This window comes from Neovison vison, chromosome X (genome assembly GCF_020171115.1).
Source record: "Neovison vison isolate M4711 chromosome X, ASM_NN_V1, whole genome shotgun sequence".
Lineage (NCBI taxonomy): Eukaryota > Metazoa > Chordata > Mammalia > Carnivora > Mustelidae > Neogale > Neogale vison.
The window spans coordinates 15297019-15363251 of NC_058105.1; the positions used below are offsets into that span (position 1 = coordinate 15297019).

Sequence of the window (66233 nt, forward strand, 5' to 3'; positions counted from 1 at the left end):
AGAGAGAGAGCGCGTGCGCAAGGAGGCAGAGAGGCAGGCAGAGACACAGGGGGAAGCAGGCTCCCTGCTGAGCAGAGAACCCGATGCGGGACTCGATCCCAGGACCCTGAGACCATGACCTGAGCCGAAGGCAGAGGCTTAACCCACTGGGCCACCCAGGTGCCCTGAAAATCCCGAGATTTTAAGAAATCCCAGACATCAACCACTAAATTCTCAGCCTTGGCTTGAAATACAAGGATTCTTCTTTTTTTTTTGGTCTGAAAAGGACAATAATTACACTTACAGACGGTATAATGAAAAAGCACCAATGCAGTTTATTTTAATGCTTCTACTTCACGAGAGTCACTTCTTAATGCTACAGCAGAAGTCAATTCACCAATACTTAATTTGGAAAGCACAATCAAGAAAGACTCCAATTCTTATTGGGACTACACAACTCAGCACAGTACTAGGCACCATGTATCTAGAACAAAAAACCGAAGTATGCATGATACAAGTAGATCTTGAACTCCAGGGGACCCATGAACCTCTGAAAAGTGTATACAAAAAAAGCTGTGTAGTGTGTGCACACATTTTTCTGGGGAAAGGTCCCATGACTTCAATCAGCTTCTCAAGGGGCCCCCACAGTACACTGGAGAATTCTAATCTCCTCCGTATTTCCAGTACCGGAAGCTGGGACCTCCGGGAGTCGACTTTCACACATCTCAGAGTCCGTTTTCGCGGCAAGGGGGTGGGAAAGAAAACAAGTGAAAGTAGCTCACAAGGACTAGGCAGGGAACAACTCCAGAGTGTTATTTACCTTGTAAGTTTAGTAACATGTTCTGGGATAGGGAGGGAAACGGGGATTAAGTGCTGACGGAAGCTGGAAGCAAGAAGACTCCTACGAGCTTTAGCTTTATCAAGTCCTCACAAACACCACACTTGAGTATGAATAAAGCAACAGCAAGAATTTAAAATGCAACGTAACGCAAGTCCAGTTCTCCAGTTTCAGCATATTAACAACTTGTTTTTATTTTGGAATTATCACAAACTTCAGTCAGAATACTTTAAAAAATATTATTCTGCATGCGTTTAACAAATCTGACAAAGGACGAGTACCCAGCTGACTTGCATTATACTAGGAAGTTTTACCTGAACGGCCAATTAACACAGATTTAAGATCACCAAGTACAGGTAACAGTGAAAACTTCAATGCGTTATTCTGCTGGTTTCCTACCACTAGGCACACGTTCATGTAGCACGACTAGCAATGACCCCGGAGCGCGGGCTGAACGCGGATGGAGGAAGCTCCCTACAAAGCAAGTTGAAGGGATTAAATGTCTTCGACGTCGTCGTCGCTGCTGAGGACGAAGCTGCTGCCCGTGGACAGGGGCCCTTCGTCTTTCGCATTCCCCACGCCCCTCACTGTCCCTCTCTCGTCAGAGTCGTCGAACAGCTTCTCGCTGGAATCCTCGTCGTCAAACAGCTTCCCGTTGGAATCGTCTTCTTCGAACATCTTCTCGTCCGCCTCTTCATCTTCCTTTACCTCGACTCCTTCCTCGTCTTCTTTGTCGTCTGAGTCTTCAAACATCTTCTCTTCAGCTTCTTCGAGCCCCTTTTCATCTGCGTAGTCTTCGTCCTCTTTTTCGTCCGACTCGTCATCGAACACCTTTTCGTACGTGTCTTCCCCTTCTTCCTTGTCATCGGACTCTTCGTCAAACTCTCTCTCGGAGACTTCCTCCTCGAACACTCTTTCGGAGCTGCTATCTCCAAATTCTGACTTGTCAGAGTCATTGTCGTCGAACTCCCGATCAAGAAGGTTTTCGCCGAACTCCCTGTCGGAGCCCTCCTCCTCAAAATCCTTCTCCAGGCCGTTCTCTTCAAACTCTTTCTCAGAGCCCTCTTCGAACTGCTTTTCAGAGCAGTCATCTTCTTCGGATTCCCTTTCTGAGTCGTCTTCATCAGACTCCTTTTGGGGGCTCTCCTCCCCTTCGTACGCTTTGCTGGGGCCATCTTGGTCAGATTCCTTTTCAAGGCCATTCTCTTCATAATCATTTTTGAGCCTCTTCTTTTTGGATTCCTGTTCGGGGCCATTCTCTTTAGCCTCCGTTTTAGGACTACCCTCTTCAAACTCTTTCGCAGGACTGCCTTCTCCAGGCTCTCTCTCAGGGTAGTCGTCTTCGCGCTCTCTCTTGGGGCAGCCTTCCTCGGACTCTGTCTTGACGCCACCTTCTTCAGGTTCTTTCTGGGGGCAGCCTTCTTCAGCCTCTTTCTCGGGGCCACTTTCTTTGGCATCTTTCTCAGAAGCATCGCCTTCAAATTCTCCTCCATCTTCGGTTTTTTCAAACTTCTTTTCATCGATAGGTTCTTCGAATGCCATTTCGTTGGCGGCTTCTTGTGCATTCATTTTCGATGTACTAGGGTGCTCTGAAAAATGCCTTACTCTAGAAGGCCCTGCCCTTTCCGAAGCACAAACGGAATTCGAACGCCGAAGGCCTCTGTTGGCCTCGGGAGCATTGAGGAACGCCTCCCATCCTCTCAGCCTCTCCTCCCTTTCCCTTGTGGTCTCTTCCACCTGCGGAGAAATGGTAATTGCCATTAAGGTAAGTTCTGGGCACAAAGAAGTAATCTCTCTACATACTTCTTTTTTTTTTTTTAAAGATTTTATTTATTTATTCGACAAAGAGATCACAAGTAGGCAGAGAGCCAGGCAGAGAGAGAGGAGGAAGCAGGCTTCCCACCAAGGAGAGAGCCCGATGTGGGGCTCGATCCCAGGAGCCTAGGATCATGACCTGAGCCGACGGCAGAGACTTTAACCCTCTGAGCCACCCAGGCGCCCCTCTCTACATACTTCTGATACTGACACAAGTGTCCTGATTTCATAAGGCATCTCTTCTTAGGAAATCAGAGCATTTCCTTATCTTCAGTTTTCAAAACTTTACGTATCAGTCCACTAGAGTTGGTCTTAAGATCATTTTTAAAAAAATGCCCAATACTACAGTCCTGCAGAAATGTTTCACCAGTGAAAAAGTTAATATTGGAACTCTCTCCATGCTTCACTTATAAGCTAAAAGACTGAAACATTTTTCTTTCTATGCTCTGAACATAAAGTATAATTCAGAAGTACTGTTACATTAAATAGATTGCACTGAACCCAAAATTTATTTTGAAGGACCACTAGATCAGTGTTTTTTAGTAATGATTCAATTTACGTGCCCTCGACAGTTGTAGAATTTACCTGATAATCTGTAGTTCCATCCCATGCCTGGGCAGTGATTTGACGGCCCCCGAACCACCTTCCGTCAAGAGTCTGGATACAATAATCAGCTTCCTCTGGATCCCTGAAGGACACAGAGGCCACACCATCTGGGTGTCTCTAGAAAGGTAGGAAAAAGAAGGAATGAATGAGAAAATTAAAAATAAAACATACACACCTGACAAAACCGGTATGCAGGAGTGTTCTTTCTGATGATTTAAGCTTAAAGGTTTTATGTATGAAGCCATTCTTCCTTTGTACACCAGCCAGCGACTTGAAGCTAGCTGCTTCTTTTTTCTTCAAGATATTATTTACTTATTTGAAAGAGAGAGAGAGAGGAAGAGCACATGAGCAGGGGGAGGGACGGAGGGAGAAGGAGACTCCCCGCTGAGTAGGGAGCCTGATGCAGAGCTCGATCCCAGGACCCGGCAACCATGACCCAAGCAGAAGGCAGTCGCTTAACGGACTGAGCCACCCAGGCGCCCCAAAGCTAGCTGCTTCTTTAGCTTAATCTTGTTTAGCAAGAACCAAGCATGGCGACCTCGGAAATGCTTCTGCTGACAACACCGCCTAAAGAGAAGCAAGATGGTATAGTTGTTAATGAGTGTGAACTGTCCAGTCAAATAGCCCTGGATTTAAATTCTGGCTCTGTGCCACTTAACAGCGGAATGACCTTGAGCAAGGAGCTCACTCAATCTCTAAAACTTCCAGCTTCCTCATCTGTAAAATGGGTATAATAGTATGCACCTACCTCAAACGATCATGAGGATTAAAGGAGGTAACACACACAGTAGCTCATATGCAATCAATACATGGCGACTCTTTTCATTATTATGTGTTGATCTTGGAAGTACAAAGAGTAGGAACGGGAACAGACAAATATCTTGCTTGATTGTTGTTCTTCAAACATGGAGGAGGAGAATGATTCACAAAGGTGGGGAAAGGTGGGCCAACAGGGAACCACAAGGTCTCACACGTCTTTCTCGTACTTCCTTTCACCCGATCGTATACTCCAGAGTGATAGTAACGGGAAATCACCGAGGCATACCGAGTCTACCAAGGCCCTGATTTCCGATCCACGTTCATCTAATTATTGCTAACAGAGGACTACCACAAGATAGCAGACCTACCATACAAAAACATGAATCCAAAGTCGGGGACATACTGCCACCTGGGAAGAACTTATCAAATGGAAAGAACAATAGCTTAGGGATCATTTGTCTAAGCCACAAACTTACATCAAAGAGAAGGAGCTTCCTAATTTGTCCAAACTTTGAACACTCTACTCGAAGGTCTTCTCTGATTTCATTCAGCACCAATGGATCATCCTGCAAACATACACACGATTAAAACAGATCTGCCCCCTTCTTTAAATATAAACCCTGAGAAATCAAATTTCTTGCTTTGACAAACCAGCGTACAGAAAAAGGTTTTACTTAAAAGTAGTTACTCTTATCTGCGGGCTCCAAAATTTTAAAAAGTCAAAACCAAATGACGTCAGATCACCAAGGCTGCAGCCGCTGCTACAGGGGTGGCCCTGCTTCCAGCTGGAGGGAACGGCTAAGCATGGCTAAGCATGGGGGGCAGCGGCGGGACCGTGCTGGAGCAGAGGGGCGGGAGCTGGAGGGAGGAGGGCTGGAAATCCCAAAGAACAGCAGCTGTAAGCTCAGGAAAAAGGTCCTCCGGCACATACAAAGTCAGACGCTGCTAATTCCTGTTCTGCACAGGCATCATGACCGTACTGACCAGAGAGCTCTCTGCTTTGGGTTTTGCATGGATTCCTATTTACAGAAATGCTGTAATGGGGAGACATCTATCCCTCGCATTGACTAAGTGTTCTAAGATAGTTCTTTGTGCTTCCAAGATTCTATTTTAACTCACAGGGTAAACCTCCCTTTTAAGGATTCCTGTTCATCTCACCTCCTACCACACTGCAACAGAACCACACAAATAAAGAGCTGCTAATAAGCACACAATACATTCCTGGGGCGCCTGGGGGGCTCAGTCCATTAAGCGTCCCTTTGGCTCTGGCTGTGATCTCAGGGTCCCGGGGTCAAGCCCCATGTTGGGCTCCCTGCTCAGCAGGGAGTCTGCTTTTCCCTCTCCCTTGGCACCCGCCCCCTCCCCAACTCCTGCTTGTGTGCTCGCTCGCTCTCAAATGAATAAAATCTTTAAAAAAATATATTCTTGGGGCGCCTGGGTGGCTCAGTGGGTTAAGCCTCTGCCTTCGGCTCAGGTCATGATCCCAGGGTCCTGGGATTGAGCCCCACATTGGACTCTCTGCTCAGCAGGGAGCCTGCTTCCTCCTCCTCTCTCTCTCTGCCTGCCTCTCTGCCTACTTGTGATCTCGCTCTGTCAAATTAAAAAAAAAAACTTAAAAAAATTCTTATAAATAAATAAATAAATAAATAATAAAAAATACATTCTTAAGCTGTTGATTTCTTGCAACTGTGAGTCAATTAGGAGCATTCAAATGCTGCTGCTTCTGGTGGTCCTGGGTTTGAGTGGACTCTCTGACCCACAACAAAAGGACTTCAGATCACCTGGAGGAATTAGCCAGTCTCTCTGCAAGTCCCAGTGCATGAAAAGGGCTCACAAAATGTTACATTAGCGACCTGAATTGCAACTACACACACATATAAACAAAACATCCTACATATGAACTTCTACTGGAGTAGACTTATGCTTTTTAGGAAACATTAAACTTCATCTTGCTCACAGGTTTTTATTTTCCTCACCAACTAAAGAAGAACTGCAAAGAACAACAAAAAAGTGCCTTTTCCCTCCTAAAGTTCTCTCAAAAAGCAAAAATAAAGAGCTTGCAGGCAGATACTGACATCAAATTTAAAATAAAAGAGAATCCTAGAAATCTGAGCCTTCTAAAAGTACAGCTGGATTGCCCCCACTTATAAAATCTCATTTTGGAGAAGATGCTGTTGAGAGGAATGGGAACCGGAGCATAAAAGGCATGTGGTGGCCTTGAGGGGGGTGTGTGTGTGTGTGTGTGTGTGTGGTCAGCTGCTATCAGACTGTGTGCTTTGCAAAGGCAGGAATTTGGTCTAAATGTTTCGTCTGCCTCACAGAACCCAGCACAGGTGTTTCCACATGGTGAATAGTCAATAAAAAGCTTTTTTAGAGTTAGAAAAAATCACTCCAAATACCTTAACTTTATTCACCAAGGGAAATCAGTATTATAGTAAAAACATACAAAATACTATTTCAAAATATTTAACAAATTTAAGTGTGATTACATTGTGTGTGGGGGGGCCACACCACTCACTCTATTTCTGTAGCAAAGTCTCAGCACTTTTTCTACAAGGATATCAGATTTTAGCCAAAATCTTCCTACACTTCCGTTTTCATTTATACCAGCTTGAAAAGCTAATGCAGCGTCACTGCTGTGTAGTAGCCTGAAGCTTAACGATAATATTCCCCTCCTCTAGGAAAACTCTTTAACATAGCTAAGAATGGAAAATTTTTAAACGTAACACTTAGCAAGCAACAGACTTGAGATGAAAATCAGACAGATGCATTGAAACCTTCCTGCTCAACACTCCTAATTTTTTTTCGGGGGTGGTGGTGGTGGTCTGTTTTCCCAGAAGAAATAAACCATATTTCTCATTCCTTTCCAATCTAAACTTACACTGGCCACGACGGTGGCCACTAACCACATGTGGCCACTGAGCACTTAAAATGTGGCTAGTTCCCATTCAGGTGTGTTCCAAGTGTGACACGAACACCAGATTTTGAAGATTTAGTACCAAAGGGTTAACGTAACTCATTAGTATTTTTATGTCACATGTTAAAATTAAAAATATTTTGGTTATATGGGGTTAAATAAAGTTCATTATTAAGAGTAATTTCCCCTATTTTGTGTTCTAGTCAAACTGTGGCTCCTGGAAAAATCTAAGCTATGCGTGTGGCTCACATTGGGTTTGTTGGCCAGTGCTGATGTGGAGAATGAGAAACCCGCATCTGCAACACACAGTTTTGGTTCTTCCACTCCTAGTACTCAAACTGGCCAAGTATGTAGTTTTACTTACTTATTTTTCAAAGTTCATTGCTTTTTACAGTGATGTCTGTATCCCGTGTGGGGCTTGAACCCACAACCCCGAGATCAAGAGTCATACCCTCTCCTGCCCGAGACAGCCAGGCACCCCCAGGCATTCCTTTTTTAATAAGGCTTTGAATTAAATACTGAAAACCCTCTGAAGTTACCTTAAAAATATTAGCCTTTGCATTGTTCACCCTGATAACCAAAGAGTATTTTTAGGTATTCTGCTTCTCACGCTGGTCAACTGTTTGTGGGGTGAAAATACATCGCACCTGCCCCCTAAAATCTAGTTTCTTTCTGACACCCCGGGAACCCGACAAGTCCATTTCTGCTTTCACACGGAATCTTTAGTCCAGTCAAACACTCCCCTCAAAACGTCCAGTAGCACATTTTCTGGCCTCACACCCGTACGAGTCCTACAGCGTCTACACCAGCGGTGTCCAACAGAACTTCCTGCGGTGACCAATGAGGATCCGCATTATCAGATACAAAGGGCTGGCAGGACTGAGGAATTCCATTCTTAGCTTTCTTTCATTTCGGTTACATTTAAATAACCACATGCGGCCAGAGTCTACCCTACTGGACAGTCACTACGCTGGACAGATTTATACTGACGCACTTTGAAGTTCAGGTCCGCAGAGACCAGGAACAAAAACCAAGCACTTTCTCTTTCTCCCTTTGCCCTCCCCCTGGCTCGCGTGCACGCTCGCTCTCTCCTCTAAAGCAAATAAATCAACCTTTAAAAAAAAAAAAAACCAAAACCACCCAACGCATGACAAATCCCTCTGTCTGCCAGGCTCTCATGGAGCTGGCCGACCGCACAAGGGCAGGCAGACAGGCAGACAGGGAGAGCACGCGAAATGATTTCCTTCATTTGCAAAGATGCTCAAGAGAAAACGTGTTATCCAAGGAGTGAGGCAAAGGACTCTGCCTCGTGACAGGGCTCCTGTGCAATCATTCTTTCACTCTTTCTTCATATAAATATTGAGGGTCTGTAAAAACAAATACATATTGAGGGTCTACTGTATACCAGGCAGAATTCTAACCGCTGGGAATCCAACAGCAAACGAGGGGGACGGAGCCTGGCTCTCTTGGAGCTCACATTCTAGCAGAGGAGATCCGGTTCTTTCGGGTAATGATAAACGTTATGAACAGGTTTTCAAACTGGTATAAATGAAAATAGAAGTGTAAGAGGACTTAGGCTCAACAGGTAATTTAAAGGCTCTGTAACTCCAAGGTGAAGTTTACACGGAAAACAGTTAAGAGCGTTTGAAAAAAGAACAAAGAGGTTACAAGCGTGAACCTTCTATCCTTAAAGCGATCCACTGGAGGAATTTGTTGGGGTCAAAATAAAGTGAAGGTGGCTTTCCGGAGGAAAGGGTGCTCGTGACGCTTGGGAAAACGAAGTCTGCACAATGTAATCGCCAGATTCAGGTTACGTGGTCAATGAGCAAGGCAGGGGGCAAAACACACATACCTAATTATGCAACAGACTTCTACTTACCGAGGCTCCAGGTAATTTGCCTTAAGTTTGCATTAACATTCACATTCGAGCACTGCCAAGTATGGAACGCATGCATCAAGGATGTTAAGTCATAGACGTTAACAGGTCATGTAATTTTGAAAAAGGCAGTTATTTACGTGGCGGATAAAACGAGATGAACTGTAAGAAATCCGGACCTGCAGCTAGCGGACCAGACACCCTGATCCAGTTACAAACTCCTCTCAAATCCCTGCCTAGCAGGGAGAATGTTTCAAAGACTGTTTCAAGAGTCTTCAGAATTCTGCCCAGAAGGGACATCCAATGTTACAAATTGAGCACATATCTCTCTCCAGGGACCTCGAGATACACAGACCCCATGGGTACACCGAGAACGCAGGGTACACCCTGAACCCTATCATATCACTACTGGCCCGGACAAGCTCCACAGACCACTCCGGGGTCCTCTCCGAAGGGGCTACAATGAAACTGGTGTTCTCACTGTTTCAATGCACAGAAGGACTAAGAGGGGGCTTCAGGTGCAACCAGATCATTTGTAAACCTGGTGTGGTACAGTACGAAATTTCTTTTTTCTCATGTGTTCTCTTTACGGTTACTTGTTGCCTTTCTCTATCTCGAGTGTAGCTGGTGATCGTTACTTTCAGATTCCAGGCAGAGAATAAAGCCTTGTTTTTCCACAAATGCGGCCACGGGTCTGTGGGAAACACCGACCAGAGTAAGAGGCAGGAGGCAGCGCGAGGCAGCGCAAGGCGCCGCGGCGGCGGTCTAGGCCTTGTACCCCTCCCGCACCCCCGAGCACCTCGTTCTGCTGTCACTTTCACTTGCTGCTCTTAGTAAGAAGTTTACACGGACAGTAAGTATCATGAAGTCCTCCCAACAGCCACGAAAGCACTATGTACAAGTCAGGTCTCGAAAAGCCACCATCACCATTTAAATCCCGGGAGCCGATATTTAAATGGTGAACCCGAGGGGGTTTTTTTGTTGTTGTTGTTGTTGTTTGTTTTTTGTTTTAAGGATCAGATTTATAGTCCCAAAGTGAAGTTCCCATTTGCAAGTGGGAAATGACTCCCCACCGAAACCAGCCTGTCCTTGGGGAAATGCACTCAAAATCCGCAAGCAGTGCCCAGAAATTGTTCAGTGATCATGTTTTTATAATGATTTCCTCAAGTCGCTGCCACATGCGGCCAGAGTGTAGGCATTAAACGGTGTTCCCTGGGGAACTAGAAGGACACTCTGATGGACTCTTACTTCGCTCTATTTTCCTACCTTGCCAGCTATGTGGTTGTGTAGGATTGGGGCAGGAGCAACACGGGGGCGAGGCAAACTTTGGGCTCCCTTGAAAGAAAGCACATCAACATTTCCATCAGCGGGAATATCACCTCCTACCTCAAAATCCATCGGATGGAACATATTTTTGATGATGACGACTCGCTCGTGGCGCATCCGGGATGGGCCAGCCCGTCTCTCGGGTCTCCAGTCCAACTGCCTAAATGTGATAAAGCAGGAACAAGAAACTCAATTTTGTTTCATCCTTGTGGGAGAGGAGAAAAGGAGCTGCTACAATCCTCCTTTATCGAGTACTTAATGATACTAATTATTTGATTCCAAAATACCCATATGTAGGTTAGTCCCAGTTCCCACTGGGAGACTTTTTGAAGTAGTAACAGTGATGGGTGACTCAAAGACGGACCCAGGGTCTGAAATCCTCAGAGTGGACCTTTTCTCAGAACTGCAGTCTGGTTACAAACATTCTAATAAGACTCTTACAGGAAAGTACCGATTATTTAGTATTTGTCTGTCTGGTATGCACGACTACACTTTGAGGGCAAAAAGTAAGTTCAAAATTGTATTGGTTTTTAGGCATTTTATGATCACACTGAAGTATGTAAAACTACCCTGTTACGTAATCTTAAATTTTACGGGACAGGTGTTTATATAAAATTGGTAGGGATCTAGTCTAACTATCCCTGTAAAAACTACAGGCAATCACAACTCAACTCTTGTGTGATCGCCGTATCTTTGGTTTGAGCAGCGTTAGAAATGTTCTCAGAACCCACTCTGATAAAAGAAAGTACTTAATGCTTTAGCTCCCAGGGGAGCTGCTGTCAATCCACATCAAAAATGAACGAAGGGATCTGCTACACAAGCCTAAACTATTTTATTTAGTCTGATGTTCGACTTCTTCCAAAGAGATGGCCCTCTCACCTCACTGAAGCCCGTGCGGTATTACCAGTAAATGCCCCAGGAAAGGGGGAAAAAAAACCCCGCCATTGGCAGATCATTCTACAGTACAGATAACTGAAGGTTTCTGATGATCTAATGGAATTCTTTGAAAATAATATATACATACATCTGATGGAACAGAACTAGGTAGGGGGCTATCCCAAAGACACACTCTAGGATATTTATAGGAAATCTTTCAAAAAGGGAAAAACGACACAAACTTCTGTTGCAGAGACAGCTTTTTCTTGTAGTCTTTGCACTTCTTCTTCTTCTTTGAGGCATCGTATTCCCCCTTCAGCTGAAACTTGGCCACTTCAACATGTAATTTGTAGCCTCTAATTTCATCTTCATCCAAAAGTTTTAATGCGAGATCCACAGATTCCCTCTTTGTAAAGGTAAAATGAGAGAGTCAGGAATTTACATGCTGCAATGAAACTCTGGGAGGTTTTTTTGGACGAACGAGACTATACACACAATAAAGATTTCATCATAACTACCTCCTTTGAGATAAAGAACTCTATAGTTTGCCTTATCAGGAAACCTGCGCTCTAGACACAGCTGTCCTCAACCAGCTTTGTGAACCTGGGCAAGTTATTCAATTTCTTCATCTGTAAAATGGGAAGAGAAATGCCTTCTTTGCAGGGTTCTTGATAAAATCAAATGGAAGAATGCACATAAAGGATAGGACTGGCATACAGCAGGTGCTCAATAAATTACATTATTATTGAATAGTTAGTGCTGCCTCTTGGAGTCTCAATTTCTCAAGAGGCAGATGGACTTGTGTGATTTCTAAGGTACATTCCAGTTTTAAAATTCTAAAGTATTCCTTCTTAAAAGACTAGATGACTCAAAGAACTGGGGATAGCACAGCCAGCCTTTCATTGCTTTGTTCACCTATTAAAATGTAGGTCTGTGACATAATGTGAAGATGATTATCTGATGACTTGTATATTAAATACATTTGTGGATTCTGTCAGCCCTATGCAGAGTCAAAGATCTGAGGACCCGAGGAAAACAAAATATAACTGAACTTAACTGCACAATATGGATCTTAGAACAATCATGTATCTTTAAAAGATTGTATTTAGAGAGAGACAGTGGATGCCCATGAGCATGTGAGCGTGAGTGGGTGGGGAGGTCGGGAGGAGGAGAGGAGGAGAGGAGGAAAAGAGGGGAGAGAAGGGGGGAAAGGGAAGAAGGGGGGGAGGGAGGGGAGGAGGGGGGGAAGAGCAGAGGGGGAGAAAGAGGGAGGACCCCACACCGAGTACAGAGCCCAACGCGGGGCTCCATCTCACAACCCTGAAATCATGACCTGATCTGAAACCAAGGGTCAGATGTTTAATCGACTGAGCCACCCAGGTGTCCCTTAGTTATATTTTTTGGGAACTTAATTCACTGGGTGGCCAATCTTGTACTTTTTATCAACTTACTCAAACCCCCATTTTTTCCTCTTTAAAAAAGTAGAAAATCCAATCAAACTGCCTAAGAATCTGTTCACAGATTTTTAATAACCCTTGAAGAACACGTAAAACTCTCCTTCGGCCATACTCATGGATGGGCCCATTCACATTCAAGAACCAGATTCAAAAGCTATCTTCCAAAGAGCTGTTGGCTTTACCCTACCCCTTTCTGATTTCACCAAAATGCTGTACACTCAACAACACACCTGTGGTGTTGGTACTGTTGTTTAGTACGTTTGATTTTACTTTGTAATTATCTTCACCTTCCATGACACAAGTACACATCACCGTTGTGCACATTTCTCCTGCATTCTACGATAACGCATAAAACATACCCCTAAGGTGAGAGAGGTTCTGGAAATGGTGCCTATCTTTGACTGAGCTTTCCCCGTGCAATTAACTGATGGGGCCATGAACACATCGAGTTCTGCAAATTTCTATTAATACCGATCTCTCTTCTCTCCCATTCCAAATACATTTCAAAGAGCAGGCACGGCTCTCCTCTCCTTCACGGCTGAATTCAAGGCTCAGAAAACTTTTTTGTAAAGGGCCAGTTAGTAAGTATTTTAGGCTTTGCGGGCCATGTGGTATGCGCTGAAACACAAAAGCAGCCCCCGACGAACAAGTCAAGGAACGAAGGAATGTTACCGCGTTCGATAAAACCATATTTACAAAAACAAGCAGCAGGCTAGAGTTTGCCGAATCCCGGTCCCATTCATTCCAGTGGGTAAATGAAATGTTACCGGCTTTCTTTTCTTTGTGGATTTTTAAAATGTGTTCTGAGTCAATTATATACGACAGAGTCCTAAAGAGATCTCTGCGGTGAGAATTCTTTCAAGACAAAAGAAGCACTTCAGGCGCGTAACTTACATAATACCTTGGCCTGAGAACGTATTTTCCTACTACGAATAAATAACCTCACCAATGCGATACACACTGGCACAATCTGAAATTTTAGTTTTCTTCACATCCCGTTCTGTGTAGTTCTGTCTTGGTTATCATTCATACGAAATTATAGCCCTGATTCCTGAGTTATAAATGGAAATACAAAAAACGTATCTGACCACATAACTGACCTTCAAATAACAGCAAAGACCATCTCCTTTAAGATTTCCTTGATTATCTTTGTACAGTTTGACCTTAAATTCTTCCGTTTGAGGATCTCTCATAATAATGCCAAACTTGGACATGAGCTGTATAAATTCATCCACTGTAATGTCTGGAGGCAAACCTGTAACATTAGGGAGAAAATCACAAAGGCATGTACAGTAACAGTGTAGGTTACTTAAGCATTCTACCAATTAGAAATCTACAATTTAGATGAGCTCAAATCTGATTTTCTAAATGTCTGTAAAAAATCTCACACCTAGATAATTGAGGAAATGTCACGTTTTAATGTGTTCAAATATATACTAAAAGCATGTTTTGCGGGCTGCCTGGGTGGCTCAGTCATTAAGCATCTGCCTTCGGCTCAGGTCATTATCCCAGGACCCTGGGATAGAGTCCTGTGTCAGGTTCTCTGCTTAGCGGGAAGCTGGCTTCTCCCTCTCCCACTCCCCCTGCTTGGGTTCCCTCTCTTGCTGTGTCTCTCTCTCTCAAATAAATAAATGAAATCTTTTAAAAATCTCGTGTTCTGCTTAAGCCTTCTATCACTATAGGGGCAGACTGCCCTCAGCTACCTACAGCAGACAGAAAGGATGGCATACAAAATTGTATGCTTGTCATGTTTCTTAGTTTTGTAATAAAAATGCACCCCTTACAAATGTCAACTGCTGAATTAAAAAAAAGGGCACAATGATAAAAAATAGATTTTAGAGAAGTTGAAAAGTATAAACCGCTTCATGAAAAATCTCAAACCATCAAGTATTTTCTACTCTAAATTTGTTTAAAAGAGGTAGGAGGGGCGCCTGGCTGGCTCAGTTGGTAGAGCACAGCTCTTGGTCTAAGGGTGGTGAGTTCACACCCCATGGTGGGTGCGGAGCCTACTTAAAATAAACAAACAAATAAAAACTTAAAAGTGCACATACCAGACACATATACATTTGTATTTCTGTCTTCTTCAACGTGAAACCATCCTAAAAATCAAAATTTAAAAAAAAAACACATGCAAGAAAAGGTAAGAGTCACATTATGAAATCTTGACAATGCAGCAGTTTCTTGAAACTTCCAGGACTTTTCTTACCCTTAGAACAAGAGAGACTAACTCTCGAATCACTGTCCAGCTTTCAAAGTATTTGGATCTTTGGACATTAGATTAGTTTCAAAGCCCTGTCTACAAAAGGATGCCTAGTTATCCTGGTTCTTTATGATTCTGATACTACCTTAAAAAGAAAAAAAAAAAACACCTCATCCTTGCACTGACTAGGCCCTGCATGCGTAAGTTGCTTCTGACTCCAATCTACTGTGTTAGACATGGCCAAGCTGAGGCAAAACTGCCTTGAGTTCAATTTAATTAAGCTAAAAATATATAAGAAAATTATCTTATGAACAGAACTTTTGATAACAGCTCTATTTTGCAAAGGAAAAAACTGAGGCACAGAACTGAAACAGCCTACCCAATGCCCACAAGTTAGTGTGAGAGTCACTATATGAACCCAAATAATTTTTAAAAACCCCTCATCTTATGGTTCCTTCAACCTACTATAATTTTCCAAACAGCAACCATATATACACATACTAACGTTTAGAATTTTCACATTCCTGTTTTTCAAGCTAAATCCACTTGCCTGATTCGGCCTTTCTCTTTTCTCCCCTCTTTTTGGGATCACTGGGTTCAGGGGTTTTTCTTTGTGGAGGTTCTTCTGCAGTCCGAGCACTGACTTCTTGTACATCTGCGGTAGAGCTAGATGCCCCATCGTTAGAAAAGCCATAATTGGCCTGATATGTAGCAATGAAATCCTCAGTGATCTAAACAAAAAATTCAACACACACACAGATAACAGAAATTCAAAAATGATTTCTTCCCATAAAAAGTTTACACAGTGTTAAATTTCAGCACATCTGTTTATACAACTGAACACAGAAGTGCTTCTGCAGATAACGGTTGTAGTAAATGGTGTAAATGCCAGAGTAGTCACCTTATGTGAAAAATGTGCATTAAAATGATTAAAAAAAATAAGAAATGGGTATTTGGGTTATCAGCACAAAATTTTAAGATACTACTGGCATTTTAAGTGATGTTGGCACGTTTTCTTGTTGCTTCATTTGTAAATCACTGCCTCTCTACAGTCTACCTAACTAAGGCTACAAGTACATACAATAAAGGAAATACTAGATAACAATAAACCAGAACAAAAACCAACAGTCAACTAATAATCTAATACCAGCACCAATTTTTCTTTTGCATAGAGATACACAAAAGTATACACTCACTAAATATTTGATTATCTGCAGGCAGACAGCACGCAGAATGGAACTGATCTGGTAAAAAGAGACAGGGGCTAACAACTGTAAAACTAATGTTTATTTTAACTCCATCACTAATTAAAATCACACTATCATTTAGTGTCAGAACAAACTAAGAACGAATTCAACTCAACATCTATATTCCTGGCTTTTAGGGGGCAAAAAAATAAAGCACAGTTGCACAATGAAAGAAAAAGGAGTTCTTCCTTCATTCTGGTCAATGTTACGCACACACAGGAGTGGGGGAAATTTTAAACCCCCAGTTCCAAGAGGTATGGGCTTCTATAATATAAAAAGATAACAGTCACAAATCAATCCATTATCAGACAACTGTGAAAGGTACTCAGGAACCAAATGTGCTCTGAAGCTGGCACGACCAGTACAAGCAAAATCATAAATTTAACAACGTGGAGGGAATGAAGCATACACACCTATACACAATGGAAAATAAAAAACTTGAAATAAATAATTTTAAGGGTAGCCAACGAATTACACAATCGAGACACGGTTTATATTACCAGCTTGCAAGTCCGTTAGTGTGCTCCCAGTATCTTTTTCCACCCACATGAGACTTTGCTTAACAGGGTACTTTTACCCCAAAGTTTACAGAACCAAGTTAACACCAGTTACTTTACTTTGAAGCTGAAATAAAATACTTAACAATTTCCAAGCGCTCTAAACAAATATACATAGATCTTTTCCACCCCTATTCTGCGCCTGTGGTTACATGGTTAAAACACACATGCCTAGGGACAAAATTTGATAGGAAAGAAAGGTGCAAGACAAAGTTCAATCCCTAAAGAGATATACACGGCTACTTTCTTTCAAACCGAGAAGCTGCCTTTTGCACAAGGTACGTAAGCTAAACAAATAGCAGAATTCCTAGGGTAAGTGAGGTTGGCTATCTGAGATTAACAGCTACTAAATTTGCTCCTGGTGTTTTTCCTCTTTGCAATAAAAAGCAGTCACCGGTGCAATAACCAACGGTGACCTTCACAGACAAAATTAACAAGGCATAGAAAAGACTTAAGAATTAAATCACACTTAAGACATCTCTATAAAGATTTACGTTTCTCTATACATCGGTTCTGCAACAGAAACAACAAAAAGAAACGTCACTATCCATGGGGCTCTAACTCAGGACCTCAGCAAAGAAAACGGAAAAGGGGCGCCTCGCGAGGCTGGCCCGGCGGGCCCGCGCTGCAGTGGCGCCCGTGCCCCTCTCCTACCTTGGGGAACCAAGCCTTCTTGTCCAGGTCCCACTCATAGGGGGTGTCAGCCGGCTGCTGCCCGAAAGAATCGGGTTCTCCAGTGGGATCCTTCTGGGTGTCGCCGTCCTTGGCGTCGCCGTACAATTCTTGCATTCGCAACTGCTCATCAAACTCGTCGTTCCCATCCAAGTTGTTGCCGCTCATGTTGCCGACTTAGGCAAGGGACAGGCTTTGCGCGAGCAAAGAGGAGCACTGAGGCCGAGATGCAGCCAGAGGCTAACAGAGAAAGGGAGGTTAGCCGCACTCGGCCCGCGTCCCGCCGCCCCCCGGCACGCCTCCCAGCGGCGCCCCAGCAGCCCCCGGGAGGTCGGGGCCGCCCGGCGCCCGCGCCGCCCCCCGCTCCGCCCGCCCTCCCGCCGCGCGCGCGCGCGCGCCACAGCTTGCAGCCCCGCCGCGCCGCCGCCCACCTGGCTCGCTCCACCGGGCCTCTGCGCAGCGGCTCGACCCAAGGCGTGGCGGGAGCGCGCACGCGCGCCGCCGCCGCCGCCGCCGACCGGGTTTGAGACGACTGCAGCCCCCAAGGCTCCCGCAGTCCCCACGGCCCTCGCGCCAACGTCAGGAGATTGCTGGAAAACTGAGGCCCGCTCAAGCTGACGCAGTCGCCATTGTCGGCACGTCGCGACGTCGCGGGTCGCGCCGACACGCCTCCAGTGGCGTCAACAAGCGCCGACGCTGGCAGGCGGGCGGGCGGTGCTGGGTCCTATGGGCGGGGCGTCGGGGGGCGGCGCGCGGCGGTCGCGCGCCGGTGTCACGCGCCGTAGCCCACCCGGACTCCGGGGCGGGGCGGGGGCGGGGGCGGCGCGGGGGCCGGCGGCGCCTGGGGACCTTGGGTTCCGCGGGGGCTGCGGCGGGTGGCAGCCGGGGGCGTGGGAATGTTCCCACTCGGCGGGCGCCATCTTGGGGGAGTGGATGGGGCGGGCGGGCGGGATGGGTTTGTGTTCCTGAGAAAAAGCTGGGCCTCCTTTCCCCGTTCCGCATGGGAACCGCTTGTTCTTTATGATTTCCCTAGGATCGGCGCTGGCTCTTGGTCACGTTCGTGGCCTAAGCTCCTAGCACAGGGTGTGGTGTCTAGTGCGTATTGGGTGAGTGAGTGAGTGAGTGAATGAATGAATGAATGAATGAACGAACGATGGGTGGGAACCAACCTTATTTTCCCAGCCTCAGGCCCCTCCTTTATCTCTCTGGTACCTTCTCAGGCTGGAGATCAACTCTGGAAAGACAGGGAATGGGGGGGGTAGCAGCTGCCTTCCTCTTGAACACCATGATTCAGAGGTGCTCAAGCTCCAAACCTGAAACGTAAAACCTCCAAGTATCTAAGCACCACCTTTACTGGCCCAGTAACTTCGGGTTTTTTGTCTTTCTTTTAGAAAAGCCCAGAATATTTTTCCTCTATGCAGCTTTTTCCCAAATTACATATTTATCGTAGAAAATAAAGAGTTTTGTAATTTCTTTTTTTTATCGGGCAGATAATTTATTGAGCAACCAAGTGACAGGGTCTGTGCTAGGCTCTGGAGAGCCAGCCATCAAGAAGAAGGGCACCGCTTAAGGGAGACACACTTGTTTATGTACATGATTCTTTTTTTTTTTTTTAAGATTTTATTTATTTATTTGTCAGGGATAGAGGGAGAGAGAGCGAGCGAGCACAGGCAGACAGAGAGGCAGGCAGAGGCAGAGGGAGAAGCAGGCTCCCTGCCGAACAAGGAGCCCGATGTGGGACTCCATCCCAGGACGCTGGGATCATGACCTGAGCCGAAGGCAGCCGCTTAACCAACGGAGCCACCCAGGCGTCCCTATGTACATGATTCTTATCCATACTTGTTGCACAAAAAAACAACCGTTTTAAAGTTTTTGTTAATTCCTTTAAAATTAACGATAGTAAACCCATTATGTATAGAGGTAAAATTTTGAATTTAAACCAGATTTGAGGGTGGGGGAAACCTTACCAGAAGAAAGTTCTGCAATTCCAGTGACCTTTGCTTCTAAATATAGCAGTTGCGTATGGGCTCTAGAAAATCTTAACTCCCCAAATACCAGCTGTGAGAATATGGATTCAACCCTAACAGTGGTTTTTAAATAGTAGCTTGGGTTTGTGTTTCTTTTTTAAATTCCATTTCTTTTTCGTGAAGTTGTTGTTCTGTTGCAGGCTTTCAGAGAACTGAACTTGCATGCATTTTTATAATATAGATAACATGAGTTTTATTAGGCTCGCTTATTTAAGCATTGCTAAGTATTTCTTCCTGGGTCCCAAAATAGTGTACAGCTGTTTTCTGCAATGTGTTCCTGGGCTCCCATTTCATTCCTGGGTGAGTTCACAGCATAGGTGATAATATGCTACACAGCCCTACTACTGCATGTGACCCGTTGAGTGTCTGCTGTATCCACAGTCCCCTCTGAACACGTCACCAAAAAGGTTCCTTATGCCTGGGTCCCATGTGACCTAGCCACCGTGGCCCACAGGCTGCCCAGAGGCCCGTGAGGTGACCTGATAGGGTAGCTCTGCATTCTAGACCGAATTGGCCTATATGGGCCAATAAACCACCTTTCCCAGGGACAGGAATGAGTATGGAGTGGGCAGGGACCTGGTCAGAGTGCCACAGAGGCAGGAAGGCCCACGTAGAGAAGGTAATAAGCAGAGCAGGTCCCTGCTGTGGGGAAGTTCCCCAAGGGTGAGAGGAGAAGCTGAGGCAGTGACAGGGGTCACTGAGTCACCATAATAATGGAGCAGTAGAGTTGGGAGCTAAGCACACTTATACCTACAGCGGCACTCTGTTTGGCCATGAGACCTGACAGTTTTTTTTTTCATTAGTTTTTTATTTTTATTTATTTTTTATAAACATATATTTTTATCCCCAGGGGTACAGGTCTGTGCATCGCCAGGTTTACACACTTCACAGCACTCACCAAAGCACATACCCTCCCCAATGTCCATAACCCCACCCCCAGACCTGACAGTTGTTTTAACAGTGCTATTGTCTCTGTGAGGCCTGGTTCCTGTGTGTTCTGGTTCCCGTGTGTTCCTATTTCCCTAACTTATTTCTAACTCATAGAATGAACTCCCTGGTAACAGGTAATCTGTAAGCATCTCTGTCTTTGTCACCTGTCTTTTTCAAGAGTTTTTGCAAGTCACGGAAACACTCAAGGCAGCAAGCAAAAAATTATATATTTATTATTCTAATGGTCTCCCAGGATGGCGCCTGAAATTCCCGGATGGGAATGTACATGGGTCTCATGAGGTGCTGCGGGACCCAGGAAGCCCAACCAGTTCTCAGGACCTAGACAGCCAGCTTCTCTCTGAATATCTTCATCTTTCTCTTTTCAACCTCTGTTAAGGGCAATACGTGCTATACTCCTGGCTAATAGGCCATGGCCTTCTTGGTGGATAAAAATACATCATCTTGCAGCGCCTGGATGGTTCAGTCATTGGGTGTCTGTCTTTGGCTCAGGTCATGATCCCTGGGTCCTGGGATCGAGCCCTACATCTGGCTCCCTGCTCACCGGGAAGCCTGCTTCTCCCTCTCCCACTCCCTCTGCTTGTGTTCCCTTTCTCACTGTGTCTGTCTCTGTCAAATAAATAAAATCTTTAAAAAAAATAAATATACATTAACTTGTAAAAGCAGAGACTCCTTGAGCAAAGAAGTCTCCTATCTGGCTTAGGAACTCTGGAAGATTACTGAACTATACCAAACTAGATTTTTTTGTACCCTGTTCAGGAATTTTCCTGTCCCCATTTCCTGTAATCTCAACACTTAGCGGAAACAAAAGAAACTACTTTTGACAAAAAGATTGATGGATCCCTGACCTAAAATGGTTGAAACCACAGAAATTCTTTGAACCGAAACTTGCTACTTTCAGTGGGTATGCTAGTGTTAAAATGTTTCCTGGCACTTTCAACTTCAATGACGGAGACTTACCCATTGCCCAGTTTGGCTATATCTAAATATGTGATTTTTGTTTTCCTGCTTTGTAGCATATTATTATGGTCTTTTATTCTATGTCTGGGGTCAGGGCAGACCCTGAGCAAGATTAGGAAGTATACAGAAGTTGTTTTTCAGGTATCTACCTTTTCTCCATTTAGGACACTCTCCAAAGAAATGAAGTCTTCCATAGTCACATTTCTGGAATAATAGTCACACCACAATAGGCAGTGTGAAAGAGATTGTGGATATTGGGGCCTAGTTATAAGGTTGGCTCCAATTAGGATCATCTGTTGAGAAAAAAAAAAGAGACCACCCCCCTCCAAAAAACAAAACAAAATGAAACCATGGATTTTAATCCCAAATTCCCCAACTCTAGGAGCGGGGGCTGATGCCCTATAAAACCATTTAGGGGATTATTTTATGTCAGATCCCCCAAGTCAGAAATTACTAAGAGTGAGAAAAATGAAAGCTCTTTGAGTTCTAGTTTTATCAATTGCTAAACAGCTTTCTTGGCTTTTGTTATCTGCTACTTCTACGAGTTATTTCTAAAATGCTGTGCTTTAAGACGTAGTTTTTACTTGGAGTGAGGAAATAGTAAAATCTCTGGGAGATTCGTGACTTGAAAATAATTTAGGGGCATCTAAGTTGGCTGGCCCTTGATTTGCGCTCAGGTCATGATCTCGGGGTCCTGGGATCGTGTTCTGAGTCAGGCTCCAAGCTCAGCAGGGAGTCTGCTTGAGATTCTCTCTCTCTCTTCCCCCTCCCCTGCCTCGAGCCCTCCCCCCCCCCGCTAACATGCACACACATGCTCTCTCTTTCTCTAAAATAATTTTTTTAAAAGAAAATACCTTAAATTTTATTATTAAATTGGGTTCTCATTTATATTCTGTCAGTACTATTGTTTTTAGAATATAAAGTTACACAAACTCATTTTTAAAGATTTATTTAATATTTATTTGTTTCCCACCACTTATTACAATGTCCAGCCTAACGCTAATACAATATTGGCACCCCGACTTTTGGTAAAACAATTTTACAGAAATGTGAAGTTTAGTGTTAATACGTATTCCTTTTCTGGCCACATCATTAGCAAAAGTTCACAATGACACAAGCAAAACATATACTTTAATTTTCCCCGAGAAAACATTTTCTAAAACCACAAATCTAAATTTGACACATCTATTGACAACAGGTTGTTTGAAATCACAATTATTAAGCTCACAGCATTTAGCAAGTAGGAGCAGAGGATAGAAAATCAGAACCTTCCGTCTGATTTCCAAGGGCAGAGATTAATTAGGTCACACTCTTACAGGACTTAGGCACCCATCGGGTTTAAAGAAGCTAAGCAGAAAGATGATCTGGTACCAACTACACACCCAGATGTTAGGGATCTCATGTGGTATTTCTCCATTTTTTAGAAAGAGGGCACTGCTTACCAGAAAGAAATGGATTTCCTTAAAGGAAAAATTGCAGACAGCGGGAGGTTCGCAGGTTTTTCAACAGGGGTCCTTCTCTGGGGCCTTCAAAATGACAATAAACGTGGCCGCTTCGTCTGCCTGTGGATAAGGCGAGTTCTTCACCAATGTTTGTGAAAGATAGCTTTGCTCTATTATCAATGGTAGTCAAAAGTAGAACTACATTAAGTCACTAAGTGTTGACCCGGTAAGGCAAACACCCTGCCCCAGATCCTTACTCAGTACTTCACGCTCGCTGACTCCGAAACATTTTCATTGTAATCGCAGAGCTTTGCCATGGAATAGAGATGAATGGGAAAGAGCAGTCCAAAACTCCGGCAAAGGTTTATTGTTTTAGGACTTAGTTTTTAAAGAAAACTGCAGAAGTTATGTTGTATCTCTTCTCGATCCCCTTTTCATATGCAAAGTATAATCTCTAGATTTACACCACATAATAAACACGAACACAGTTTTATGCAAATCACAGGAGTACAGGAGAAATTAGAAGCATAGATGTGATGGGAACAAATTCAATTTTACAGTGTCATCTTGTTTATTTCACATTCTCTCCCATACAACCTCCTGTAGGACCCACTGACATATGGACTTGTCTTTCTACACCTAGTGGGGCTTTGTTTTATGTAGAAAGCCTGATAATGTTAACGTTTGTACGTTGACAAAAAATCACGGTCTGTCTTTGACTTTACAAGATCTCTCACTCAGATTTCAGCACAATTCACAGACAACAAAAATCCTGACACCATACACCTACACACAGCTCAGAGTCAGATACACATGCTGGGAGGAAAAATACCATTTTTAATTGAAAAGCTAGACTCTGTCATCTTCCCTCTTTGCACTGCACCCAGTGAACAAGGTCACACTAATTTCAGACACCTGCGAGCTTCCAGCGCCTGGGACCCTTCCCATCACAGCCAGGTTGTTAAGGGGAGTATCCGCGGGAGGAGAGTCGGGCAGCTCTGCCTTGCAGCAGAGTAATTGAGCTTTAAAATGCTGCTGGAAGGTTTTGCTCAGCCAGTACAGAGCAAAGGGGTTTACGCAAGAATTGCTGAAAGCCAGAACCCGGGAGAAAATGGTGACAAGAAAATGAATGGCGGAGGGGTCCACGTAGGTCTGATAGGTGAAGGAGTGGTAGAGATACAGGAGGTGATTCGGCAACCAGCAGAGAGCAAACAGAGCCACGAGCACCAAGACGGTTTTGGCAATTCTCTTCCGGGATTCGATCTGCGGGGGCGGGGGCGGAGAGGAGAAAATTGACCACAAAAACAATCATTCAGCTGGCAGAGATTTTTTAAAAGCTGTTCTCTAGATTTACATAGAAATTTACTGCTAACAGGCTTGAGTCCCTTTGAGCATGCGTCTGAAAGCACTGCTTGGGAGGTGTGGGAAGGCAGCCGGTTCCTATAGAATACAGCTAGTTAATTGGTCCAGGTTAACCCTGGTCTCATTAGCTCTAATGCAGAGACTCCCAGCCGTGGTTTTGAGAGACCCTAGGATGCCTCCAATTAGCTCAAGGAGTGTTGTGGAATTCTTGAGATTTTAATTGAATTAGAAATAGAGATCTCTCTATGCGGTTAGAATATATTCTTCCGGGGTTTATGGAAGTTGCCAAGTCGGGACCCCAAATGGCTTATAATCTGTAGGAATTCGGACCATACAGTCAAAGGAATGAAAACCAATGTGTCATCCTATCTACACCTGTGAAAATATTCCTGCCTGTACCCCTTTCGCGCAAGAAACGAACGAGGCTAAGTGAAGACATTGCCTACGGTCACAGAGCAAAGAGAACTGTTCACACGGGCATGAAATAGGCCATGTTAGCCTCACAAGCAGCCCTGCTGAACTAACTAAAGGGACTGGTCAAGAGGTCAATGGGAGCCTCTCCCCCCTCCAACCCCCACCCGTGAAAGATAGAACTCCTGGTGGTTTTTTTTTTTTTTTTTTTTTAACGGAATGGAACAATGTTTTGGCAACGTTCTTTTCTTCTGTTCATATTTATGCAAGGAGAGCACACCTGGCTCTTGCAATGGTGAGTCACCGTGTTCTCCTGCCACTGGCACTTACCTTATCCCTTGAGCCCTCCGTTTGCTCCTCTGTGTGTAAGTGGTTTGCTTTGAGTAATGTGAGGGCTGCTCGCCAGTTCTAGCATCCTGTGTCTATCATTCTGTTACACTTTCTAAAACAAAAGATGCTTGCCTTCATAGTCTCACCTTGAGTGCTGTTCCTCGCTGCTCCACGGGGTACCCAATTTTGGTTGCTCAAACCAGACTGTCACCCAGTCCCCAGCTGCGTTATTACAGATAAGGAAATAGGCTCAGAGAGGTTAAGTAACTTGCCCGAGATTGCTCAGCTAGTATGTGGTAGAGCCAGAGTGAAATCGTGGGTCTGACACACTCCCCAGCCTGTGACCCGAACCACAGTACTGTACTGCTATTCATCATAGGGGCACAAGTAGGAATTTCATTTCTCAATTCATGCGAGAGTCCTGATTAATACATACCTGCTTGCGGGCATGGCTTTGTTCCTCAGTAGGGATGTTCAAGGTGCTTTTGTAAAGAGTCCTAGCAATCAGAGAATAATAGACAGAGATAATCGAGAGTGGGATAATATAGAACACCAAGAAACACAGCAGAGAATGTATCTCTTGCATGAGCTTCTCAGAAACGGGATATGAGGTACACGCTTCAAGGGTCATATTTTTGTTGGGATCTTCAAGAGTATATACATTGGAAAATATAGCCTCGGGCAGAGCAATGATCATAGACACAATCCAGACGCAGCCAGCTTTAACACAGGTCTTTAGGATGGCATTGGAGGGCTGCCGCTCCAGTGGCTTCACAACTGCCTTGTACCTAGAAACATATAACCATAGGCAAAAGTCAAAATAAATATCAGAACTGTAGAATCTCAAGGTTAGAAGTGACCTTAGGGGTCCTCCAGTACTGCCTCCGATCAACCGACTGGAATCAGTCATGATTTCAAATACACAGTATGTCCCAATATTTGATATTTATACTAATCATCCTTTTCTCTGATTCACTGACAGGAAATAGCTCAGGGTTGCAGTTTTAGAATTTTATGTGTAGATCCTCTATTTAGGATGAATAAATTGTTTTCGGCATGATTTTTGTGTGTGATTAGGGAGAATTCATTACCTGTGTATTACCTTACGTGTTCTAAAAAACTTCGTTTTGGTGTAAGTGACTGATTTTAAACCCAATTCTCCTTCCTTTGCAAGTGAGCAGTCATCAGCCTTCCTAGAAAAGATTTCCCCGAGTTTGTGCAGTGAAGAGAAGAGGGTTAATTTCTTCCCTGTTCATAAGTGCTACTTTATTACCCAAGCTGCTCTATAGGTAGATTTAGAGCAAGGCAAAGGTGAAACCGTACACCCTATGCCCATGCAAAGGTGCCTCCTTATTCCGACAAATTCACCTTTAAATCTATAGCCTTTAAGTAAATCTGCCCTCAAATAGAATATAAAACCAGCCAAAGCGAAAATCCATAAAAGACCCCGGGGAAGATTTTCCTTTTCTCCGATTCCAGAATTTGAAGAAGCTATTGATTACTTACAGGCTTCTCACAGGCTTTTTTAAGCATCACTTTTAACATTTGGAGCCTCAACTGCACCCCCCCACACTCGGCTTGCACAGTTATTCAACAATAGGAACACAGAAAAACATAGTACTTATAGACTGAAAATATCCTAACGGAGCCTGAATACACGGACTGCCCGAGGTTCTCACACGCTCTATCCACAGAGCTCTAAAAGTCAACCGGATTAATTTATTTCTCCGAGTTCAAGACTGTCATTGAATGCCTACAGAGACAACAAATACAATTAAGTGATGACATTATACTGAGTTACCAGGCAGCCGAAAACCTCACCGTTTTCTGCCATTGATTAATTTAATGAATTTCAAATAAATTAAATGCATGCATCTTTTTACCATTCTTCCGGTAGACAGTAATGTATATATGGTCAATTTCACACCTATGCTGATGTTCTAATGCTAACAGTATTGTACCACTAGGCTGCACTAATGTATAAAGCATGAATTGTTTTTCTTTTACACCTGGAACGATTTGCCTTACTTACTTAATAAATAAACGGGGAGGGGGGAGAACATCGTTTAGAATTCTTTCAAGCAAACAATTACACTTCAAAGAGAATACATTATTCCTAAAGCATACAATTTCTGCCTTTCCTCTGATGCTAACACAGGAATCTTAACATTCTTACAACTTTTATTTTCAATACCCCCCCTCCGATTTTCTAATATTACATCCAGCTTATAGACTGTAAGAAAGCAGAATAGTAGCTCGTGAATGCTAAGTAGAAGCTTTCCTTTCTTTTTTTTTTCTTTTCTTTTCTTTCTTTCTTCTTTCTTTCTTTCTTTTTTTTTTTTTTTTTGCCTAATTTCACATCCTGGCAAATAAAACTGAGAAAAGAAACCCACCTGTCAGCGCTGAGAATTGTTAACGTGAACACTGATACACCAACAGAAGTGAGCCGGATAAAAGAAAGCACCTTACAGCCAATTCTCCCGAACAGCCATCCTTCTGCAAGGTAGTGGGTTGCATCCACGGGCACACAAGTTAGCAGAAGTAGCAGATCTCCGAAAGCCAGGCTGGTGATGAAAATATTTGGAACGGTTTGCATGGATTTGGTCTTGAAAAAGACTTTGATGAGAATAGCATTTCCAAGGATGCCCACTGAAATGATCACAGCATAAGTGATGTAGATGGCACACAAAGCTTCTATTCCTGGAGAGTTGTCTCCGGTCCGTCCTTTATTTGTGGTATCATTGGGAACGAGAGAGCTTGATGATTCTGTGTCATTTGTGATTGGAATTAAAGTCTCATTAGGTGACTGAGGCTGTCTTTGAGACATTTCTTCTGAAGACTCTGCCTTTAATATTTCTTCTGCTCAGTTTAAATGTAGTTGATTGTCACGTCTAATGCCTACGTCTAGTAACGAGATGGTAGAACAGAGCAGAATGGCAAGCAAATTCAAGACACCCGGATACGCCTTTCCTTCAGTTGTTCTGTGTCTCCCAGCATGCTTGGCTAAATGCTTGCTGATCTGGCATTGAAGGGTGGGAGGTGGAGGAGTTTTATTGGCGTTTCCGTGACAGAGGGAGGGGGGTTTGGGAAATGCTCTGCAGTTGCTTGTTCTTCCCTGTTGGGGAATCCTATGAGTAACTAGTCATCATCAAATACCCCCTATTGTTTATTAGAATCACCCTGTATCCTTGTCTGCCCATGAAAATCTATACAGGTCTTGTCCATTTTTTCCCCGAACTCATTCAAGTCTCTGCCATCAGAAGATGGTCTAATGCATTTTCCTTTACCTGGTGAATAAGTATGTGTGCCTCCTGAAGCGCAAACTTGAATCCACTCCTCTAGATTTAATATCAGAGAGGCGCTGAAGCAACAAATCATTCACACTTTGACAGGGCTGATGTCACTCCCGAGGAGAAATAATTCAGGTGACCCTAGGCTTATCACCTTGCTCTGACACCGTAATTCCCCACTCTGTGCACGTTACCCAGGCCGCGCTGCAGAATTAGCGAAGCAACCCTTAAGAGACAAAAAATCCAGGCAAACCACCAGTTGCTTTGTCTCTAAATGTCCCAGTCAAGCAGTTTTTACTGTTTGGCTGTCTGTCTGAATGCCATATACATTTTGAAATGCTGTTTCGGGTTTCTCTCCTCAGCAGTGGCAAAAATGAACCTGCTTTGTTCCAAAACAAAGTAAGACAGGACCCTGCCCGGAGGTCCCCACACAAAAGGGCTTCTAAGAGTGAAAGTCATGCTTTTCAAATGAAGGAATGCTGTACGTTACTCCAGAGGTGACGGTGAAGTAGATGATGTTTGCAGCAAGTGGAGGAAGGAGAAAAGTAAGGAGATCCCTTTAGCAGCGGCAAGAAGAGCCCCTTGTTGTAGAGAAGTAAGTATGTGATTTCTGTGCCTGTCTGTGGGGGTGGGGGGGTCACTTGGGGGAGAGAGAAGCTAGCAGTCTGAAGGCATTTAATAATATAACCTGCTATGAGATAATCCCTGAAGTGATCAAATTTAAAGGATGATCTCCCAGCTAGGAGAAACTCTGTGTAGTGAGGTTTTTCATAAACACGTCCATATCAGAGTTAGTCTGGGAAGTGAAATGAAAAACAGCCAAGTATTTGGAGGAGCAAGGAAGGTTTACTCTTTCTACCTGACAGAGCACGTGCGGTCAATGCTACGGGAAAGGAAATGGGATGAAATGCATCAGTTATTTTGGTTCATTCGACCCCTCCCCCCCAAACCACACCCATCCCCCACCCTTTGTGAAATGACACCCTTCTCCACCCCGCCTGAATTACTCCTCAGCCAGATAACTGTTCTTGATGGAAATGGGGAGGGGAAGTGTTTGAATCAACCCAACTCCTTTAGCTTTTAAGTATCCACACAAATAATTCCATGCACTGGGCTGGCTCTTTAAAATCATCTCTCCAGAAAACGACTGTCTATTTAGCTCCGATCCTGTTCTCACAAGCCAATGATAAAATCTCTCTGGGATTCCTGTGTGTCATGTAGCAAAGAGCAAACAGTATCTTCCAATTCACACCTCGGTGGATGGCCACACAGCACTGTTTCGTAAGAAACAAACTCTTGCGCATGAGTTCCAAAATTATCTGAATTCCAGAGATCTCGGGCATGCTTTCATGAGGCTGCGGCCCCCCAGCGTGCCTTTCTTCCTCCCCGCTCCTCCTGGGCAGGGGACAGCAGGGGTGTGGGGCTGCTGCTGGAACATGGGTGTTCTTGGATCTCTGGAATTCCAAAATTCCAGAATATCAGAGATGGAAGTGAACTTTCTCAGGGGCAGAAATGAGGTTCTAGAGGGGCGGGGAAGAATTTCAGGCAAGGTCACATAAGTTACTCAGTAGCAGAGCTGAGATGAAACAGGTTCTCTTTGAATTCTGAGAGGTTAAAAATCAGCGACAAGAGCAGACAACACTCAGTTCCTGATAGTTACCCATATTTGCTCATTTGCCATCAGGGACTTGGGTTTTCTGCGTGTTCTGTTAACCAAGAGACAAGGGGTTTCCAGGCTAACAAGCAAAGGATGATAGGTATAGATAATTTCAATGCATTTGCCTCTCTCTCTACTTATTTTACCTTATAACTCACCCATGAAACATAAAGTCTAGTTAATTGTTCCTAGTTAAAGTTGCAGGTCACTTAGTCTAGGCAGAAGGATGAAATCCTTTGTTGCTCATGTTTAACACAAGATCGGTCAGTATTATTACGCCAGTTTTTCAAAACCAACTACTCCTTAGAGATTAAGCAATCGTAATATGATCTTAATGTAGCCTTTTAACTCCAAGTTAAGTGTTTGATATTGAGCAAATAAACTACCAGTTCGCTGAGGTTGGGTTTCCTGGTTGGGTCCCATTCAGTTAGTTGCTAAAATCTTTTTTTAAGATTTTAAAGAGCTGGGACTCTAAGGGGGCTACAAAGCCCCTCTCTGCTTCTGAGTTGGGGGGTGGAGAGGGATTAGAAAGCAGTTGCTGGAGAGAAGCTGCAGATTTGGTGCCAACCTTCTCAGCCATCAGTGAAGCAGAGCAGTGGTTCCCAAAGTGGTTCCCAAATTCATTCCCAAAGCCTTGTGCACGAATTACCAGGAAGGCTTATCAAAGCAGATCGCTGAATCTCACCTCCAGAGATTCTGACTTGGATAGGTCTGCGGTGGGGCCCCAACATTTGTATTGTGTTTTTTTTTTCAGATTTTATTTTGATTTTTTAAAAGATTTTATTTTAAAGTCATCTCTATCTACACCCAATATGGGGCTTGAACTCCTAACCCCATGATCGAGAGTCACACGCTCTACCACTGAGCCAGCCAGGTGCCCCCAAACCTTTGTTTTTTTTTTTAAGGAAGCTCCACCCCCAATTAGGGGTTCGAACTCACCACCCAAGATCAAGAGCTGCATGCCAGACTGACTGAGCCAGACAGGTGCCCCAAACATTCGCGTTTCTAGCAAGTTCCCAGGCAATACTGATGCTGTTGGTCAGGGACTACACTCTGAGAACCACTGATTCAGGATGAGAGTAATCCAGCTGTTGAAGAGAAGCATGGCTTTTCCTGATATTAAGATCAAAAAGATATTTCTGTAGGTCTTCATTAGAGGCAAGGAAATTCTGTGAGGTGAGGAATACTTCAAACATGGTGCGTATATCTCTCAGTCCCTGGCAAGCCTTATTTCCAAGTCACCCAAGGGGCTTGGGGTGATCTTTCCAACGGGAGAAAGATGAAGTGATTAAGCTTTTTGCCTACAACTCAAAGACAGTTTGTATATTTGAGAACTGACGAATGAATAAAAAACCAGAACTCTCAAACTCTCAAGTCTCCAGTTACCGAGGTTCCTTTAAAAAAAAAAAAAAAAGTCTTATGCCAGAAAACAGGATGAATTTCTTTGTTATTAACTAACTGGGCTAGATCAATTGTGAGACGACACAATTTAACTTGTGGGCGTATTTGGATCTATATAATAGTGATTCCTGTTGTCACTGTTCTCTGTTCTCCCTCATAATTTCTTGCTTCAAAACTTTATACCAGTAGAGTTTCACTATTTCCAGGGGAGACCGCTATTCAGAATGACCTCTGCAGAGACCAGGGAGAATAAAAAACCAATTATGCAAAGAGTAGAAATGCCAATCGACTCTTTTAAGTGGAATTTTTTGTTTAAAGCCAATTTTTGTTACGATTAAACTTAATAGCTCCCTAAAAGCGCGCGTCCGGGTCACCGTACTTGTCCACGCATGCGTGCCCCATAGTGTGTGCTATGGTCTGTGTGGAGTTCCACAATTACATGAGATCGAGGTGGTTTTGCATCAGATCAAATGTTTGAATTTCCTAAATATTGAAGTATCAATTATGAAGTAAACAACATTATCTCTTAGTGCATTTCTACGTCCCTTGTCAGTAATTCCCCTTTTCTGAAAATGCTCTTGCATCACCCTAACCATATGTCCTGTCCCCACAGGGCTTAGTTTCAGCCTCCTACACATTAATCCCTGCCACGATGCTTCAGATCAATGGAGACCATACATTTACCCTTTGGCCCCACAGTTCCATTCCTATGTGTCTACCCAAGATAAATTAATAGCTGTGTCCACCAAAAGACTTGTATGCAAACACGCATGGAAGCATTGTTCAGAAAAATCAACTGGGAACAACCTAAATGTCCATCACTTAGCAATGAATAAACAAAATGGGGCTTCTCCCCACAGTGGAATACTACTCAGCAAAAAAAAAAAAAAAAAAAAAAAAGAACAAACTATTTTTTAAATCCAGTTCATTGGTTATCAAGTTTATTTTTTTCCGAGACATAGATATTAGCATTTTGTGTCTATTTAGTTAGCACTGGGAATCCCTTTCATGATCTGTAATTTGTAGTGGGAATTGTTCTAAAGAAGAATGAGGACTTGCAAAATTAGAAATTGCAGATTACCAGAAACACAAAGGATTAAATGCATTTTTGTTGTTCCCCTCTCAACTTCACTGTACGATTGGAGCAGCTTGAGGAAGCTGGTTTTCCTGCATATTAACACGGAACTTTTCTGAGTTCAGACTGCTCACTAATCCCAAGTGAGAACAAGCTATCCATACAGGTCACAGCATGAATGAGCCTCCAATGTACACAATGCAAGACACCACATCCTACCTTTGATTCCTTCTTACGAAATTTCTAGAAAAGGCCAAACACTAGTCATGGAAGGCACATCCGTGATTGCTGGGTTTGGAGGTTGGAGTAATGGCGACTGCTAAGGAGCACAAGGGAAAATTGGGGCGTAATGGAAGTGTTCTAAAATGACGTGGTGAGCATAGTCACATGGTTGTTTAAATCTAGTAAACGCCAACTGTACACATAAAATGGATGGCGTTTGCTCCAGTCGTACAGTGAAGCTGAGAGGGGAACAATGAAATGCATGTGGCGGCAAATGTTAATTAGGCTTTTTTTTTTTGCTTTTTTATTTTTATTTTTATTTTTTAAAGATTTTATTTATTTGGGGCACCTGGGTGGCTCAGTGGGTTAAAGCCTCTGCCTTCCGCCCGGGTCATGATCGCAGGGTCCTGGGATCGAGTTCCGCATCGGGCTCTCTGCTCGTGGGGAGCCCGCTTCCTCCTCTCTCTCTGCCTGCCTCTCTGCCTACTTGTGATCTCTGTCAAATAAATAAGTAAAAATTTTTTTAAAGATTTTGTTTATTTATTTGACACCCAGAGAGATTGAGAGGGAGAGAGAGAGCATGAGTTGCGGGACAGAGGGAGAGAGAGAGAGGGAATCTTAAGCAGACTCTTCATTGAGCACAGAGCCAGACACGGACCTCGTGCTCATGACCCTGAGATCATGACCTTAACTGAAATCAAGAATCAGATGCTTCACTGAAGACCGAGTCACCCAGGTGCGCCCCCACCCCCCGGAGGATTTATCTCCTCACCACTGTTCCCCCAAGTTACCAGGCTGCTAAGTATGTCTGAAACCCAGCAGGGGTCACAACGTTGGCTCAAACTAGAACCCACGTCACAAGTGAGGTAGAAAGTAAAGTCTATCACGGTTCAGAGGGGAGAGAGATCACATCCAGCTGGGGGGACTCTGAAGGATTTCAGCAGGTAGAGAGAGGGGAAAGGAAAGAAGTCTTGCAGAAACACAAACAGCGAAGACACAGGGGTGGGAATAAACAGTCCATTTTGGCAGAAGTGTGGTCGTGAATAGGGAAGCAAGACGGAATAAGCCTGGCGAGGCAGGTTGAGGTTAACCTGCAGAAAACACCTGAAGGTTCATGGCCCCTCTCCATGATCTCAGACCAGAAACCCCAGGACATTCTCATAGATTTCAGCTGGCACTGTGGGAGTACAGCATCCACACTATGCTTGTGGCTAGGCTGTGCAGTTGGGCAAATGCAAGTGTGTATCTGGATTATCTTGGCTTCTTTCAAAACATACAAGGTATACCTTGTGCCGCATGAGAAGCCCTGACCCGTGCCCACGGGGTATACCCTGGCAGATGGCTTGTGTCCCTGGAATCATTTCTGAGCATCCCTTTGACCTGCCTGTACCTCATCTTATCTTTGACCATGTTGTCTCCTTACTTGGTCTTAAATTTGAGTCTTGTTTTGCTTTTCCAGTTGCCCTTTCTCTGGGTCCACTCAGGACCCACAGGGCTTGTGAGGGTAACAGTGAGGAGCTGGAAATGAAGAGGAGCTTCAAAGGGGGTTCCTAAGGCCACCCCCATTTATAAAAAGGCCTGTTTGCTGGAGCTGATGAGAGAACCTATATAATGGCGGTGAAAAGTGTTCTGGCTAAAATAAAAGTCATTCCTGGGTTCAAATATATAGAGCAGTTGGGCATCTGGGTGGCTCAGTGGGTTAAGCCTCTGCCTTCAGCTTGGGTCATGATCTCCGGGTCCTGGGACTGAGCCCCACATCAGGCTCTCTGCTCAGCAGGGAGCCTGCTTCCCTCTTTCCCTGTGCCTGCCTCTCTGCCTGCTTATGATCTGTCAAATAAATAAATAAAATCTTAAAAAAAATATACAGAGCAGAATATGCATTTCCTTTGCCTTCTTATTTGGTCACAACCAGCCTTATGTTAGGTGGCTTGATCTGAAGTGGAACCATAGCCACCATGCATTTGAGCACTGTGCCTTCTATATGCTGGGTGCTATAAAATATGACTACTGTATACCTACAGCGTACTGGGTGCTACTGTATGCTATATGCCTTCTATATGCTGGGTGCTATAAAATATGACTACTGTATACCTACTGTATACTGGGTGCTTCTGTATGCTATATATATACAATATGCTGGGTGCTATAAAATATGACTACTGTATACCTACTGTATACTGGGTGCTACTATATGGTATATGCCTACTGTATGCTGGGTGCTATAAAATATGTTATCTAATTTAATCCAGAGCCAGCTTGGAGAGGTAGAGGATACGCTTTTGCATTTCATTGGTGAAGAAACTAAGGCTCATAAGGTCAAGAAATTTGCTTAAGGTCACACACGGTGGTAAGTGGAAGAGTCAGAATTCAAATCCAGAACCCGCTAGTATAAAGGTCTGTCTTCTTTTTAAAGATTTGTTTATTTATTTATTTGACACAGAGAGAGATCACAAGCAGGCAGAGAGGCAGGCAGAGAAAGAGGGGGAAGCAGACTCCCCGCTGAGCAGAGAGCCAGATGTGGGGCTTGATCCCAGGACCCTGAGATCATGACCTGAGCCGAAGGCAGACGCTTAACCCTCTGAGCCACTCAGGCACCCCTGTTTTCTTTTTATTCATCTACAAGGCCAGACAGAAAAGCAAGAAGCGTAACTATCAGGTGGAAACAAGACAAAATCAGAAGCAAGAAGTGCAGGCTGGTTACAGCTTGGTCTGGGCTAGAGCTTCCCTTTTCTGGGCAGGCACATGGTACACAGTACAGGGACAGGTGTGGCTGTTTAAAAGGCCTAGGATCCTACTTTTTGAGTAGTGACCTAAATGGTCTTCAACTGAGATTCCATGGGCACCATCTTGGGACCCTGCCCTTCCCCCACCCCATCCCTTGTGAGCAGCTTTGACGAGTTGGATCTGGCCTGGTTTCTCTGATTTGGGCTCATATTTGGGGGAGCAAGTGGATAATAAAAAACAGCTAGAGCTTCTTAACTGATTCTAGGAGAAAGGAGAGTGTGCATGTCAGAGAATATGGAATACATAAAAGGGGGATGGTGATCCAGAGCTAGTTTAGGGAATCTTCCAGAATCTCACAGTAACATTTCAAACCTGTGATTCATCCATCTCTACCTACCCCCACACCAAGAAGCAAGAGAATTCCCCATGGAGGGAGGAGAATGAAGGATACTTTGTAAATTATCAAGAGAAAGATTTGGACAGGCTTACCTCAGTAAGCAAGAAAAGTCTCAAAAACACAACCTAGTCTTACACTTAAAGCAGCTAGAAAAAAAAACAGCAAATAAAGCCTAAAGCCAGCAGAAGAAGGAAATAATAAAGATTGGAGCTGAAGTAAGTGATATAGAAACAAACAAACAAACAAAAAACAGTAGAAGGGATTAATGAAACTAAGAATAGGTTCTTCAAAAGAATTTAACAAAATTGATAGACCCATGGCTAGACTTATCAAATAGATAAAATCACAAATGAAAGAGGAGAGATCACAACCAACACCACAATTGTAAGAGAGTACTGTGAAAAATTATATGCCAACAAACTGAGCAACTTAGAAGAAATGGACAAATTCCTAGAAACCTACAAACTACCAATACTAAAACAGGAAGAAATAGAAAATTTGAATAGACCCATAACCAGCAAAGAAATTGAATCAGTGATCAAAAATCTCCCAAAAAACAAAAGTTCTGGGCCAGATGGATTCCTCAGGGAATTCTACCAGACATTTTTTTTTTTAAAGATTTATTTATTTATTTGACGGGCAGAGATCACAAGCAGGCAGAGAGGCAGGCAGAGAGATAGAAGAGGAAGCAGGCTCCCCGCTGAGCAGAGAGCCAGATGCGGGGCTTGATTCCAGGACCCTGAGATCTTGACCTGAGCCGAAGTCAGAGGCTTTAACCCACTGAGCCATCCAGGCGTCCCCTACCAGACATTCAAAGAAGAGTTAGTACCTAGTACCTATTCTTCTCAAACTGTTTAAAAAATAGAAATGGAAGGAAAACTTCCAAACCCATTCTACCAAGGCAGCATTACCTTGATTTCAAAATTAGAGAAAGACCACACTAAAAAGGAGAATTATAGGCCAATATCCCTGATGAACATGGATTCTCAACAAAATACTAGCGAGGGCACCTGGGAGGCTCAGTTGGTTGGACGACTGCCTTCGGCTCAGGTCATGATTCCAGAGTCCCGGGATCGAGTCCTGCATCGGGCTCCCAGCTCCCTGGGGAGCCTGCTTCGCCCTCCGATCTTCTCCCCTCTCATGCTCTCTCACTCTCTCTCTCTCTCTCAAATGGATGAATAAAATCTTAAAAGATAAAAACAAAATAAAATATTAGTGAATCAAATTCAACAGTACATTAAAAGAATTATTCATCGTGATCAAGTGAGATTTATTCCTGGGCTGCAGGGTGGTTCAATATTTGCAAACCAATCAACACGATACACCATATTAATAAAAGAAAGCATGAGAACCATATCATCATGTCAATAGATGCAGCAAAAGCATTTGCCAAAATACAGCATCCTTTCTTGACAAAAACCCTCAACAAAGTAGGATAGATGGAACATACCTCAGCATCAAAAAGGCCATATATGAAAGTCCCACAGCTAATACCATCCGCAATGGGGGAAAACCTGATAGCTTCTCCTCTGTGGTCAGGCACAAGACAGGAATGCCCACTCTCACCTTTACTACTTAACATTGTGCTGGAAGTCTTAGCCTCAGCAATCAGACAACAAAAAGAAAGAAAGAAAGAATGAAAGAGAGAGGGGCGCCTGGGTGGCTCAGTGGGTTAAGCCGCTGCCTTCGGCTCAGGTCATGATCTCAGAGTCCTGGGCGAGTCCCGCATCGGGCTCTCTGCTCGGCAGGGAGCCTGCTTCCTCCTCTCTCTCTCTCTGTCTGCCTCTCTGCCTACTTGTGATCTTTCTCTGTCAAATAAATAAATAAAATCTTTAAAAAAAAAAAGAATGAAAGAGAGAGAGAGGAAGGAAGGAAGGAAGGAAGGAAGGAAGAAAGACGGGCACATGGGTGGCTCAGTCACTAGGTGTCTGACTTCAGCTCAGGTGATGATCCCAGCCAGGGTCCTGGGATGGAGTCCTGAGTCAGGCTCCCTGCTGGGCAGGGAGAGTGCTTCTTCCTCTCCATCTGCTTGCTGCTTCCCCTGCTTGTGTTCTCTCCCTCTCTCTCTCAAGTAAATAAAATCTAAAAAAAGAAAAGAAAAGAAAATTGCATGTTTTAGTTCCAAGGAAGGAAGAAAATGCACCCAAATTGGCAAGGAGGAATTCAAACTTTCACTATTTGCAGACAACATGACACTCTATGCAGAAAACCTGAAAGACTCCACCGAAAAATTGATAGAACAGATACATGAGTTCAGCAAAGTTGCAGGATATAAAATTCAATGTGCATAAATCTGTTGCCTTTCTATATACCAATAATGAAGTGGCAGAAAAAGAAATCAAGGAATCAATCCTATTTGCTTTTTCAACCAATAAGATACCTAGGAGTAAACCTAACTCAAGAGATAGAAGATCTATTCTTTGAAAACTATAGGTTACTTATGAAAGAAATTGAAGAGAACGTAAAGAACTTGAAAAACATTCCACGCCCTTGGACTAGAAAAACAAACATTGTTAAAATGTCTATACTACCCAAAGCAATCTACATATTTAATCCAATCCCTATCAAAATGCCTCAACATTTTTCACAGAGCTAGAACAAACAATCCTAAAAATTTGTATGGAACTGCAAAAGACCCCAAAGAGCCAAAGCAATCCTGAAAAAAGGGAAGTAAAGCTGGAGGCATCAGGATTCCAGACTTCAAGCTACGTTATAAAGCTGTCATCATCAAGACAATATGGTACCGGCACAAAACAGACACAGATCAATGGAACAGAATAGAAAACCCAGAAATGGACCCACAACTCTATGGTCATCTCATCTTTGACAAAGCAGGAAAGAATATCCAGTGGAAAAAAGATAGTCTCAACAAATGATGTTGGGAAGACAGGACAGCAACAGGCAAAAGAATGAACCTGGACTGCTTTCTAACACCATACACAAAAATAGATTCCAAATGGATGAAAGACTTAAATGTGAGACAGAAAAGCATAGAAAACCTAGACAACACAGGCAGAAGCCTCTTGGATCTTGGCCATAGCAACTTCTTTCTAGATAGGTTGCTGGAGGCAAGAGAAACAGAAGCAAAAATGAACTATTGAGACTTCGTCAAGATAAAAAACTTCTGCACAGGGAAGGAAACAATCAACAAAACTGAAAGGCAGCTTACAGAATGGGAGAAGATATTTGCAAATGACATGTCTGATAAAGGATTAGTATCCAGAATCTATGAAAACTTATCAACTCAGTGCCCCCCCAAAACAAATAACCCTGGCAAGAAATGGGCAGAAGACATGAACAGACATTTCTCCAAAGAAGACATACAGATGCCAATAGACACATGAAAAGATGCTCCACATCACTCATCATCAGGGAAATGCAAATCAAAACCACAATGAGCTACCACTCATCTGTCACTCATCTGTCACCATTCTGACAACGGTCAGAATGGCTAAAATTAACAGCACAAGAAACAACAGGTGGTGGCAAGGATGCAGAGAAAGGGGAGCCCTCTCATACGGTCGTTGGGAATGCAAACTGGTGCAGCCACTCTGGAGAACAGGATGGAGGTTAAAAATGGAGCTCAGAAAGTTAAAAATGGAGCTATCCTATGATCCAGCCATTTCATCACTAGGGGTTTACCTGAAGGATACAAGCGTAGTGATTTGAAGGGGTACGTGCACTCTGATGTTTATAGCGGCATTATCAATAATAGCCGAACTATGGAGAGAGCCCTGATGTCCATCCACAGATGAATGGATAAAGAAGAGGTGGTCTGTATATACAATGGAATACTATGCAGCCATCAAAAGAAAGGAAATCTTGCCATTTGTAATGATGTGGCTAGAACTAGAGGGTATTAAGCTGAACAAAATAAGTCACTCGGAGAAAGACAAAAACTGTATGATCTCACTCATATGTGGAATTTAAGAAAGAAAACAGAGGGACATATGGGAAGGGTAAAAGGAAAAAAGAGAGGGAAACAAATCATAAGAGATTCTTAACGATAGAGGACTAACTGAAGGTTGACGGAGGGAGGTGGGGTGGGGGATGGGCTAGATGGGGGATGGGGATCAAGGAGGGCATTTGTGATGAGCAAGGGGTCTTGTATGTAAGTGGTGAAACACTGAAGTCTACTCCAGAAACCAATATCGCACTCTGTGTTCACTAACTAAAATTTAAATTAAAAAAAAAGAAGGAGAAGAAGAAGGAGAGAGAGGGAGAGAAGGATTCGGGCCCATGTTTAGACAAGGTAGGGTTGAGATCATCTAAATTAAAGGCAAAGGCAGAACCACAACGGTAAGAAAAGAGCCAAGCCCAGAATGCTGACCGGGAGCTTCTTAAATACGTCTTGACCTCAAAGGCAGTACTGCTCTTATGAGCTAGGGGTTGGGACTGAATGCACAGGTGGGGGTCCTACAGTCCCAGGAATACTTTAGGAAGGGGACACTCACTCTTACAGGCCATAGGAAGTGCTTAAGAGTCCGGTGCAAGAAATGGTCTTCCATGGGTGGGTCGTGCTTACCCCTAAAGCAGCCCTCTCTCAGAACAGGGACTCCCAGGCTCAAGGGACCATGACCTTGGCGCCTTTACTACGGAGTGTTATCTGTGGTTGGGGATGTGGAGCAGAAGTCCAGAGGAACTGAATAATAGAACATCACATACCATGAGAAAAAAAAATGTCAATCCTAGGAAAACAAACATGTAGATGAGCAGAGCAGATAGTTGGGAGTGTTAAAGAGAGTTTGAAACTCTGGAGAAGAACATAAATAATAACAAGTGGACCATGGACTCCTGACAAGCAAAACAAATTGCTTGGCATTGTGCATTGGTAATTATGCTTCAATTCACATTTTCTTTCCTTTGTTAGTTATGAGATGTTATTCCCTCAGATTTCACATGATCTGCTTTCTTTCCCGAAAAATGCTGTGGTAAATGGCTCTCTGTACCACCTAGGGCGTATAAAAGCAAGGGGTCCTGGTCCCTCTCCCTCCCCGGGGGAGAGCCCACGGCCCCCCAGCAGCAGCGGCAGGAGGCGGTCAGGAAGGGCTGGGCTTCGGCTGGCGGGGGGGGGGTGTCACCTCTCAACTGGCGTTTCCTGAACTAAAGCCCACCTCACCCAGGAGATGGCTTCCCACCGCGCTTTGTTAGGCAAACCCAAGTGTTCATTCTTCTTTCCTGGTTAACGGATTCAGGTTGGCCCTGCCTGCTTCTGGGAGAGTTCTGTGTTCTAGGCCACTTAGCAGGACGGCTGTATGGACTTGGATGCCAGTCCGGGTCTCACGGCCCTTAGCCCACTCAAGGTCCATGGTGGACATGAGGTTGGGGAACAAACACAATCAGACGAACCTGAGATCTGTTAACAGAGGCAGGGTAAGAAAAAGGCTGCCCGAGCAAGCTTCCCCTGCACCTCCAAGATCCCTTGCCTTCCAGAATATGCGACAAGCCTGCCTTAGTCATGTCTGTACAGGGGTAACAGAATGAGCTGTTTTGTAGATCTCTCTCATACACAACACCTCTTGGAGCCCACATCAGTATGCAAAGTTACTTACATAATCTTGGAGATGATCTCTTAGAAGACTTTGAAAAGATTATATGATACCGACAATGCTGAGTATGGAAGGGGGTTACAAGGCTGTGAGCTCCTCGGAAACCAAAGCAGTGATGTTCCGGTCTTCACTGGGCTAGAGTAAAGGATTTAGGTTAACGTTTTACTCTTTCCGCTCAATCTACCTGAACAAGTGGACACCACCTCTTTTGGCTTCTAACATGAAGAAGCCGGGACTAATTTTTGAATCTTTGGCCATGACCTTCAGTGGGGTATAAAGATGAAGGACAGGGCGTCATGAGTTTTGGGAGGATAAGAATAGAAGCCAGAAAACAAGGATTCTGGCTTCTCCTAGCCAACAGGTCTCTTTCCCCAAGGATCAATGCACTGTCTACACGCTCTCCCCCATTCTGTTTTCTTCTCTCTGTCCTCCTCAGTCCAGACTTCGGGGTCCTTAGGCCCCTTCTCTCCGTGGGCTAGACTACAGCTCCTTTCACCAGAGCTGGGGAGGCGGAGACACCAGCAGTTTTCCGTTTTCCTAGAGCCGGACCTCTTTTCCTTCCAAGGCGTCTATGAGGGAGAGAGCGGAAGACCCATGTCCCCTTGTCAAACGGCCCTGACAAGGAGAGCTGGTATTAGTCCAGAAAAAATGGTGGAACGTCAGAGACAAATCTGCAGTCTTGTTCCACAGTAACAAGAGGGAGGTTCAGCGTGAAGCCCCACACAGGGAGCTCTGATATCGGCCCTCCAGAGTGGGGTAGACACGGCAGAAAACGCATTTCGGCTTTGGACCAAGGGTGGGAAGATCCCCTTTGTGGGACACAGCCGCTGTGTTCTTGTCTTTACAGATGCAGGTGCCTGGAATTACTCATAGCGCTTCTATCATCGTGAGCTTTAACTGTGTGGAAGGGATAAGTGTGGGTGGTGATTTGTGGTAGAAAAATTTGTATCGGTAGTGATCGTGCCTTGTGTGGTGGGCAGGGAGAGAGCTCAGAGGCTGGTTTGCCAGAAGCTGGTCCTGTTTAGGGGCCTCTGGAAGTTTCTACCGTGCCAATAGACCCACTGGTTCTACACCGCCCATCCTTGCTGCTTTTACCAACACTTCTGGGTTTTTGCCTTATGGACCCAGGGGCCTGGAGCACCTTCCGCCCTTTCCATTTTCCTGCTTTATCATTTTTGGAGGGAACCTGTGTGTTGGTTCATCAGGGAAATGGATCAGTTTGCAGATGATTCCTTCTAGGGCTTTAAAAAGGACCCACCCAAGGGAGGATAGAGCCCAGGGACACTTGGGTATTTACCCCAGGACGGAATCAGCAGTGGTAGAATTGAAGTTCGACAGGTCACAGAAATGGGATTGATCTGTGGCTCATGGTCTTTGCAAAGCCCACCTCCGCTGAGGCTACAACGACTCTTTCCGAGGCTAGCCACAGTTCGGGGTAGCTGTGCCGCCCCTCCCCCGCCTTGCTTCCCTCTGCTTTCACCCCAACCCATTTTGTCAGAGACTCTCTAAAACTAAAACCGGCCCAAAGTGAGAGATCCTGAGCTCAGAAGGAAGAGATTCTGTGGTTGCTGAGGAAAACCCAGACCAAGCCCCCCACACCCCTCTCCCCTACCACTCCCCAATGCCTCCCAACCCTTTCTGACTGGTGGCTCCCACTGAGGGACTAGTCATACTCAGAAGGCTGTGTGGCCTAGGGGCCAAGGGCAAGGCGTCCCTTCCCTAACCCCACCCCACACCCACGCCTCCCTTCCTCCACGCTAAGGCTTTGGGAGCAGGAAGGGGAGCACTCATGTGGGACACCGTGGGATCTGGCTCAGGCACTAGCCTCCGGGGACCCTCCTGCCTTCAGGTTTGCTGCATGACAACCGTCTCTAAGAGTCACCCTCCCTCTTCTTCTCAGGGCGCACAGCCCCTCAGGTTCGCCCCATTGCTTGGCTGTGCGGCGGGTGGTCTGGGCACGTCACCCAGAGCAGGACCTCCTGAAGGTGGGTGCGGCCTTGGTGCTTTAAAGAGGGCCTTCTCTGTCGGGCTTCTTCGGTAACATTCTCTATCCCAGAACTGCCCTGAGCTGGGAGGGTCTGAGGAGCGCCCTGAGCGAGCCAGAGTGGGAGCAGGTAGAGCCAGAGACCATCAGGAGAAGGGGGCAACATGTCATGCAAACATCGGTGTTTGCTTTACCTCAGGCCTGAGTTTAAGATGGCTTTGAAATTTTAAAAATTTAAAATTTAAAAAAATTTTTAAAATAAAAAAATTTAAAAAATTAAAAAAAAGAGAGAGAGAGAGAGAAAGAAAAAACAGTTCGGGGAGAGGGACCCTGTCCAGAATCCAGTAGTCCTGAAAGGGGGACCCTATCTATTGGTCTCTGACATGAGAGCCCACCTCGCCCCACCATGGCCGGACTTGGCATAAGGGCCCTTAGTCACGACCTCATTAGAACAAGGCAGGCAGCTGCTGAGTGGAACTGGCGCGCTCTGGTAGGTCTACCATCCTCGTGAGCACCTAGAAAGCAGAAATGTCCTCCCAGCCTGGAAAGGGCCCCCTCAGGGGCAGACGCCTTACAGCTCTTTCTTGGGAATGTTCCTCTAAATTATAGGCCGTGCTTGCTGCCCCCAATTGGACAAGTAACAGGGACCCTTGAGGGATTAGAATTACAGGGGACCATGAGGCTGTCCCAATGCTTCAATCTACCCAATTCCAGTACAAAAGAAGCTCTTTAAGCAAAGGTACTGATAAGGTCTTCTAGGGCCCACATTGCAGGACGTCCAGCAGACTCACAGGTCCTGGAAACGTAGAAACGGAGGCTTTGGCATCTAGTAAATCTCAGTGAAAACCATCTCGGGAAGGATAGGCCGTCTTAGAATTGGCCATACAAATAGCCCGAGGGGTGCACCGCCAACCTAAAATAGCTAACAAGATAACAAAATTTCACACGAGGTGCCCTGAACTCTCATGGACCTTTTCTCCTGGGTGACCCCCTCCTGGGTGGCTCTGTCCTACCCGCCACCTCCCGGCTCTGCCTAGAGATTCTTCTCATTTTTGCCTCCTGCTGGGTGAGAAGACCCACTGGTTAGAAGGCTCTGATGTTCAGGCAGAGGAAAAGAGAAAGTGCCTGGTCCCAGGGACGGGGACACACACACACACACACACACACACCCCCACACCCACCCACCCAGACCTGCAGTATTTTTTCAATCCTGTCGGGCACTCATTCTGATGTGGGGCAGGAACTGGGCGGGGTGGGGGTGGGCGGAGTCAAAAGAATCAGGGCGGTTTGTCTTACAAGGGGGACTGATTGGACATAGTGAGTACAGCTGGGGCTTTAGGCAGTTTCCGACATGACAGGTGTAAATGGTTTGGTCAAATGTCATTTTCTAGGACTGCCTTATCGAGCTCAACTCTGTTTTCCCACAAGTCACCCCCAACATTTGGTTCACCTTGCCGGGACCCTTGGAAGTAAGTAGCCTTGTGTATCCCTGGTGCTGGCTTTCCATGCCTGGCTAAGTATGTAAGTCCACCTGCCAGCGGGAGGGACCCTGGACTAAGAGACACAGCCCGTCAACCCAGGGCACAGGTATCAGCCTGCAGGAGAATTTATTTGGAGTTATTTTTGAGAATCTGATGGGAATGGGGGAGGAAGGTTAAAGCACCCCCAGTCCCTCAAGCTACTTCTTGACCCAAACACTTTGGGAGGATAAGACAAAACAACAGTATGTGTAAAGTACGAATCCCAGTGCCTGGCAGGGGGCCAGTAGAAGTCTAACAAAATACCATTATACAATGTGGCCCACAGAGCCTGGACATACGCCCCCACAATCAGCAGATTGGACTAGATTTACAGCGATTCTTAGTTCTCACTATGCCCCAGAGTCATCTGGGGAGATTTTAACAGATACCTGTGCCTAGGCCCCAGTCCCAAAGGCTCTGAATCAGTTGGTCTGGTGTGGGTCCTTAGCATCTGTATTTTTAAAAAAATCTCACAGTGATTCCCGAAGAGCAGCGAGAGTCGAGACCAATGTTAGGGCTCGGAGATACAGCTAAGGCCCCGGCTAGGGTCAGATTATTCTAGCTGAAGAAGAAAGGTGTCCTGAAGGCCCTGGGGATGGGACAGAACCTTCAGAGGTAGGGGTGGGGGGATGGTAAGTGACCACACGGATCAAACCACCGGGTGCTCCCTTTTCCTTGCTTTTGCTTCTGAGATACAGTATTGTATCAATAACATGATAACCACAGTGTTTTTTTTTTCCAGGCTCTTCCCAGTGAAAATGCCATCTCATAAGATACTCTGGGAACACACTGGTTAAATGAATGAATAATTCAATCTTCAGGAAATTAGAAGCAGCACAAACAGCCTTTTTAAAAATTTCTACTTTGAGCTCAAGATGTTGCTTGGCAAATGCATTTGAGAATATCTCTATCTTGTTTATTTCTGGGTCCATAGGATCTATTCTGGTGACTTATACAGAGTAGGTTCTCAGTAATTATTTAATTATTTGTTGAACGAATGAATGAATGAACAAATGAAATGAAATGAAATGAACGTGGCTCCCTCCCCACACTTATCAATGGACCTGAGCTTACCTGTTAAGACATATTCTAGTTTAGAAATGCATACATGCAAGGCCTGTCTCTTATCTTTCTATGAGAGAGTTAATGAGTTAATGTTACTTTAAAACAAGTTATTGTAGCAGAATTCTCATGTGTGCTGCCACTTGAATGAAGAGGAGGTAGAATTATGATTCTGAGCTTGTCTCTGGGTAGTTCTGATACTTCCTTCTTGAATATGTGCCACAAGATCTGTGCAAACTCGCATATTGATTATTGAAAAAATACTTGGGTCAGTGTATACAAAATACTAAGGAATCAACGAAGAAAGCTTGTAAAATTATTGTGTTAGCTAGGTTGTAGGATATGAGATCAACAGGCAAGAGTCCATCGCTTCCTCACATAGTAGGAACACACATGTGGAATAGAATTTAAAAATATAATACCCATTTTTAATGACCCCAAAGAAAAGGTGATACTTTGGTAGAAATCTGACAAAATGTGCATAGGATCTCTATGCTGAAAATTATAAAATGCTGATATAAGACATCAAAGATTTAAATAAAGAGACAGATTGGAAGACTCAATATATTAAAAATGTAAATCCTCCCCCAGTTGGGCTATAGGCTTAATGTACTTCCTTCCTTTTAAGTAGGTTCCACACCCAGCATGGAGCCCAATGTGGGACTTGAACTCATGACCCTGAGATCAAAATCTGAACTGAGATTAAGAGTCAGATGCTTAACTGAGCCACCCAGGTGCCCTACTTAATGCATTTCTTATCAAAGTCCTAGCAAGATGTTTTGTAGATATAGATAAGATTATTTAAAAAATATAGATGGAAAGGCAAAGAAACCAGAATAGCTACATTAATTCTGAAAAAGACTAAAGTGTAAGGAATCATTCCACCTAATGTTAAGACTTACTATATCTCTACGTAACCAAGACTGCATGGTATTGGCAAAGAAATAGACACTTAGACTACCAGAACAAAATAAGGATCCTAGAGTATAAACTCCAATATGACCAATTGATTTTTTTCTTTTTTTACAAAGATGCAAAAGCAATCCAATGGGGAAAAGATAGCATTTTCAATAAACGGTGCTAGGATCATCGCAAGTCTGTCCACAAAACCAAAATGGACCTCAGTGTAAACCCCCAGATTAATTAAAAAATGGATAATAGATTTAGATAAAAACACAAGATCCTTTAAATGTTTTTAGAAGAAGCCATAGGAGAAAAGTCTTTGGGATCTAGGGCTCATAGGCAAAGCGTCCTTAGGCACGATGATAAAAGCATGATCCAGAAAAGGAAAAGCTTAAGAAGTTGGACTTCTTCACAATTAAATCTTTTCTCTGGAAAGATGCTGTCAAGAGCATCTGAAAGAAGAGCATTTGAAAAGACCAGAAAAAGACTGGGAGAAAATATTTACGGACGGGATTCGTTTCCCAAGGTTGCCATAACAAATCACCACAACCTTGGTGGTTTAAGAGAGCAAAAATGCATTGTGTCACAGTTCTAGAGGCCAAAAGTCCAAGACAGAGGCGTCAGCAATTTTCTCTCAAGGCTGTGCACGAAGGATCCTTCCTCGCTTCTTCCTGGCTTCTGGTGTTTGACTTGTAAACATGGCGCTCCAATCCCAGTTTTCTTTGTCCCATGGCTTTCCCCTTATGTATCTGTGCCCAAATTTGCCTCTATTATAAGGACACCAGTTACTGGATTAGGGCTTATCCTAATCCAGGAGGACCTCATTTTAACTTGATTATGGCTGCAAAGACCCTATTTGCAAATAAGGTCACATTTATAGGTATTGGGGTTTGACTTGAACATATCTGTTTGGGGAATACAATTAAGTCCATGGCATAAACCATATATTCAACAAAATCCTTATGATCATGATATGTAAAGAACTTTCAAAACTCAACAGTAAAAATCCAATACATCCAGTTATAAAATGGGCAAAAGCCATCAACAGATATGTCACCAAAGAAGAGACATGTCTGGCAAATAAACACAGGAAAAAATATTGAACACTATCACCCACCTGGGAAATGCAGATTAAAACCAAAAGGTGTGCTCACTACATACCCATTAGAATAGCTAAATAAATAATAGTCATAATACTAAATGCTGGTGAGGATGTGGAGAAATTGAACCTTTCATGCACTACTGGTGGGATGGTAAAATGGTACAGACACTCTAGAGAACAGTTTGTTAGTTTCCTATAAATTTAAACATACCCTTAAACCATATGATCCAGCAATCACACTTCAGGCCATAAGTAAATGGAGACTTCTATCTACACCCCAAAAAAGTATGCACTATTATTCATAGCAGCTTTATTTGTAATAGCCAAATATTGGAAATGTTCAAACGTTCTTCAGTGAGTGAGGGTTGCACAAATTCTAGTATATCCATATAGTGGAATATAGCAATGAAAAGAAATGACCTATTATTGATACACACAACTTGGATGGACCTCAGTGGTATCACGTTTAGTGAAAAAAAAAATCAGTCTCAAAAGGGTACATACTGATTCCATTTATTTAACATTTTGAAACGACAAAACTTCAGAGATGGAGAACAGGCTAGCGGTTGCCAAGGGACAGGGATGGAGGTAAGATGCAAATCCACAGAAGTTATTTTAAAGTAATGGAAAGAGTTCTGCATCTTTGTAGGGGCAGTTGTAGGTCTCCATACTTGGGGTAAAATGCACCCATACATGAATGAAAGTTTAAAAATTGTGAAAACTGAGGCTCCAGGATGGCTCAGTCTGTTAACCCTCCGACTCTTGATTTCAGCTCAGGTCGTGATCTCCGGGATGTGAGATCGAGCCTCATGTCCAACTCCATGCTGGACATGGATCCTGCTTCAGATTCTCTCTCTCCCTCCTCCCCTGCCACTCCCCTGCCCCTGCTTGCATGCACGTGCTCTCTGTCTAAAAGAAAAAGAAAAAATGTGAAAATTAAATAAAATCTTTTTTTAAAAGATTTTATTTATTTATTTGACAGAGAGCGATCACAAGTAGGCAGAGAGGCAGGCAGAGAGAGAGAGAGAGGGAAGCAGGCTCCCTGCTGAGCAGAGAGCCCGACGCGGGACTCGATCCCAGGACCCTGAGATCATGACCTGAGCCGAAGGCAGCGGCTTAACCCACTGAACCACCCAGGCGCCCTTGAATAAAATCTTTAATCTAGTTAACAGCATTATACCAATGTCAATTTTCTGATTTTGATATTATACTACAGCTAGAGAAGATGTCACCGTTGGGGGAAGCTGGGGGCATGGCAGGCAGATCTTTTTGCAACTTCCTATGAGTATATAATTATTTCAAAGTACAAGTTGTTCTTTTTTTTTTTTTTTGAGGTCTGCATGCTAGGTGTGTGGATTCTATTAAGGTATTATAATCATCTTTAGCAGGATGATCAGAGGTATTACAAGCTCTATGTAGTAATAATAAAGATTTACTGAGCACTTAGTATGGGAGAGCCACTGTGCTAAGCTTTTTATACTCACCCATTTGATCTATGCCAAAGCTGGGAGAAGTAGGTAGTGTTACGGCACCAGCCTTTTATAAATCAGGAAACTGGAAATCAGAGAAGTTCAGTAACTTGCCCCAAATCACAGAGCTATAACTGGCAGAAGTAAGTCTTGGATCTAGGGCTCTCTAACTCCAAAGCTGGTGATAAGAAACACAATGCCATCATGAGTCTTACACTTGGGCGGCTGGGAGGCCAAAACGAGGCCATATGTGTCCAGTGCCTGGCTCCGTGTCTGGAACATAGCCGACATCCGGGGACCAGCACGCTTTTCCTCTCCTCATCTCCATCACTATTATTTGCAGACTGTGGTCTTACCCTTAGCATTAAGGGGCGTCTCTCTGGTCCTTACACTCAGGACAGTATGAATCGTGCCAGAAGAAAACTCAGATCCTTCTTGGTAAAATAGTAACAACGCCTACCCACACAGGGTTACTGTGCATTTTGGTAGAATTAAAGGTGATAATATATATGAAAAGTGCTCTGTAAACAGCGAAGCTCTCACTGCAAGCTAGCTGCATTGCATTTTCTATTACCTTACCTTGAGCTTGGCAGCTAAAAAGCTTTTTGCTCTCAGCCGTGCTGCAATTCACAAGCTCATCACCCTGCTCGCTCGCTGTGTGTTTCTATGGCATCAATCACCATAGTTTCTAGATTCTCTGACAGAAATATTAGGTGAAAGGCAGTTTAACAGAAGGAATCGGTGAATTTGATTCAAAGAACTCCATTCTCTCCACCTCGAAGCGGTGTTTAGCTGAGCCGCGGTGGGTCACATATTCATTCCTTCCCCATTCACTGCTTCTAGATTCCTTTTGCAAAACTTAAAAACAAAGTGATGAATTTAGAGTTATTTGTGAGGCTTTCCATAATTGCTAGGTTTCTCTCAAATCAACTTCTTCTCCCGGGATAGAATTTCACAGTGGTTCTCAGGGGCTGGCAAACTAGGACCCGTAGGTCAAATCTGGCCTGCCCTCTGTTTTTGTATGGTCCTCAAGCTGAGAACTTTTTTTTTTTAAATATTTTTTTAATGCTTGGAAAGAAAACACACAGAAAAACACTATTTCACCACCCATGAAAATTACATGAAATTCACACTTCCGTGTCCTTCCGTAAAGTTACATTGGAGCATAGACTCTCATTGTTCAGGCAGAACTGAGTAGTTGTAAAGCTGAAGATATTGACTATCTGATCCTTTACATCTAAAGCTTGCTGATTACTGCTCGACATAATGAGAACATCAGTGGCCTAATATGGAGGCCAAGAAAGACTAACTAGGTCTACACCCGACCTACGTTTATCCCCACCCCTTCCCCCTACACACCATTCTCCTCTCCCATATTTTGAAGCATACCTGTCTTCCACACTCTAACGCAAGCTCTTTGGATGGAAGGATGCATTTTATCTTTCTCTCTTTTTTCTTTAAGATTTTATTTACTTATTTGACAGACAGGGATCACAAGTAGGCAGAGAGGCAGGTGGGGGGTGGGGGTGGGGAACCAGGCTCCCTGCTGAGCAGAGAGCCCATGCGGGGCTTGACCCCAGAACCCTGGGACCATGACCTGAGCAGAAAGCAGAGGCTTTAACCCACTGAGCCACCCAGGTGCCCTTTGTCTTTCATCTTTGTATCCACCAGAGGTGCTTAACACAGTGTTTCACTCTTAAGACCTCTCTCAATATGCCAGAAAACCTGGAACCACAAAAGAAAAGATTGATGCATTTGACTACATGCTAATAAGGAATTTCTGCATGGCAAAACATCCTAAACAAAGCAAAAAGACAAACAAACTGGGGGGTAAGTGGGTTAATATAGGATAAAGAACAGATTTCCCTTGAGGAATACCTTTTATGAGTAAATACGAAGAAGACCAACAAGACTTATAGAAAAATAGGCGAAGGAGAATGAGCAGTTCACAGAAGAGCAAATACACATGACTATTGTCATACGAAAAAGTGTTTAGCTTTAGTAATAGTAAGACAAATGCAGATTCAAAGTCCACCATGAGGCCATTTTCACCTTCAACATTGGCAAAGCTAAATGGCACGTTTCATTCACAAAGTTCTGGGGAGACAAGCATTGACGTGCTTTGTTGATGGAAGTTTAAATTTTCTCTCTATTAAAATACCCATGCCTTTTGACTGATGTCCTCCATTTCTAGGAATTTATTCTATGGATATTCCCAGGTATGCGTTAAATAATTTACCTACAAGGCTAGTCACCACAGCACTTTTTATAACAACAAACTATTAGCCAGTAGTTAAATAAATGATGTTAAGTTCATACAACAGAATGCTAGGCAGCCATTAAAAAGAGTAAGGGAGTGCTTTGAAGACCAGGGACAGGAAAAATCGTAGAATTCTCCACGTATAACCTTTTATAAATTTGGAATTTGTACCAGCTGATGCCTTACTTATATAAAACTAAATTTAATTTTTTACAACTATGTGGCTATTTTCAGCATTGTTTTCTATCCCTTATGCCTATACCATACATTTCTATCTATTCAGTAGTTAATAAAACCCATTAAAAATAAATGTCTGTTTTGAAGGGTAAGGATTTGCTAATTTAAGGAAGACTGTAGGATACTGGTAATAAATGTTACCTCATAAAAATTGAGTCTGAGACTTTGTAATGAAAATCAAGGTTTGTGGAAATATAAACACATTTTCATTTAGTCATGGCACTGATGGTGATGAATATAGGCAAAACCTCTCACTTATACTGAGTCATTAATTTTGACAATGGAAGTGTAAATAAGACCATAAATAGAATTTCCAATTATTCTCCAGTGCCAAATACAGCAGATAGGGCTTAATTATGACATATTTACCAAGAGTTTTATTTCTCCCTTATTTTCTGTGCCCTGCTCTGTGCAACCCAGTATTGATCATAGAAGCATGAAGGACTGACTCCCTGAGTGTTTGCTTTGTTATTTTTCCAGACAAATATCAGACAAATTGGGATCATTAATGGCTACTGCATAAGCTAATGAAATGAGAAAAATTCTTTATTCTCTGAGTGTATTGTTTCTAGGGATGGAATTCGATTTAAAGCACATCTATACACATATTAAATTAACTGTTGGGGCGCCTGGGTGGCTCAGTGGGTTAAAGCCTCTGCTTTTGACTCAGGTCATGATCCCAGGGTCCTGGGATGGAGCCCCACGTAGGGCTCTCTGCTCCGCAGGGAACCTGCTTTCCCCCCTCTCTCTCTGCCTGCTTCTCTGCCTACTTGTGATTTCTCTCTCTGTGTCAAATAAATAAAATCTTAAAAAAAAAATTAACTGTTGCGGTGCCTGGGTGGCTCAGCTGGTCGAGCGACTAACTCATGATTTCAGCTCAGGTCATGATCTCAGGGTGGTGAGATCGAGCCCCACACTGTGCTCCCTGCTGGGCATGGTGCTTGCTAAGATTCTCTCTCTTTGCCCCTCTCCCTACTCATGCTCTCTTGCTTTCTCAAATAAATAAATACACTAAATAAAATAAAAATGAACTGTCATAATACCAATTAATTTTATTTACACTAACTACTAGATCTGAACTTCCTCAAGGTCCAGTGTAAGTCTCCAGTATCCAAGTAATATACTATATGATTTTATTTTTTTTTTACTTTTTAAAGAGATTTTATTTATTTATTTGACAGAGAGAGAGAGAGAGAGAGAACACAAGCAGGGGCAGGTTTCCCTCTGAGCAGGGAGCCTGATGTGGGGCTCGATCCCAGGACCGAGGCAGAGGCTTTAACCCACCGAGCCACCGGGGCGCCCACACCTACTATGTGATTTTAAAACTCTAGACCACTACACTCTTGGCTCCCACACCAATTTGTGCCTCATTCATTTTGTATCGGCTTCTGAAGCTTGATTCATTTACCAGCATGAGTAAAATAGAGCCAAACAACATCCAATAGAAAAGCTCAGAATTCAGACCAAGTTGTTTGTGGAGTAAACTTGTGCTCATTACTTTAGTGGAAATTAAATGCTTGCAATTCATTCGAGCACGCGTTCCTAGATAAACTTCCTGCTTTTATTCATTTTGATCTCTAAGACTCTTGCCACACAATAAACCAGAAGCTGGCAAACTGTGACCCATGCATGTCACCTGGTTTTGTAAATAAAGTTTGATGGGAACAAAGACAGATCCATGAGTCGATGATTGTGGCTATTTTCACAGCAGGAGCTGAGCAGCTGTGACAGAGAGTGTTTGGCCCACAAGCCTCAAATACTTACTATTTGACGCTTTACAGAAAAACTTTACTGAGTCTGGCTATTTCTGCGTGATCATATAACAAAGGGTCCAAAGGAGGGTACATTCAGTCAACAAAGAACTAATATTTAACTGAACTCTACTATGTGCCAGACACTAGGAATTAAAAGAAGAGTAAGTTGAGTAATGTTTGTACAAGACATACTTTCGGTACCAAAGGAAGTACCTGTTTTCCTTCCAGGTGACAAGGGAAACAACACTGCACTTGAAATCTAAATGTTAACTATGAGTGAGGGGCTTTTTAAAATTGAAGTATGATTCAGAAACGATGTTAAATTAGTTTCAGGCATGCAATGTAGTGATTCAACAATTCTATATATTGCTTGGTGCTCCCCATAAAAGCATAATCCCTACCTGTCACCAGACAATGTTATTATATTATTATAGACTATAATCCCTGTGCACCTGCACGTCACACATAGGGAAACTGAAGTGCAGAGCAGTGAAATAACTCACTCAAATCACGCAGCTAGTAAGTGGGAAGAAGGATTTGAACCCTCATCATCTGGCTTTCCGGTCTGGGCTCTTCATCATCGATACCGCTTTTTTTTTTTTTTTAAAGATTTTATTTATTTATTTGACAGACAGAGATCACAAGTAGGCAGAGAGGCAGGCAGAGAGAGTGGAAGGGAAGCAGGCTCCATGCTGAGCAGAGAGCCCGATGTGGGGCTTGATCCCAGGACCCTGAGATCATGACTTGAGCCGAAGGCAGAGGCTTTAACCCACTGAGCCACCCAGGCTCTCCATCACTGATACCACCTTTAACTGCTTCTCTGACTTTGGACAACCCACCTCCTCTCCCTGAGCCTCAGTTTCCTTCTCTGTAAAATGAAAATATGTTCTCTATCTCTCAGGCATTTGTAGCTCTCATATTCCAGGATTCTTGTTCTTTTAAGAGACCCTTGCACATACCTAACACTGTGGCAATTGCAAAAGACAACATAAGACACACATGATCTCTTCAACGAACAATTAATGAGTCTCTGCTATGTCCCAAACTGTGTTTCAATCACTGGGGATACAGGAAGGAACAAAACAGAAAACGCTGTTCCTGTGATGCTCGCATTCTAGCTGAGGACAGTAATAATCCTGACAAATGCTTGAGGAGCACTGACATCGCGCTCTGTCATTTACATGGCTTGTCTCTTTTCATCTTTAAGGCAGTCGTGAGCCCTATTGTACAGACGACAAACCGACACTCGGAGAGGTTAGGTACTTAGCAGAGGTGGCAGCTGGTGAGTGGCAGAGCCCGGACCTGCCTTCTCGCTGAGTTCATGTGCTAGCTCTTGTTATGCCATTTTCCTTGGAAGGATTTTATAACCAATTAACTGACAACATCCAGTTACAGTGACCTGGCTTAAAAAAGAATTTCTTGGTATTTTGATCATTTTTCAAAAGCAAAGCAAGTAATCTGCAAAGTCACATCAGAAACTCAGAACTGACCAGCCAGAACACAAGGATTCCTATCTATGATGACCTCTGGCCTCTTGAGAGAAATCACAAAAGGGCTATGGAGATTGACACTCTCCCGTATTAGGATTGAAAAACATTCTGCGTTAAAGCAGGAAGGCAAACTGTGCCCTCATATACGGTGGAGTGGGGTCAGGCCCCAGGATGACAGGGGTTGTATGCTGAGGGAAAAGAGAGAGTAAGCAAGCAAGCAAGCAAGCAAGCAAGCAACAAAATATACTTGTGGTGATTTGGGTCTTGAGTTTGAAGTCATCAAAGAATGCACTGTGATCCCAAAGGGTCTCAGTCAAAGGCTCTCCAGCCGTGTTCCTGGAGGAACTACAGAGCGTACCATAAAAGACAGTCCAATTTTGTGAATGTCCTCAAATTGGGTGGGACATTAGGGAACGGTGTTTGCAGAACCTGAATAAATTCGACCCTTAGTGGACTTTAGGAGATCTTTAAGTTTTTCATACTTGTGGGTCTATAGCTAAAGTAAAGCCAAATGCTATAAAAGTATCTAGTGAATTTAAGACGTTACATTGTCTCAACCATTTTATGAATGTCTTAACAATCAATTATTGCACAAGGGATCCAATTAGCTGAGTAGATGCTAGGATTTGGCTCTTTCGGTGGGATGTGCGTGTGTGTATTGGGGGGACATCGTTCAGGTTTGAATCTAAGTGAGCACTCAGGCATGTTTACATTCTTTGGCCTCATGGAAACCTGTAATCCACTGTTCCATTGTTTTTCCTCTTGATTTTTAAGTTGCCTCGAAACCTCTCTTCATTGTTGTGCTCAGGTTCCACGAACCATTATTATAACCACTTCTTTGCAACTTTACAACACCATCTCTCTCTCTCTCTCTCTCTCTCTATGACCCCTCCACTGCACCGTAGCGTTCATCTGGCAAATCTCCAACTCACCTGAACTCAGCACCTGAGCCTCTAAATGTTTCTGGACATAATCCCAGAATTGGGATGCCTGCCTTTCCCTTTAAAGACGTGATCACAAGGATCAAATGTCAGTTAATACCACCAGACGATCCTGATACATTTCCTCCGAAAATTCACTTTCTCACTCTCTAGAACAATTATTTTGTATCTTCTCGCTCTCCTCCATCCTCCTACACTCCCCATTCTCAGCTGGTGACCTCACTTTATATGTCATAGAGATAACGGAAGCCATCCTGAAACATTCTTCTCTCGTACTCTTAGGTCTTCGCTCCTTAAAGAGGTCTTCTGTAGTTATCCTTGAAAAAAGAACCACTTCACTTCTCTGCACACACAACTAGCCACTAACAATTTATCCCATTTTATGGCTTTTCGTAATGCTTCTGTCTCTGAACTTGTATTACATATTATGTGTTTTACATATTATGTGTCTTCTTCCTTCGAATGAAAACTCCATGCCATGAGAGTGGGAACGTCGTCTGTTTCAAAGTATCCTTAGATATAACCCCAAAGAATGCCTGGTATGTGTTCATTGAATAAATGAGTCTTTTCATCACTAAATCCATGTTTCTAATCTGCAACTGCCCCTCTTTCCTCTTGATAGGATGAACGATATCTCCCTCTTCCAAACAAAGACCAAACTCACCATTGTGATCTGTATCCCACTCTTCCTACCCACTCGAGGCTTTGCTTCCTTTAATTAGCTCCCTCTTTTCTACATCTTCAACCACTCCATCTCTAGTAGAACATTCCCATTCACCATTTGAGCATACTCTATTATCTCCCTTCGTAGGAAGATCATATAACTCTACACCCCCTCCAAGATCTTCCCTGCTCCCCTTCTTGGCAAAAGTCCTTTAGAGAGTTGTCTTCCCATGATGGCCTGTCTCCACTTCCTGACCTCCCATCCATACCCCAGCAACCTCAGAATCCAGCTTCTTTTCCTATCAGTCCATTGACACAGCCCTGAATAATGTTATCAACGAGCTTTGTGTTCCCAACTTTGATGGACACTTTGGAGTCCTCGAATGACTTGACCAGCCAACGGCGCGTGAGACCATCCACTATTTACTCCTCCAAACTCTCTCCATTCTTGACGTTTGTGAATGACATCATACTTTCTGCTTTTCCTCCTACTTTCCTGGTCATTTTTTCTCGGTGTCCTTTGTAGGCTTCTTTTTGCCTACCTGACCTCTAAATGTCATGATTCCTTAGAGCCCTCTTTCTCTCTGACCAGGTGATATTGTCTGGTCCCATGGCTTTAAGGACCATCTCTGCGTCAATGAGAGCTCTTGGAAGCATTGGAGCTCAACATCTATCTTTTAAGTTCACTCCAATAAGGTGTAACAACAGAGCCAAAAGAGAAGAGGGTCCTCTTTTACCACTGGGAAGCAGGGTAGTAGAGCTTTGGTATGCTAGCTGCGATGGAAAATACCCAGAACTACTACCTATTTTCTATCTGTGCTTTTCAGGATATGGACATGAGCGAAGGAAGGGCAAAATCTGTGTCTGACTCTATCTTGCTAAAGTGCTTCTCACTTCTTGCCCAGCAATACTGGTAAATAGAAGAGAAGGTCAGTCTCTTTGCAGTCATTATGTCCTTGAGGAAATTTTAAGGGACACCGTCAGCTGGAAAAAAAAGAAAAAAGTTATGAGGCAGTAAGTACATTTAGTCCATTAGCTTGCAAAGCTTTCTAAACAACCTAGATACAATTATATAAGCGTTCTAAATAACTGTGGCCCTCCACTTGGATTCACTAGCAGTGGCTTGTGATTTTTACAATGTGTATTTTCGAGTAAAGGTTTCTACAATTTTATCAAAGGACCAATTACCGGGGCCAAACTGTCTTCCTTAAGACAGAGGAACAGGATGCCTCAGTGGGCTCTGTGGGTTAAGCGTCCTACCCTTCATTTTGGCTTGAGATTCTCTCTTCCTCTGCCCCTCTGCCCCAGCTCTATCTCTCTCTCTAAAAGAAAAAAAAAAGACAGAGGAGCAATTGTGTCCAACACAAGTCATTGCCTGTGTTGTTAGATGCAAGTACAATAGAGTAGCAAACTTTTGTACAGAAATCCAAGGGTATGGTGACAGCTCCCTTGAAACTACAGGACCTTAAGAGATTATTAAATTAACTCTGGCCAATGAAACGGGTATTTCCTATTTATGTCTACAGTATATTTTTCCTGAACTCTTAATTTGTTTATTTATTTATAAAAGATTTATCCACTTACTCATTAGAGAGAGAGTGTGTGTACCAGCAGCAGGCAGAGGGAGAGGGAGAAGCAGGCTCTCCACTTAGCAGGGAACCCGATGTGGGGCTCGATCCCAGGACCCTGAGATCACGACCTGAGCTGAAGGCAGACATTTAACCCACTGGGCCACCCAGGGGCCCCTTATCTTTATTATTTTCTTGTTGTTGTTTGAATTTTAGTTAGGAAACATACAGTGCAATGTGGGTTTCTGGAGTAGAATTCAGTGGTTCATCAGTTATATGCAACACCCAGCAATGAGATTTTAGGGATACAGGGGGCAGGGGAAAATTTGGGGACACATCATTGGTATCTTTGTGTGTCCATCACTCATGGATCTTCTCTTGGAGATAATATCAGATAAACTCATCTTGGTCAATGGCTGTTCTCTAATCTCTCTAACTCAGTTACACAGTTTTTTAAAAAATAGATTTATTTATTTGAGAGAGAACGAGTGCACAAGTGGGAGGGTACAGAGGTAAAGAATCTCAAGCAGACTCCGCACTGAGCTCAGACCTTGACACGGGGCTCCTTCTCACGACCCCGAGATCATGACGGGAGGCCAGAACCAAGGGCCTCTCGCATACCCGACTGCGTCTCCCAGGTGCCCCTGCAGTACTGAACTTCTAAGTAGAGATGACCTTATGTTTCATTCAATTGGTGAGACCTCTGAGCCACTTTGTCCTCAGCCATCCTAATTGGTCACCTTGGGGATAACTCTTTAAGAATAGAATTGAGAGGGGCGCCTGGGTGGCTCAGTGGGTTAAGCCGCTGCCTTCAGCTCAGGTCATGATCTCAGGGTCCTGGGATCGAGTCCCGCATCGGGCTCTCTGCTCAGCGGGGAGCCTGCTTCCTCCTCTCTCTCTGCCTGCCTCTCTGCTTACTTGTAATCTCTCTCTGTCAAATAAATAAATAAAATCTTTAAAAAAAAAAAAAGAATAGAATTGAGAATGTAAATATTTAAAAAAAAAGGGCATAATGAAATGATCGCAATGACGACTGCAATGACAAATACATTGTGTACCGGCCACGTGCGGAATGCTTCGTGTACCTTATTCTCTTTCATCGTCACATCTCCTAAAAGGCAGGTGATCCTTATTGACTTCATATTACAGGAAGAGCCATTAAATCTCCAAGATTAATTAAATAATGACTCGAGATCATAGGACTAACACACGGCAGAGCCTGAATCCAAATCCAGAACTGTCTCGTCTGAACCCACGCTGCGTGGCGTTCACTATGCTAACCTGGAAGAAAGGAAAAAGAAGTGAAGGAGGGGGCGCCTGCATGGCTCAGTTGGTTAGGCAGCTGCCTTCGGCTCAGGTCATGATCCTGGAGTCCCAGGATCAAGTTCCACATCAGGCCCTCTGCTCATCAGGGAGCCGGCTTCTCCCTCTGCTCCTTGCCCCTTTCATGCTCTCTCTCTCTCTCAAATAAATAAAATCTTAAAAAAAAAACCCGAAGAAGTGAAGGAGAATGGCAGTATATAAAATGTAAGCTGCCATACTGAAATGCCTGACTTTCCCCTCCCCCCAACATAACTAAAAATCCCAAGGAAAAATAAATCAGGTCTTGGTAGAAATCAAGAGTCGGGCACCTAACCGACTGAGCCACTCAGGCACCCCAGACTCATTGGATTCTTCTTATTCTGTCTCTGGGGTGATCTTTGGTGCAAGAACGCCACCCCCTGTCAAGTCTCTAGCTAGGACACGGTAGACTGCCAGGAGCGCTACACTAGTCCTGTAGCACCATGCCAACTAGCAGAGTTCCTGTCTGAGCACATCGTCTCTCCTTGCCAGTGCAGGGAAGTTGGCGATGGAGGCAGAGAGTCAGGGAGGATGCAGACCCCAAGTGGTTGGACTTGGATCCCAAAGGCTGGAGGCTCTGACACGGCATATCCCAAGGCGGACAGGAGTGGAAAGAAGCAGGACCAGTGTACGTCTTTGCTGGTTACTGAGAACCAGACTGGGGAAGCAGGTGCAATCCCTCTAACACCCCAGCTGAAGTGGGGAGGAATGTGGGGGGCAGCCAGAACAGAATGGGAAGAAGGCCGGGAGCCAACTAGCAGGTCCCCGAGGCCGAGTAGTGCTTACAGACACCTGGGCTCAGCATTTTGGGTGTTCCAACTTCCTCTCCATCTCCCCTTGTCCCTTCCTCACTTCACCCAACCACAGAAACCAACTCATCTTTCAGGGATCTACTTAAAAGCCACCTCCTCTAGGAAGCCTACTTCAGCCTCCTTGACTGAGAATCAGTGGCCACTGCACCCCGTCTGCCGTCAGTAGATTTCATCGATCTGGCACAAAGTCAGGCTCTCGCTGAGTGTTTATCAAATGAATGAATGAATGACTTTGAATGATGAGCTAAAGAAGGAATGATGGAGACAAATCATGGCATGTAAAATGTGAAAACAGCAGACCAAGACCCCCTCTGACAAAAACCCGTTTTATTTGCACACATCTTGTTTCTAAAAAGAATTTGATGTAGCCTAAAAGTCACATATATTCAGAGGAGGGCAAATATATAATTAGGACGTTGCTGAATAGGACAGCAAGGGAGTGATTTTGTTGTAACCACTAATCTTCTGGTTTAACAGTAAGAAATAAAAATCCATCTTCAAAATCCCATTTTCTGCTTTTTCACTCTCGGCAGAAGCACACTGGACTCAGCTCAGATACGCGGGATACGAAACACACATGGCCCTTTCCATTAAATTTTCGTGATTCCCTTTTCAGAGTTAACTGGCAGCGTACGTAGGTGAGAAAACAAACAGCAAGTAAAGATGAAGAAGAGAAGTGTCAAAAAGAAATGAAGACTCAAGGAAGAAGATGAAGTAACCTTTGCCCGCTGGGATATGGTGTGGGGTGAGTCACCCGGGTATAAACCTAACTTCCAACAACCCAACTTCACTTAAACCAACTTCTAAAGAGGATTCAGGGGGCGCCTGGATGGCTCAGTGGGTTAAGCCGCTGCCTTCAGCTCAGGTTGTGATCTCAGGGTCCTGGGATCGAGTCCCATGTTGGGGTCTCTTGCGGGGAGCCTGCTTGCCTCTTTCTGCCTGCCTCTGCCTACTTGTGATCTCTATCAAATAAATAAATAAAATCTTTTAAAAAAATAAAGAGGATTCAGAGGGGCTTACTGTGTGTGTGTGTGTGTGTGTGTGAGAGAGAGAGAGAGAGAGACAGACAGACAGACAGAGACAGACAGAGACAGACACACATATACAGAGAACATAAACCCAGATCAATGAGAGGAAAGACAAGAAGGAAAAATCAGCTACTCCCATCAGGAAAGGAGCAACAGGGCAGGGACTGAACATAGGAAAGTTACTGCCACCTGAAGCTGAAGTCGCTCTGGTTTTTCGGGCCATCAAGACAGTGATTCATGGTGGGCTGAAAATCTCTCCCTGTCTTAAGAAAATGTGGCACTGAGAGCCATCAAATTGGGTCTGTCTCCCAGGGAGGACAGCTCTGTTTGAAGTCCTCCCCTACCTTGGCCAGTGCCCTCTGTGAGCTCTGGCACACATTGGTGGGCTTGGCCGTGGCCTCGGAGTGGGGGGGGCACCGAGCATTGATAGCTCTGTGCATCCCACCCACTGAGTTGCACAGCCATGGACTTTGACAAGCGCTAGATAAGAAACATCCCCCTGAAGAACCATATTTTTAAAACAAAGATTAATATTTAAAATACGTTTCGATTATTTACCTTGGCTTCCTTTTTTAAAGCAAACTCTTGAAAATTACAGAAATGATTTATTTTACTTCTCAATTTAGAAAACCTTTGCAGAAAAGAGGGAAGTAATAAATGAAATTTTCTATTTCTTAATTAACTTTCCCCATTGCCAACAGCTTAAACCTAACCCCCTCCTCCCCAGAAAGACAAGTTACAGCTAATGCTTAAACACTCATCTCCCCCTCCTAATTGCTGTGTAGGAGTACTTCTGTGATTCTGGAAGGAAACTTCAGTGAATAAATGAACGACTCTCTCATTTGCTATTTGGAAGTTATAAAAATTACAAGACATCATTCCATTATATTCTCTCATTTCCTTGTCATTGGAAAAGGTTCCAACCTTTCATCATATTAAAAAGCAATTATCAAAATGTTTTATTCCATAATAAATTTGACTACTAGGAGAGAAAGTATTCTGAGATCAAAATAAGGGGGTTCTTTTTAGCATATAAACAGGTGAGTCAACCCTCTGAATTTGAAAAAAAAAAATCTTTCGGAACTTGGTGTCTTTTCCTTGGTGTTTCTCTACCGCCTGTTCCCCGGTGAGGTCCTGTGCTTGTCCTCTTGCCGACTCTGTCAGCCGATGGAGTCGAGTGACAGTTCCTTCCCAAGTTGGCACAGTGCTGTTCACCGCCATACACTGCACTTTGTTAGAAAGAGTGCGGAGAGGACCCGCTCCCGCAGCCGGTCAACGAGTCGTGGGCTCTGAAGCCACTGTGGGCCGGGCACTGTGCTTCTGAGCCATGGAGAATTACAAAGGGATTTAAAGATATGCCACCTAACCCCTTTGTAATAATCCTTAACATTTGTACAGAACCTTACAATTTACAAAGGGCTTTCCCCTAGGTTATCACTTTTGATCCTCACAATAACCCAGAGAAAGTACAGCAGGTCTTGCCAGTCCTCATTTGATAAGTGAGGAACCAAGGCTCAGAGGGTTTATGCGCCCTGCTTGAAGTCATGAAGCGAGTAAAAAGGGAGCCCCCGTCCTGTGATGAAGAGTACTCCGCTGTTTCTTTCATATCCACAAATGCAGGGGCCGCATGATAGTGGCCAAGCAAAATCCAGTTGTACACAGAAGCGTCAACCTGGGTGATCCGTCAGAAAGGAGCAAAGGATAAAGCGTGCAGTGGGCTGGGCTATCACACATCTGGCACTTCTGTATGAATCAGGGAAAAGGTGCCTGCTTCTGATGGGTATGGTGCCCGCAGGAGCTTCCTGAGCCTTTGTGGGTCACAGGAACAAAGGGAGGGAAGGTGTCCCTTCCTTCTAGCACATGTGGCCAGTACCATGGTGCAAGGGTTGGTGGACAGGGTTCAGATTTCAACCCTCGTCACCCTCCTGGGCAGGGCCCCTTGGTACTTGGCATCTCTACCCAACTGAACACGGGGGGCTTGACTCCAGTGACTAGAAGGTTGGAAACAGATAGGGAAGGTGACCTGGAGTCATCACTACTCAAAGTGTGGTCCTTGGCTTGTTAGAGAGAGACTCTCAGTACCCCTTCCAGAAATCTCCAGAACTTTCCAGACTGCCAGCCTGAGCTCCAATATGACCCATGGCCCTCAGCTTGCAGCTCAGTTTAGCATTTATTTAGACTCTTCTGGGGCGCACTAAGCCCTATGTGTCCCACAGTCCCTGTTCTCAAGAAGGTCACTGTCACAAGATAGGAGAGAGTGTCCAATCTGATGCAAGGAGTACCCCCGATGAGGTGTACACAAAGCGCTGGGGGCGGGGCAGATGGGCAGCAGACCCCCATGCCTGTGAGGTGACACATAGAAGGTGTCTGTCCATGCAGAGGTGACATTTGGGGACACCTGGTTTCCAGGTATCTCCCACTCCTTCCCCAATCTCCTTGGGGATGGGGTGGTGTCAATCCAGAGCTGTTCCTCAGTTAGTTCTTGTTAACCTGTTACTCAATGAATCCTTGTTAAGGGACAGGCCCCTGCAGAAGCACGTGACCAGATGGGGGGAGGAGCCATGCAAATATGGGAGGTGGAGAGACCTTATAAATGCCCAGGAATGACGTTATTAAGATCAGTACTGGGATGATGGCTAGAGAACTGAGGGAAAGATCCAAGAAATACTGTACTCTGCTAGGATCTCTCTTGAAAGAAAAATGTAACAATGAGACAAAGACACTTTTTAAAATACACCTTTGTTAAATCTGAATGCTCCTTAATGATGAGCTGAGTGAATGGCAATCATATCTATTCTCTCCAAATGGGTTGAGTGGAGAGTGCTGGGAAAGGCTGCTGTCAGGAATTAGACCTGCTTTTTCTAGCTCACTGTGGGGTTCCTTTTTTGCTTTGGGGGAGAGAATGGGCATTTTCTTTTTACATACCTGCACTGCACAGAACAAAGCAGGAGTCCCTTGAATGAAGTCTGGCCATTTGTCTTTCTTTTGTAATCTGCATAATACTTCTGAGAAGGGGCGGAGGGAGACCTGTCCCAGACCAATGAGCCCAGGACCCCAAAGGGGCTCCTCCTGGCCCTCGGGCCCTGTTAGCACAACAAAGCACATGGCACCCACCAGCCCATAGAGCCTCCTTGCACTGAATATTCAGTTACGTAGCATAATTGGCTTAGAGCCTGCATATACTGTAGGTTGAACACAGATGGCGTTTTCTACAGTATAAGAAATACATCTCAGAAATGTAAGTAAGTTAGATTCGGTTTCTTAGTGTAAGAGATGATTGGACATTGGGGGAAGGCTGTGTAGTTCAGTGTGGTTGCAGTCAGCAGAGTTGGGGGTGGGGTGGAAGGGGCAGGAAGAACTTTGCTTAAAATATGTGGAGACCCTGAACCCAGCCCATGGCACCCGTGGAAGAAGATGGCAGTAGGCATTCCAGAGTCATTTCAGAACTGTGGAACATTTCAGATATGGGTGGCCAGATGTCGGAGGGAAAGGAGACGTACTCCCAGCTTTCCGGTTTGGGCACTGGCACAGACTGGGGCAGGCGGGGATGAAGCTAATGAGTTTGGATGTGAACACGTGGTGTTTGAAGCGTCTATGAGTCATTTAGGGGCAGGCGTCCAATAAAAGTTGGAAATATGGGGCTGGAGTTCAGTGGAGAGCTTTGGGCTGCAGATAGGGACATGAAAGTTACAAGCCTTTTCCTGATAAGGAAAGCCCTGGAAGTGAAGTCTCTCTTCCAGGGAAAATACACAAAGCAAGAGAACAAGACTAAAAAGAGGGCTCCCGAAAGAAGCTGAGATCCAGGATGGAATAGTTAGTTGTCAAGGAAGCTGAGGGAGGACCATGTGTCAGCACGGAGGAGTCGTCCCGAGTTTGGAATGCTACAAGAGATTGGAAAGGATAGAGGCTGGGGAGGGGGGTTGGGCAGTCATCAGATCGGCCAATCAGTGGGTCCTCGGTAATGATTGCCAGAGCAGTTTCGGTGGTGCAGGGGACCACGAAGCCAGGTTACAGGGGAAGGAAGAGTGGTGGGGATTGTGACGGGTTGGGTGTTGGCAGAAAGAAGGGGGGAGGGTCGGCATGAGGAGGAGCTAGGGCCCTGGGGCAGGAAGCTCCATGTGCCAAAGATTTGGGCATTGTGAGTAGAGAGGGACGGGCTTTTGTCACCGGCCGATGGTAGGTTGCTGAGGGGGTGACGGGAGGGTGTGTGTTAGAAAGGAAGAACTACTTCTCTTTGAAACAGGAAGGAATTAATAAATAAACACACACAATAGAATGTGGTATGTTGGAACACATCCTCATCATCAATAGAAATATGAGTGCCTGGAAAATTAACAGAGGAAAGATGCAATCAGTCTTGGCTGTGCAAAAGAATAACTAATTCAAATCACTCATGCCAACTGCTCACCAGTTATGCCTAATTAACATACGACACCCTAACTGTTCTGTGTAACTGAGAAGTACCGGTCAAATTCACTTCTTTTCAAGTTGTGTTTCTTTTCACAACTAAACTCTCTTCCGGACTGTTCAGTCTTCATAATGGTTATGTAATATTGTTAATATTGTTTTTAATATCTTAAAAAAGGGGGAGGGGTTAGAGGGAGCATCGGCTTGGACAGGAAAAAAAGTCTCAAATGTCAGTTTCCTTCTATGCCATTTAATGTGGCAATTAGGAGATGAGAGAGGGAAAAAATATTGTATGTACAGGAAAAAAGGAGGCAACTTTACAGCCTTGTGATACTCAAGAGACATGCTCACTAATGGAGATGCTTGTCCCATTTTGAGAGAAGATTGTGTTTTCGAAAGAAGCTTTTTTCTTAGGCCTCTGGTAGTTACATATAATTACTACATCCTAGGGAACACAAATGTGATGAAAACTGAGCAGATGTGTTCTTTGGAGGTCATCTTGTGAGAGGTGGTTTGACGTGTTCTACAGCAGAACTTATTTCTGAGATGTGTGTTTGTTTGTTTCCCTCACACAGTGACTCACCTAAGACATTAGTCGAAGACATTAAAGTCTGGATTATGTAAAAAGGTGCCAGAACATGCTTCTGATGCCGGCGTAAACAGTGTAAAGAAAATGGCTGCCGTTAATTGAGGACCTACTGTGTGACACGTTACTTGTACTGTCTCAGAACGCAAAATCATTTTGTTGAGTCTCGTCATTTTTTTCAATAAC

The 66233-nt window shown here is 44.1% G+C and overlaps 2 protein-coding genes across 4 annotated transcripts; both read right to left on the minus strand.

Annotated features, from left to right (window-relative positions):
- Nucleotides 1-291: 291 nt before the first annotated feature.
- Nucleotides 292-17613, minus strand: HTATSF1 (HIV-1 Tat specific factor 1). Of its 3 annotated transcripts, XM_044234381.1 has the most exons (10): nucleotides 17557-17613; nucleotides 17108-17365; nucleotides 15200-15380; nucleotides 14501-14548; nucleotides 13550-13704; nucleotides 11235-11398; nucleotides 10177-10276; nucleotides 4474-4563; nucleotides 3218-3355; nucleotides 292-2554 (listed from the first exon to the last, which is right to left on the minus strand). In XM_044234381.1, exons 2-10 carry the CDS (start codon nucleotides 17291-17293, stop codon nucleotides 1313-1315), a joined length of 2304 nt encoding a protein of 767 aa, XP_044090316.1. In that variant the 5' UTR covers nucleotides 17294-17365; nucleotides 17557-17613; the 3' UTR covers nucleotides 292-1312. The 3 variants fall into 3 exon arrangements, with proteins under 3 accessions (XP_044090316.1, XP_044090315.1, XP_044090317.1); XM_044234380.1 differs by lacking the exon at nucleotides 17557-17613 and having other exon boundaries at nucleotides 17108-17417; XM_044234382.1 differs by lacking the exons at nucleotides 4474-4563; nucleotides 17557-17613 and having other exon boundaries at nucleotides 17108-17417.
- Nucleotides 17614-23351: 5738 nt separating this feature from the next.
- BRS3 (bombesin receptor subtype 3) lies at nucleotides 23352-27432 on the minus strand. Its single transcript, XM_044235334.1, has 3 exons — nucleotides 26999-27432; nucleotides 25042-25393; nucleotides 23352-23765 (listed from the first exon to the last, which is right to left on the minus strand). The coding sequence occupies exons 1-3, from the start codon at nucleotides 27430-27432 to the stop codon at nucleotides 23352-23354; spliced, it is 1200 nt and encodes a 399-aa protein (XP_044091269.1).
- Nucleotides 27433-66233: the final 38801 nt, after the last annotated feature.

Coding starts and splice junctions, on each gene's coding strand:
- BRS3 (XM_044235334.1), bottom strand. CDS start 27,432: ATGTCTCAAAGACAGCCTCAGTCACCTAATGAGACTTTAATTCCAATC. Junction 25,394..26,998: donor ACAATTCTCAGCGCTGACAG/GTGGGTTTCTTT, acceptor ATATGTTTCTAG/GTACAAGGCAGTTGTGAAGC. Junction 23,766..25,041: donor AAAGCCATGCCCGCAAGCAG/GTATGTATTAAT, acceptor CCGCCCCCGCAG/ATCGAATCCCGGAAGAGAAT.
- HTATSF1 (XM_044234381.1), bottom strand. CDS start 17,293: ATGAGCGGCAACAACTTGGATGGGAACGACGAGTTTGATGAGCAGTTG. Junction 13,705..14,500: donor TACAAATGTATATGTGTCTG/GTATGTGCACTT, acceptor CTAATGTTACAG/GTTTGCCTCCAGACATTACA. Junction 2,555..3,217: donor ATGGAACTACAGATTATCAG/GTAAATTCTACA, acceptor ATTTCTCCGCAG/GTGGAAGAGACCACAAGGGA.